The following is a 72,089-nucleotide window of genomic DNA, read 5'->3' as shown; positions in this document are numbered from 1 at the left end:
GAATTAAAAAAGAATTTAACTAAATAATTTCATGAAGAGCTAAAAGTTTGACCTAGTCTCGTAGCATTTCTAATAGCCGTGTTGCTTTAATGACATTACTCTTCAAAACAGTGTGCTGATGTTTAAGAACAGGATTTTCAGCTGCTGCTTGAACTTCTTTCACTTTTAGTAGCTTGTTTGTTGGTTTTTATTAACTCAAAAAAAATCCATCCACTAGTAACAAACTCGTGCGAAACAGGAACAGTGGATTTTAACAAAACCCAAGTTAACAATTTGAATGACAGTTGGGGTCCTGTCTTTGTCTTGGTCAAAATCAATGAGTATTTTTTATATCCAAACAGCCTCTTGGAAAAGCCTTATGACCCAAATGGTCATACATTAGTTGTGCAGTACATTTGTACTACTAATTCTAAATCTGATATTTGTCAATGGCATATGTTTTTAATGATATATGGATTTTGAATATGTTCAATTACTTTTGGAACACTAATTGGATTTGAACCGTCCTGAATTACTCGCATCACTTTCCTTATTTTAAAAAAAGAAACTTCACTCACATCCTCAAAAAGTGATGACATATTTTCCACTAACTCCTCTTCATCCTTTTTGCTCTTCCCATCTTAAATGTTTTGTGAGATCAAAAAATCAAAGCGGGAAGAACAAAAAAGATCGTGCGGGGGGTGGTAAAAGTATAAAGTCAAGTAAATTGCATAAAATGTTGTGCGTTGTGCCGGTAAAAGTGTTGCGACTAATTTGGGACGGAGGGAATATCATTATTAGTCTTCTAGAATCCAATCCCACACCATTTAAGGTGACAATGTGACATAAATCACCTCTACACCCTTGGAAATTTCTGCCTTGTTATTTTTTATTAGTGACTAAACTCTAATATTCAAATCAAGCTATTTTAACGAGTTTATATTTCTTGTATATCATATGTGGTTGCTACATCCACCAGAAAGTAGTCTTTGGTGTACTCTTAATAAGTATTAGCACGTTGCTTGGATTGAGAAAGTTGGAGGGAAAGGAAGAGAAGAGAAAATAAAAGAAGGGATCTACCCTCCCTTGTTTGAGTACCATTTGGTAGGAGTGAAGGGAAGAGAAATGGAAAAATTTGGAGGGAAAATGTAATCTTACCTTCTCCCTCCCTTTCTCTCCTCCCCATTTCTTCTTCTTTCCTCCCTTCCCTTTCCCTTCCACTATTCGATCCAAACAAGCCGTAAGCGTCTGGTCTTATTTTTTTTTTCCTTGTGCTTGCCAACAGTCTTGTTTGGTGAATAGGATTTAACACCGCCTGCATCTTTATTGGGTTATTGGCATTTAAGTGAGTCTTGACCTGGCTCTTGGCGAATGATGCAATGAATATTCTCTTCCTAGTCTACCCGTACCATGACGAATAGAATTCGATGAACAACCTCCTTACTTGCTGTGACTTCTTAAGTATCATCCTTGATCTGCTGATCCAGTTTGGACAGATATATTTGTGATTTTATCATAACAAGTTTCTCAGCCTTCTTAACAGCTGCATAGCTTATATTTCGGAATTCTCTTAATTCTAGTGCTGCAACTTGTTAATATATATATATATATATATATATATATATATATATATATATATATATATATATATATATATATATATATATATATATATATATATATATATATATATATGTCGATGAGATTTGTCCCAAGGATTTTGTACTCTTTCCAAGGCTGTACAAATAAGCTACCTGGCATCAACTGTGGTAATATGAACTACAATTTCGCACGTTAGAACTGACACTAACAAACATCTCACAATTAACTTTCTAATGTTTGGTATCTCGCTGATAATGAAACCCAAGGATAGAAAAATCAAAGCCCCTTCTTTGTAGACACGTTTAAGTGTTGTCTGGTTTTTCTTCAGTAAAATTTACCATTCACACTGAAGTGTTCTTTTCTGCTGGTTAGAATTTCCCATTCATACTAATTATTAAAATATTACAATATGGATAAATTTTACTAATGTGTGGAAATTTTATACCTTCTATTTTATCTTTGATCATGCTGACATACTCCATTCCTATGTGTAACAGGCAATTGATCACATTATAAATTCTGCTGCAAAATCAAACTATATGTCAGCTGGTCAGATATCTGTACCCATTGTTTTCAGAGGTCCAAATGGTGCTGCTGCTGGAGTTGGTGCTCAACATTCCCAGGTTTGATTTCATTGCCTCTGTTCAGAAAGTTTATGTGATTTTTATTGCGACCTGTATGTTACTTGGTTATCTTTCTCTTAAAAATGCCTTAACATCAGGCAAAATGGCAGTGTAGTCTGTTGATACCTGAATTTTCAAGATCTAACATGTTTCTCTGCATTCTGGAGAAGGGTGTGGAGTTGATCTTTGAATATTTTATCATGGCATTGGAGCTTTATTAGTCCTTGAAAGAATCTTTGAAGTACTTCCTTTGGGGGAAGCTGCAAAATTAATTGCAACATTACTTAATTTGGACATTGATTCCCTCTTTACTCTTGTTACCACGTGCTTTTTTTTTTTTTTTTTTTAATTTTTTTTTTATTTTCTTTTTATTTCTCCCTCTCTCCTCAATTATAATACCCTGCAACCCTTCCACATTACAATTAAAAGAGAATGGAGGAAGTATTTATGGTGATGGCTGATAAAGTTTCTCTGGCTCTTTTCTTGATTGACATTATGTGTTTATTAATCCCACATGTCTTCTGGTTGAAATTTTGGTCAGCTTGTTATGACATACATGATTTGGTCCTAGGTCCTCAGGACTAATTGAGTATCATTTATTCCAAAAAGCATGAGAAGTAGAATAGTGGTTGGTATTAGCTATTCCAGCAAACAAATAACCCATCTGATACAATTGTATCATGCAAAAACCAAGGAGTTCCATGAGAACCCTCTTACATCTTCCATATGGGTAGATCTGTGTGAGAACAGCAATTCTGGATTATCTTGTGCTATTACATTCATTTTATAAAATAGCAAGGAAGAATTATGGGTTTTTAACATAATACAATCAGCTCTGGTGCTGAAACCTTTGTCCAAGCCCTTTATCATTTCTGCTCTTAGACTTGAAGATCACCATGGTCAGGTGTTGCCTTTTGCTTGAGTAACAAATTTTCTTTCTACCCAAGTGGGCTGGATACACATAAAGACTTGTAACCTGTAAACCTGGGCTTGGCTTCTTCCACCATTGGTAGAAGTTGCAAGGCATATAGTTTAGCATAGCATGTTCTCCCATAAGCTGGGCAGCATGTTAGTATATAAAAATCTGGTGTTTCATTCTCTTATTTTCACCACTGCACAGACAATGAGTAGGATTGATTGTACCATTCTCTTATACTAGATACTTTGTGCTCAATCATGATATCAACTCTTTCGTTGGGTACTTTTACCCTGTTAATATTTCCAAGATATCTGTTCCATTTTATATTTTAACTGTGTAGTCTTTCCATTGTCTGGGGTCAACTTTCAAAATAACTTAAAATTTGAAGAAAATGTTATAAAGAGTACTTCCTTCGATCTTATTTGTTCTTTCTGTTTCACGATTAGGAAGGTTAAAAAAATTCTGCTCATTTGGAATCATCTATATATACAGATAAAATATTCTCATTAATTTTCTCTATTTATTTGGTGAATGTGCCTGAATTTATTATTATTATTATTTTTTTTACCATTCTTCACTAATTTCCCCATCCATGATCCCAATTTGTAACCATCTTTCTCTATTCCTAACCACCATATCAATTTCTTTTCCCTTTTTTTTTGGTGTTTTTTTTTTTTTTTGAAAAGTGGGACTATTTAATACTCCCTCTGATCCTTTTGTTTTTCTCATTTTGGATCAGGGAGTAAACTATGAAAGTGAATCTTTTTAATGAGAAAATAAATTAAAGTTATAGAGATTCTAGTTTTTTTATCACAAAAAATTGAAAAAAAGGGGGGAGGAAATTCAATTAGTGGAAAATTGTTAGAAATTATGTATGGAAAAGAGAAAAAAGGTAATAACTTTTGACACATTCACCAAAATTAAGGAAAATCAAAGAGAATTTCTTTCATATGTGAAAAGATTCTAAATGGGTATCTATTTGAACCTTCCTGAATGGGAAGAACAAAATGGATCATAGGGACTAGGGAGTATAAAAAGTAAAATTTCTTGTATGTTAATTGTTTCTCTTACATTAAGATTCATTTCTTAATTAACTCCCCGATTCCAAATGAGAAAAACAAATAGGATTGGAGGGAGTACTTTGTATAATTTTATTAAATTTTCTTGAATGTTAGACTAAAAGCAATTTAAATATCGTAAGTCCCCATGTAACTAGTTTATAAAAATCTTTGGTCTAATATAGCCAGACCTTAATAAGTGAAACTGTTGCAATATTTAGAATGGGGCAAATACTGTATTATATTGTAACTTAAGTACGAGTATTTTTTTATCAACCTTAGAGTCTTTTTTAGTTAGTTATGGAAATTTCGACAACCTTTTTATTTTATTTATTTATTTTTTTTTTTTATTTTTTTAATTTTTAATTTATTTTATTTTATTTTATATGGTAATTTTGAATTTTTTCCCACTACATATACCTTTATTTTCTATTTTTGTACTTAAATTGTGTAATTCTCTGTATTTCAATCCCCTGATTTCTTGAAAATTAGTTGAATCTTGCTGGTGATCAGCTCAATCAATCTATTGGAATCTTTCATTTATAAATTCAAAGTCATGGTTTAAGCGTACTTTTATTATGCCTCTGCAGTGTTATGCAGCGTGGTACGGTTCATGCCCTGGTTTGAAGGTACTATGTCCGTATTCATCAGAGGATGCCCGAGGGTTGCTCAAAGCTGCCATTAGGGATCCAGACCCCGTTGTTTTTCTAGAAAATGAGATACTGTAAGTGATGATACATATTTATTGTTTTTTTATCTTTTCAATTGTGGATTTGTTCACCGTCTAACTTTCAAAATTTTGATATGTTTCTCTGTAGATATGGAGAGTCCTTCCCTGTTTCAGAAGAAGTTCTCGACCCTAATTTCATCCTTCCAATCGGGAAAGCAAAGGTTCTATGATTTTCTTGATGATATATCTCAATTATTGAACATAGATTGATGAATTTGCTTGACCAATTCTTTATTTTTAATACAGGTAGAACGACAAGGAAAGGACGTCACAATCACAGCTTTCTCTAAGATGGTGGGCTATGCTCTGAAGGTACAATATTTCTTTTTAACGTCTTCCCTCAAATGTAGTATATCATTTTGTTCTTTTCACATTTTTCTGTAAACTATAGAGTGTATAACTTGACTTTCCTATACTTCAGGCAGCTGACATTTTGGCAGAAGAAGGAATAAGTGCCGAGGTAGCTTTTTTTGTTTTTGTTTTTCATTGATATTGCTGCATACTCTTCTTACTTTAGAATTGCTGCTTACATTTCGAGGACTCGAGGAGATTAACTGGCATCTTCTATTGTTCAGGTGATAAATCTCCGTTCAATTCGTCCTCTTGACAGACCCACAATCAATGAATCTGTCAGGAAAACAAATAGGCTGGTAACCGTCGAAGAAGGTTTCCCGCAGCATGGAGTTGGTGCAGAAATCTGGTACTCATCACCTTGAATATACTTGCCTTTTATCCCCCTTTTTCTTTAGTGTTCCCTGAAAAAGGTTCATTTATAATTGCTTGTATAACAATATATTTTTAGTTGATCTTCATGCCATTGCTTCACTCATTATAAGGTGTGCTGCAATAACAGTGTCATGTGTCAATTGAGAGCTTAGACAATTTGGCATTGAGTTCTCAACTGTACTTTTTCACTTAAATCAACTATGTTGTTTATCTAATTTTTTTCTCTTTGTTTGTACAGTGCATCAGTAGTTGAAGATAGCTTTGCGTACCTAGATGCACCAATCGAAAGGATTAGTGGTGCTGACGTTCCTATGCCTTATGCCCCAAATCTCGAAAGGATGGCCGTCCCACAGGTCCAAATTATATTTTCTTTATTGATCATAGTAATTTTGTTCTTTTTACATTCATGAAGTAGCACCTGTCAATCCTGTTATATTTATTTTATTTTGAGGGGTATTTCAATATATAAATTTAGCTCTTCATAAATAACACAAACTTGCCTGCAAGAATGAAGCAGTCAGTGCAACCGAGGTTTAAACGAAAAATTAAAGCTTGATTAAAGACAATGAAATTGATACTAGCCTGTAAATTACGACATTAAGTTGATTTTCAGCATAGTATTAGGATATGTGGTCAGTAATATCTAACTAGGCTTGAGGGATATGTTGCTTGTATAAGGTAACTAATCTTTTTGGGCAAACCGGGTTGTATCTTGTACCTTAACTTCCCATGGTCGTGGAAAAAAAATATTAGTTAATTTTTCGTATGTCATTTGCTATGTCATTTGTTTATAATTGTCTAATTTCTGCCTTTCTGTATTACAGATTGAGGATATTGTTCGAGCTGTCAAGCGAGCATGCCACAGATCAAAATGAACTGCTGAATACTGATTCTCAAATCAATCTATCAATTTTATCTAATTTCACACATTGATATTGATGTAATTTGTTATTTTTGCCACTGGTGTGGCTGCTTTGGTCAAAATTCGAGGGATAACTTTGTGTCCGAAATAAAATTTTGTAACATTAATCTGCCCAAAAACTTCCTGTGGTACCAACAAGAGCAATAGCTAATACAAAAGGTTGCAAAGTAATCAAATCAATGCAGCCTCATTTTTCTTAGTTAAAATAAGTTACTCGTATTGATTATACCTTAATAGAAAAAGTGACTTATGTAACTTATACTGAAGTATCTAATTATTCTTTTGAATACTCTACCAACTCACGCGGCCTAATTTCTTTATGCTCACTAATATGGTAATACTACCACGGTACCACCTTTGGTCAAAACTCACTTGCTACTTACACACTCCCCTAAGCCACCTCTATGAGTCGAGTAGAACTAATAACCATCACCTCAAAAGAATGTCACACTTCTCTCTATCCTTGTGCGTTTTTCCTAATGTGATTAGGACTATTAAAATTATTTTTTATTGATTTTATTAGAGGATCTTGGATCAAATCTTATTTTTCACAATATATCTATATTTTCCTTTTCATTTTTTCAAATTTTTGGGTGTTCAACTATATTTTCTAAAAATTATTATTATTATTATTATTATTTTTTTTTTTTTTTTTTTTTTTTTTTTGCTATTCAATCGATCTTGGAAAAATATCATCATAATCGGATAATTTTATTTTTTAAAAGATATTTTTCTTTTAAAAAAAAAGAAAGAAAAGCTGTTTTTCATTTTCTTTCTCCTTACTCTATAACTTTGACTATGTATATGCAACCTCTACTACTCTGAAATTAAATACTTCGTAATAGAGGACTGAAGAAGAGGTGAGCAGGGCAAAGCCAGGCCATTTGTCCTCTAAAATTAAAAATAAACCTACTAACTCAACATAAATTATTTATATCTAAGTTAATATTATGTTTCAATATAACCCGCTAATAATATTTCTACCCCAATCACTTTAGACTACTACGGGTAGAGTGTAGAGTCACATTTACTTGAAAAAAATGTGTTTGATATGACCCAGTTTAACAATAGTTCAATTAAAATGGCTTAGTTGTAGGAAAATATAATTCAAATCATTCTTATTAATGTACTGCTTCAATACTTTAACAATTAAGGAATTAAAATTCATTTAATATTATTTGTACCTGCCATCAACAAATAAAATGTTAGAATTATGAATACCATTTTATTTAATAAAATAAAGGACAAATTTAAGAAAATTTATGTCATAAATTGAAAATAAATTGAGTCTTTTAGTTAAAATCACTAAGTTCTAGCTTTCGCGAGTTCGACTCTCGTTCTATCCATGCTCAGCAGTCCTTGTCCGACCACTCTTATTTGTTTTCATTTGGGCTTTCCTCATGCTTCTAATAAGCGAAAGAAATGCCTCTTGTGATTGAGAAAAGGCACGAGCCAGCCTATGTCAATGCTCTAGATGACATTCCATCGGTATCAGGAGACGTAAGGACACGGAGACAAGTACACATAGCATGTTCAGCGGCAAGAGCGGTCCGGCATATCTATGATTCTTTTCTCTCAGATGAAGCGGAGGTACCAGGGAAGTACTCCAGCCTCGAGAAAGCGCCTTTCCGGATGACTGGAAGCCTCTGAGGTCAGCTGAACAGGCTGACAATCGGCGGAAGATGTTGGGCGAGATGCCCCTTGGAGTGTTGGATTGAAGGAGAGAAAATCCTAACACACTCGAGGAAGCCTCAATCCGCCGTCAGCTGCAGTGGGTTAGGTTTTCGATTGGAGCATCAGGCAGCGCAACCCGGTTCTACTTGACTAAGCCCCGTGCTCGTTTAAGGGGGGGAGTTTTACCAACCGCTCGGGTCGAGGCTGCCATTCGGCCCTAAGACGCCCGGTGAAGAAATGAAGAAAAATGTAAAAGATTCTGCTCGTGAGCGAAATGGTAAAAACCTGCCTGACACTAGTCCCCGAAAATGCTCGTTCATTGAAATTGAAGTTGGGGGTAAAAACGGCAAGCAAGTGAATGTGATCTTGCCCTCTATCAGCCAGTGTGTGTGAGCAAAGCTCACACTTTATAGCTTTACATAACTCAGGTGGAGCGCTTTGCGCGTCCGACCTAGTTGAAGAGGTACTGAAAATGGAGGGGAAACATGAGTTGGCTTTTCTTTTCAAACTCTATAGCATGAGCATTGTTCCCTGCCCGAGTCTGTGAAGCAGTGCACTCATCAGCTAGGAGGGGTGTGACCTCGAACATCGGGTTTCCTCTCTTTATTCAATAGAACGGTTGCGAAGATAACATCAACCATCAGGGACTGAATCAAGCCTTGAATCAATACATTGATGCATCCATAGGCCTGACCGGATATCGTGAACCGCTTACTCTGATCCTACTGCGTAGATGTCGTCTAATAGGCTACGACAAGAAAACGTGTATGCGCTAACGCTATATGGCTGCTGGGGGTTCACGCGCATACGACCCTTATTGATAGGCGCGGTCTTCTTCGATCGTTCCACTTCGGAAGTCAAGGAAGCTGGACACGCGAATCACTAAAAAGAGTAGCGTGTCCAGCGGCTAAAACAAAGCTGAAAACACTTCGTTGAGCTTCCCAAAGAAGTCCCGCTACGACGGCCCGACAAGTCATCTACTTAAAAGGACCCTCCCTCTCATTAGAATAAAATTAAGTCAGGCTGTGAACTGTGGAGTGGACAGACCAGGATTTAGGGAAGGGTATAGAGGGGCCTCTCAAGCTAAGATGCCTTCAATTCATACCCCCGGGTTGACTTTCCGCTCTGGTCTCCTCTCCTGTTCATCAACTCGAACTTCATTCTTCTGCCTTTACCTTCAAGTCCTCCGATCCTCTTCCTTACGGCCTATCGTTGGTTAAAGCATTTCCTTCACGCGCTCACAAGTCGTAGCTTCGCTCCTCCGCTGTTTCTGTGCTCCCCCCGTGGGTTGGGGGTCGCGGGGTTCTTTGGACACTAAAATGCGGCTGCCAAAGCACACTCGGAGTTCTAGTTAGAGAATGGGATATGATTCACTACTTGCCTACTGCTCCATGGGAGTCCTAAAAAAAGGCATTACAAGTTTTTTGTTAAAAAAAACTTTGAATTAATTGATGATATGTTTAATGAAAAAAAAACATTAAATATATTAATGAGAGCAAACATATTAATGAAGGTAAAAAAGAAGATATACATTTTGTACATATTTTTTAGGGTATATTTGGTAGCACACTATTCTTAAGACTTATCTTCTACTAACAGTCTCTTGGTAATAAATTGTCTCTTCGTAAATATAATTTTTTTTTTTAAATAATAATAATAACATATGAAGATAATTTTTATATTAAAAAAAGGCATTGTTAATACATTTTTTTTTTCTTTTTAAATAATAATAATAACATATAAAGTATAATTTTTATATTAAAAAAAAAGGAATTACAAGTTTTTTGTTGATAAAAAACTTTGAATTAATTGATGATATGTTTAATGAAAAAAAAAACATTAAATATATTAATGAGAGCAAACATATTAATGAGAGTAAAAAAGTAAATACACATTTTTCTACATATTTTTGAGGGTATATTTGGTAGCACACTATTCCTAAAAGTTATCTTCTACTTTTTATAAGGTAGGGATAATCACCACTAGTGAAATATTACGACCGTGATAAAAGTGAATTTGTGTTTTAATAGGGTAAGATAGTTTTAAAGTTTATGCTTTTATACTTTTTAGGGTTGCCCGGTTAAGGGAATAATTTTTACTCTTAACCATGTCAAATTTATGTTGTATGATTTCACATAGTTATTTATTATTTGTTTTTTTTTTTACTTTGATCACGTCAATTTTATGACTTTTACATTACTTAATACTTTGTTTTTTAAGTAAGGGTCATTGTTTGTAATGCTCGTGCGTATAAGATTTTGTCGTATGGTTAGATGTTCTTTTGTAAATTTGTATGTATTTTCTAATAAGGACATAAGTTATTATCTTTTCTTCAAAAAAAAAAAAAAAGCTTTGAAAGTATTTTGTCTGACCCTACAAGTATTAATTGTAACCTTATGGCTTTGAGTAACTTTCAGAGCTGACATCTTAGGGAGATATTTATTTTATAAGTGTTATTTTTATATCTTGGTGAGTATAATGAATTAAGAGATTCATGAATAATCACTTAATAGGTTTAGGTACTCTGTTATATGTATACCACATGAGTATTTTTTGAGTTTTGACATGACTTAGTTATATACATTTTTCTTTATGTAATACTATGACATTTTAGAACCTTTTTTTTTATATCATTATTAGAGTCTGATTTAGTTACGGTACGATTTTTTTTTTATTTTATCAGTTTAAGTGTTGTAAAACTGGTTAATAAGTTTGTTACATAAAAAACAAAAGAATTTAATACCAGGATTTTCATTATTACTAAAATCTTGATATTTACAATTTAAATCCTTAAATTATATTTTATTTACTTTTTTTTATTTACAAATTAAACCCTTTATTTTCCTATAAATACCCCCCTAATTTTCTCATTTTAGGATACCAAAAAAATCCTGCTAATTCTCTCTCTAAAATTTCTCTCTAAAAAATTCTCCTCTACTATTTTGTTTTAGTTAAAATCTCTCTAATTTAGCTTTATTTTTAAGTTATTAGCTTATAAAGAGCATCATCTAGTTAAGTTTTTATTTTTACCTTTATTAAGTATTGTTATTATCTCTAATTCCTATAAAAAAAACATAAAAAAAAAAATTAAAAAAAAATTAAGTTCAAATATTATTGTTATTTCTTATCTTTGTTTAGACCAAAAAAAAATTAGTTTAATTGCTTAAGTGTTCCTAGTCTATATTAAAACCAAAAAATCTTTATTTCTCAAGATCTAGTTTTATTAATTCAAGTTTATTTTCTTTAATCAAAAATCCAAAAATAAAAAAGGTTCATTAGCTTTATTTTCACTAGCTTATCTTAATATCTCAAAAATTCCAAAAAATATCACTTCACCTCTCTTATTTCATTTTAATTAAGGAAGACTCGTCTTTTAATCCTTGGTAAGCATAAGGAGTCATCTAAAAAATAGCCACATGTAGCTCAAGGTATTATTTTCTACTTTTCTCAATTTCCTTAATTATTATTATGTTAACTAATATGTTTGTTCCCATGTGATATTACCAACAGGAGTAATGACGATAATAGGTGCTAAATTAGCCTTAACTATTTCATTACTCCATATTAGAAAGCCAAGCCTACTGGTGAGGTGATAGGTTATAAAAAAAAAGGGGTTAATTACATTTTGCATTTTTTTTTCTAATGCATTAAAAATATAAAGTGTTAATGCATTCATATGTTTGTCTAAGATATATATTAAGAATAATTTTCTTTTTAAGTGAGTCTAAAGACCTAAGGAAGTAAGAGTTTATGTAAAGGATGTTCAAGGATAAAATGTAATTTACCACGTCCTAAACATGGTCTATGAAACAGCCCTTACGCCCAGAAAGTGTTTCATTTATTTATCTCAAGTGATAGAATTTTTCAAGAGCTTTCCAACCATATCTCACAATAATTTTTTCGATTTTTCTATGAGTTTTAATGATTATTTTTCGTTTAAGATATCTAAAATGAGAAAAAGGCACATTTTTCTTAATTACCTTCTTTTAAAAAATTGAATTAATTTGTTTTTAAGAAACTAATGGTATGAAACCTATGTATTATGCAATTTTAAGTGATGGAAATTTAATTATTAGGATGTCTTAATTTTATCTAAAGATGACTCTCGAAATAAAAAGTTTTAAGGAACTTTAATTTCATCTAAAGATGACTTTAGAAATAAGAGTTTTAATAAATTTTAATTTTTGTTCTGAAATGATCATTTTTAAAACTTAACCTTATATTAAGACGGCTTTAGAAATAAATGATATTTTAAGAAACTTTAACTTAAGACGATTTTGGAAAAAAAAAATTATATAATTTTATGAACTTTTTTTTATCTCAAACCCTTTTTATAACACAAGAATGAATCATAACTTTGCATACTTGTTTTTAATAATTAATAATAGTTAATATAAGGTTATGGCCTCATTTCCAAACATGAGGTAAGATTAATTTTTTAGTTGTATTAAGGTTGTAACAATTATCCATCTATCTCCATAAAAATAAGCTCATATCCCATTATAATTACCCGATGGATTAATTGACAATCAGATATGATTAAATAGTTTATTGTTTCCTTTTATTTGGAAGTAAGGTCTTAACAGGTGTCGTGTTTTATTTGGCCAATTCCATTAAGCCTAAACACATAACCCTTAAAACCTTACAAAAACTACCCTTGAGTGATTTTAAACTTAAAGTGAAATACATAGTGAACCCTTAGCTTACAGTTTCACTCCAAAAGATACCTTAAATCGCTAAAAGTCGTCAATTGGGACGCATTCGTTGAATTGTCTTATTCAAAAGACATTTTTGGTAATCACTAATTGGGGTGATTTTCCTCAACCAAGGTGGTTCATTTTACTTTTATGAGTGAATCCGTCAAAGATCACTAAAATCCCACTTACAAAAATGATGTTTATGTCAACTACCCAAATAAAAAACCCAATGAAATTGGTTATTTAAAACACGGCACCAATCCAAACTACGAAGGTTTTGATCCGTGAGCGGATTCAAATCCCGCTATGATCGGTACGTAGTACAACTTTATTGCTCAAACCTACCTTATATTAATTATTATATTATTTTATGTGACTAACATGCCTTAAAATTCGACTTTAAACAACGCATTAGTAAGAGCCCGTTCTTTAGAATGGAAGAAAAGACGAGTTCTAGACATTTGATTCTCTTAACCTAAATCCCAAACCCAAGCCTGTGTCTTAAATTTTCTTTTTTTATGGAGTTAGCAGTTAGTTTTTTTTTTAGTGTTATATCTTAAAATTAGCTAGTTTACAATCCGTCCTTATTTGAGTAAAAATAAGGTGGCGACTTTAAGTTTTTAATTAAAAGTCTTATCAGACACTTACGTGGAACCTCTATAGACTAATTTGTTCACTGAAAACCAGCTACCACAGCAGCAGAATTCACAAAGAAATGCTTAGCATGCCAAAGACACACACTATTGACTCACCAGCCATCAGAGGAGCTACACCCAACACTAACACCTTGGCCGTTTATTAAGTGGGGAACAGATACAGTTAAGTTGCCCCCCTCATCAAGGCAAAGAGTTTACCTTCTGGAAATGACAGATTATTTCTCCAACTGGATAGAAGCCGAAGCATACAAAGACATCAAGGATAAGCACATCACTTCATTCATCAAAAGGAACATACTAAGCAGATTTGGTGTACCATCAGAAATCATCACAGACAACGGTCCCAATTCATCAATAACAAAACCGCAAAATTCTGCAAAGAAGGGAACATATCACTCATCACATCAACACTAAGATACCTTGAAGCAAACAGACAAACGAAGTCAAGCAACAAGGTTCGCATCAATAACATGAAGAAAAAACTAGAAGGGGTAACAGGGAAATGGGTAGACGAACTACCCAACTGTAGACACCTGATTGTGTCTCCCTAAAAACCAAACCCAATGATGAATATTTTTCACATCATTGATTATCGAACGAGGTGAAATGTGAAAGAGTCTCGTGATCCATCTGTTTTTAATAAAAAATAGTCCTTTCTGTTTTCAAAAATATTTCTTTTCGTACCTTGTTTATGATAATCGTCCAGTCCAGTTTTGTTCGATCCATGATATGAGTCTGATAATTGTGTAGTTGGATGGGGCTTAAAAAGAGCTTTCCAACGATATATTATAAGCCCAATTGTGAGTTATAACTGATCAGAAAACATTTTCAAATCGGATATCCGATCCGGAAATTTCGGATATCGGATATCCGAATATCCGAAAAAAAGTCGGATATCGGATATCGAAACTGATATCCGATCCGAAATCCAAAAAAAACAACCCAAACCAGCAAAACCTTAATACCCCAAAAGCCAAAATACCCTTAGAAGCCTAAATACCCAAAGCAACAAAACCCTAAATCAAACCCTTAATCCTACGCCCCTCCTTCTCTCCTCTCAAATCCCATTCATCCTCACCACCCCTCTCTCTCTCTCTTCTGAGTCTTGTCACATCTTTGCTTCTCTTTCATCTTCTTTCTCCTCTCCTTTCTCTCGATCTTCTCTTTCATGCTCTTCTCCTCCTTCGATCTCTTCAACCCACCGCACCACTATACCTTCTCTCCATCTATTTCTGCAACCCACCGAACCACCAGTTGGCTTCTCTCCTTAGATCCTTACAGCTGCTATGAAACACGCTCCTCCAACACACCGCCACACTCTCTTTCCGGCAGCGGCGACTTCCCTCCCTCTCACGGTTGCTCCACCAATTGAATCTCTTAAGCGGCAGCTTTATCTGATTTTTTTTTCTTTTTTTTTTTTTATCAAATTTACTTATTGTTTAAATGATATGTTTTGTATATATATAAGTGTTAAAATTTTTTGGGTTTTTAGATGTTAGATTCTGATTTTATACCAAATTAATCTTAGGTTTTTGTCATTTGGGTCTTTTTTCTCTTACTTAATTAGCATTTTGTGTAATATGTGTTAATTTTGATTGTTATATATTCTATTATTATGGGTTGTTATATTTTGATATTTGTGAGTTTATAAGATTCAAAATATATAAATAATTGTAGTTTATATGATAATGAGTTTGATTATTAAAAAATTATATCTTATTAAAAATCGAGTATTTGATATCCGAATTACCCGATCCAAAATGATTCGGATATCCGATTTTTTTGGATATCCGAATCATTTCAAATCGGATACAGATATTAAAATTCAAAAATTTTGGATATAGATATCCGATCCGAAATCCAATTTCGGATTGGATATCTTATCCATGCTCACCCCTATACTTTAAGTTCTAACGGGATTAGGATTTTTAATTATATTTTATTTGATTTTGAAAAGATAAAGAATTTTATTTGGAATAAAACAAGTGTTTTAGAATTAAATTTGATTTAATAAAAGATAAGTACGGACTCCTCTTAACCCAATTTAATTGGAAAAAGGAAATCCGCACGCTTCTTATCGTACAGACGTTGTCGTGCCACGATGAAGGTTGTCGCGCCGTGATGAAGTCTGTCACGTCGCAACAGCTTTGTCGCGTCTCTACAGAACCAGTTTTACTCCGATTGAAATTCTGACTCTTTTCTATCGTTTACGGTCGATTTTTCTCTATAAATAGGGTCAATATTCCCCGTTTTGAAACCACCAACAATCACCATCTCTCTTTTCTCTCTCTAAGCTAAAGCTTTTTCTTTCTCTCTCTTGATTTCTAGCCTAACCTTTTTAAAATACACCATACGTCCATCACAAGACTTAGACACACCTAGCAAAGCTCGAAGTTGCCTTCTCCCTAGACGTGAAAGGTTGATAATTTCTGAGGGTTTGGTCCCAAATCCCTATTTCAATTATTTAAATTAATTGCTTGATTTAATATTTTTATTGAAGTTACTAACGTGTGTATTCTTTTGATAGAAAGATGTATGAGGCAACAAAGTGAGTAATTCTATTGCTCTATTTCTTTAGGAATCACGCTTAGATTATTTTAATTCCTAGTATCATGTTAGGATGTCTCTATGATTCCTAGTATCATGTTTAGGGTATTAACCAATATTTCTAATATCATGTATGTTTCTAGTATCATATTAGGGCTAAAGCTTTGATTTTTATTGTTTAGTGACATGCTAGGGTTTGTTATTAATCATGTTAGTATCATGCCTAGGATCTTGCTAATAATATTATGCTTTGATGAGATTATTATTTTGATGATGATGATTTGTTGTATCAATATTATTATGTTGCTTGATATATTATTGTTATTGCTTTATCACACCCTCTCTTGCAGGTTTAAAGGGAATTTGTACTTGAAATCACGTTTAATAAGATAATTAATAATTTTATTTAGGCTAATGTGATTTTAATTCAAGTGATCGCCAATAATAGATTTATTTGTACATTAATGATCAACCAACATAGATTAAACAGGTTTAGGGCTAACCTAATTATTGAATGTATGTTAGTTAAAAAGCGCACATGAATATGAGAAGAACAAAGTAGAGGCCTATTTAGGGAAGGTTCAATATCTTTTAGGTTGGATTTGTACCTTCATCCCCGAATATCCAGTCACGGTTCCGGACCACTATGGAGTTAGCGATCTCTTGGATCGTGAAGGGGTGTAACCTTCACCTCGTGAATGGTTTACAAGTTCCTAAAACTTGTTAGCGACTCTTTTGCTCTAGCTTCCTTCTCTTTGGACGCCATCATGCTTAAGTATATGATCAAAGTGGGGCTCAAGTGTGGGATGCTTGAAATATTCCCTATAGTTTTTTTACGACTCCACTGGTGAGGATTTCTATTTTAATTCCTAAAATTTATATTGGCAATAATTTAGAATGAGTAGATGAGACTCGAAACGTTCTAATTATTCATGTGCGTAATTTTGATTGACATTAATTGCATAAGCATAAAAAGGTTCGTATTGGAAAGACCATTCGTAATGCATAAAAAAACATAGGCTTTTTACACGTTGGAAATTTGGGAAATATCTTTCAAAACTAGAATAAAAAAAATACTGCGAAAAATGGGAAAATTCTGAGAACACAGAAAGCTGCTGAGGCATGAAGGAACTGTTGCTGAGAAAACAGTGCCCATAGCAGTGCGATGGCCTTGTCGTGGTGCGATAACCTTATCGCGTTGCGATAGGGTCATCTCCTCGCGATGGTCCCTGTTTTCTCACGACAAGTTCTTTCAATACCGAGCCAGAAATCTGCCTTCTTGCTTTGACCGTACCTAGCACTGTTTGGCCGATTCTACTTCCTGATTGAGTTTTTCCTTCTTTTTTAATCCCATATGTGTTCTACATATGACCATAACCCTCTGGGAATTCACGCTCCATCTACCCAATCGAACGCTCATTGCAACGAAGGGTACATTCGAGTTTGTGAATTTACCAAACCATGGAAGCAAGTTTAACTTGCGGGGTCCCATCCATATGCGCCAACCCTTCCAAAGGTAAGGCTTCCGCGCGATGCATTCGGACTCATAACCATGGACCCTCTTTTGACTACAATAATCCTTTAACTTTATAGAACTAGAGCCATGGTTAGGTTGCAAACTCATTGCATCATATTATGACTACTTGACTACTTGTGCATCTCTTGCTTGTGCATAGCCTATATGTGATTGAACTAACCGTTTGTTTTGACTTGTGTTTGTAAATAAGTCTTAATAAAATGACTAATGACTAAAGGACTTTGCTTAATTAATTAATTAATGAATTTGAACTAATATATATGTCTCAAACCGAGTCATAGTTCCTTTGAGTCAACCCACATTTTTATTCCCGTATACTGCACAAGTGTCAATTTGTTTTGGTCATAGTCGGAGTTCTAGAAAGAATTACAAGTCGTACAACCTATGGATCTGTAGTCCCAAGTTTTATCTTTCATTAGGCATTGGTTTAGTCCCAATCAGAGTCACAGATCAAAAGTTATAACTGAAATACTACAGCCTGTCCAGTTTAGTGTATATACATGAGGTCTTAACTTAGTCTTTGTTCAAGTCTAACCACATGTCTAGTCCCATGGTCATGACATGAGTCTTAGCATGTCACTTACACTCACAAGTCTTCACGCACTTTGTATATGTGTCACCATGACCATGTCTTAGATTCATGCATGAGTCGTCCTTTCCATCATTTGAGTTGGGGGTCCACTCTATTCCTAAACTCTCCCATATCTCTCCATCTACATCATCTTCCCACTCTCCACATGCTTTCCTCATACATATCATTCCCCACATACTCCATGATCTTTCCTCATACATGCATGTTGAATCGAGTTTGAGTCAAATAATTAACAATAAGTATACATAACCTTCCTTTCCACAGCACTTAGTCAAGAAGAGAAGAGCGTTTAATCAAGGACAACACCTTCATTCAAGTACAACTCTTTGATAAACCGATCCGTCAAAGAAGGAAAGCTAAGAAAATGACTACCCAATAGGAAGTTGATAAGTTGAGGCAAAACATGAATAACCTGACTGAGATGATAAAGAATCTTGCTCTTCAAGTCAACGATCCTAGCAAGCAATAACAGCTTGAGCGCATGGAAAAAAGCCTTAAGAAAGTTTCCAACGACTATAAGTTTCAGGGAATTAGCTCACAAGGGGTCTTAGTGGACAAAGAACTTCTTCCGCAGAAGTTCAATGCCAATGACATCCCTAAGTTCAAACCAACTGATAACCCTTACTTCCATTTAAGAGCCTTCGAGACTATAATGAATATTAAGGCAGTCGATAAAAAGGCCTTTCCCTCGCTATTCTCACTATCTCTTGAAACCGTTTGTCAAAAATGGTTTTTCTCCCTAGACAAAGAGAATCTTGAGAAAATTTCTTCTTGGGAAACTATTACAAACGCTTTCATTGATAGGTACAAGTGCAACATCCAAGTCGAAACCGACATAGACAACTTGAGATGTTGAAACAAAAAGAAAACGAAGGATTTACTTCCTTCTTCAACAAGTGGAGGGAAACTTCCGCTAAAATGGTAGAGGTTCCTACCGAAAAGGATTCCGTTGGAATGTTCATCAAGAACCTCCAAGACAAGTACCAAAACCACTTGAAATATCAATGCAATTTAAATACTTTCAAAAATGTCTATGACATAGGTATTGATATCGAAGAAGATCTTGCAAAACAGAAAGCTACTAACCATGTTAACAACAGTGGCTGGAAAGGAAAGAAGAACGACAATCCTTTTTCTTCCGAAAACACCTACTCTAGCAACAATGTTAGTACCTTTGACCTTAATGAAGTCATAGCCATGGATAATCAAGGACCTAAAAAGCAACTGGGGAAAGAGTTCACCCCTAATGGGATGAGCTACGATACTGCCTTCGATTGACTCCTTGCCAAGGGACTCATTACTCCCATCGGACCTATTCAAGATCCCGCACATGAAAAGAGGTTTCCCAGTTGGAACCCAAACGCACACTGCAAGTACCATCAAGGTAGGGGATATACTACCGAGAGTTGTTGGAAGCTAAAAGAGGTCATCCAATACTTGATTGATAATAACAAGCTTCCCATACCTCCAGCTGGTAAGAAGACCGAGTGATGATAAAGCACAAAGCACGAGGCAGGCTTCAATGACAAGATTTCATGATTTCTTTTCTTATTTTTGATTCTCCTTCCCCATTAAGTCTAGCATAGGCAACCTTCATTTTCTTTAGATTTACTTCATAGAGTTTGAATTTTACTCTTTCCATTTAATAAAATGAGCATTTATTTCTTTACATATAATCATTGCATTACATATAAAATAAAATAAATTAAAAAAAAACGCGCCGAGCTAAGCATAAGGTAAACCAATGATTTGTGGCACCTCTTGTAGCCACATCATATCACCTTCACCCTTTCAAATATATAATTCCTTTTTTGATAAACCACTTTGAGCCTCGTCTAACGATAGACCTTTCTTTTTTCAACCCACATCTACCTAACCCTGGGAAGGGATGGTGTGCAACTTATGCAAGTTCTAAATACAAAAGCTTGAGTGATTTTACCTAGATCTCAAAAATTCCAAAAAAAAGCAAAAAATTAATAAAATTGTGCAAAAGGGAAAGTGTTCCAATGTCTTTTATATGAACATATATTTGATAAGAACACGTCTCAGATTGCGTCTCTTATCGAGTGCTGGGTACCGTGCCTGAGAAACATGAATGCCAAGTGAGTGATAGACCGCATGATCAGGATTGCCCACGCTTATAAAAAGGATTTGAATTTGAAAAAATGAAAGAAAAAGGAAAAAGAGAGCAAAAAGTAATAAACAAAAGAGTTCAAAAGCGAGAAACCTCAAGCATAAAAATACCAAAAATTAAAAGCAAGGTTGCATACCTTGGGAGCTTATATAGGGTCTTGAGCCTTTATCCCCTTCTTCTTCAACCTTTAGCCTAACAACGTTACAACCCTTCAAAGACCTCTTTAAGGTATACACACACTTGTGCGAGGTCCGGCTAGAGCTACGTTCGACCTAATTCCTAACGGATACGTAGGCAACCTCACATTGGGATGCGACCGTAATAATAATGCATTCAAATTCATATTTACATTCATAAATGAACATATTAAGGGATCTCTAATACTCATCCCTATCCATTAAGAGCTAGACTTGGGGGCTTGATCCCTATATCAATAGCCTACCCAGCCTAAGAGTCACCATTATTTGATTCTTCTCAAAATATGTTCTATACCCTTAGCCTTTGCAGCTTAGACGTAGTGTCACTTTCACACACATCAAAGATACATGAGCAAATAATACTTCCCTTTAGGAACCCTTTGTCATGAAATCTTAACACAACGTTGAAGCATGCCTTGTCATATAAAAAACACTCATCACTCATCATTGCATCACAAAGTATGAAGTACTTAGCCTCCACGCCTAAGTTACCTAAATACTTTCATCATCGAGTTATCAATCAAGATAGTCTAGGATGCTACAATTCTTGCACCATGAGATACAACATCGACGCATACATTTGACTACGCTCATCCAACATGCACCACAAACACTCAAACACTTTACTTCTTCCTTTTCGCGTCTTTCTTTTTCGAGAGAAAGTCGGTACCCTCCACAAAAATGACAGAAAATTTTTGTTTTTCTGCATTTTCTAGTCACACGGCACAATCGCAATACAATGCACACACGAGTCATGTGCACATTGAGTCATGTCGTGTCATCACATCGATTCGACTTGAGTACGTTGAGTTACACAACTAGTCATAAGTCTTACACAATGAGTCGACTAAACACTGAAACTTGAGTCAACCTTAAGCAAATCAACTGTTAAGGTCCTTTGGTAAAATTCGATCTCTTTTGCAGGTGATGTGTCCAATTTATATAGTATTTTACCCCCATCCCTTGGTCACAATTAGTAGTGTTTTTGGCTCTTTAGAGCCACTTTTATTACTAATTGGTGTTTTCTAGTGTTTTTGTAGTTTTTCTTGAGTTTTATAGGAAATTGCGTCTTTGGAGCGTTTTCCGGGTTTTTCATGGAGCAACTACGGACATTAGGAGGACACGGCCATCTTTGAAGCCCAGGACCGGTTAGAGCCGGTGATTAAGGGCTCGGTGTGTGATACCGGGGCATTTGGACCAAGTATTCAAGACCCGAAGAGGAAATCCGGATTGGGCCGAAGAATCAAGCGCAATCGAAGTCCAAGCCTCGAGGAAGAGACCGGGCCCGATCGGGCAAGCTTACGCCCGATCGGGTGGGCGCGTAGTCAGAGTTGCGAAGAAAAAGGCGGGCCCGATTGGGCGGTGCCTCGCCCGATCAGGCGCGTGTTAGCATTAGTAGATTTTTAATCGTCGTTTAAGTTTGTTTAGTTTAGGATTCTTGCTTAATATAAATACTTTTCCGTTAAGCAAGTTTAGTATCTTTTTTTTTAGACTCTTTCTGACCTTCTCTTTTAGACTTTCTCTCTTTACTTAGATTATTTTCTCTCTCTAAAATTCTCTCAACTTTGTTCTTGCTCAACTTTGTAGTTCCATTGATTTTGGTAACGATTTCTTCTTCTTTAATCTCAGCTATTTATTTTATTTCTTCCATCATGACTTGTTTAATTGCTTTGTTTAGTTTATGTTCGATTATGTCTGAGTAGTTTTCTTTCTAGGGTTTATGGGGATCCATAAATAATATGAAGGGGTAATTTATTGTTGTTGAATGTCAATGCTTGATTAATTTCCTATTGATTGATTTAATGCTCTGTGACTAGATTAGGCCTGATCTTTTATGCATGAGTTTGACAATGTTGATTCGAGATTCGAGAGATGAGAATTGATGTTTAGGTCTAGTTTCAATAGGCAGGTTAATTTATAAATGGTTAAGTCGAGATTCGAGAGATGAGATTTAATACCGGTAGATTAATTCTGTGATTGTAATACATAGCGAAAGCCCTTTATGATCTGATTAATTGATGCATTGATGATTGATTATTATGTTTTACCCTGGAATATTATTTATTGGTGAACCTATGCCCTAGGTCTTTTATTCCTTGATTTTTCCTCCTACTTTTATTCCTTTTCACTTTTACTCCTAGTAGTTTAGTTCTCCTTTATAATAACAAATTGGTTACTTGATAATCTAGATTATATATATTTATTAGGAATAAATTGACTTGTTTCCCTGTGGTTCGACATAGTTAGTGGATTTAGGTATTATTTTTGATTAGGTGATTACGACTTTAGCCTATCAGCAGGGCTTAAGAACATCTTCTTGACAGGGTAAAGTCGTATACCCTAATCAAAAGTAATACCTAAGTCCTCTAACTAAAGTAGATAGGGAAGTAGGGTCGAATCCACAGGGAAACTGGTCTTTCTACTCCTAATTAATTAATATAATCTAAATTATCAAGGTAACCAATATTGTTATTGTAAAAAGGAATTAAACTACGGAGATCAAGTTCAGGGAGAAAAACAATAATAAGAAGGCCTAGGGTCACAGGTTCACCAATAATTAATATTCTGGGATAAAACATGACAATCAATAATCAACATTGCACAAATAACATGATTAACAGGCTCTCGCAATTTATTAACCAACATAGATCTAACAGGCTCTCGCAATTTACTAGATCTAAGTTCCTATTGAAAATAACCTTTAATATTAAATTAACATCTGCTCGATTCATCAATTTAATATTGCTAAACATTCACAATCAAATTACATCTGCTCGATTCATAATCCAATTGCAAAGAATTAAAACAATTCAATAAGAAGTTATCATACAATATCAATAATCAATAATAACAAATTATCTCTTCATATTAATTATGGATCCCCATAAACCCTGGAATTAAACTACTCGGACATAATTAAATCTAAAGTAAACGAAGCAATAAAAGTAGTCATGATAGAGTAAAGAAATAAAATAAATAACTGAGATTAAAAGAGAAGAAATCGTTACCAAAGTTAAAAGGAACAAGAGTTGTAGAGAGAGAAAATAATACTAAGAGTTTAAGAGAAGAGAGAAAGAGAAAAGTTAGAGAGAGAAAAGAGAGAGTAAGTAAAAGGGAAAGAGTCAGTCGTAAAATTACAATCCTAAACGTACTTAAACGAAAATAATTAACGATCCTAATTAGAAACTAAGTGCCTCAACATCTCAGCTCCTCAGAAACACGTGCCCGATCGGGCTAAGGGCCGCTCGATCGGGCGCGCCTTTATGCTCGTGCTCCTTGCTGCGCACCTCGCCCGATCGTGCTAGGCCTCGCACGATCGGGCGCGCCTTGCACACGAGGCTTGGTGCCTTGCCTTGCCTTGCCCGATCGGGCCCTTGTGGCTCCTCGAGGCTTTGGACTTCCGATTGGGCTCGACTCCTCGGCCCAATCCCGGATCTCCTCTTCGGGTCTTGAATACTCGGTCCAAACCTCGGTATTCCAAATGTCGAGCCCTTAATCACCGGCTCGATGGCTCTAGTCGGCCTTGGGCTTCAGCGACGGTCATGCTCCTCTAATGCTCGTAGTTGCTTCATAAAATCCCGGGAAAATGCTCCAAAGGTGAAATTCCCTACAAAACTCAACCAAAATTGCGAAAACACTAGAAAACGCATATTAGTAACAAAAGTGGCTCTAAAGAGCCAAAAACACTACTAATTATGACCAAGGGACAGGGGTAAAATACTATATAAAATGGACATATCAAACTCCCCCAAGCCAAACCTTTGCTTGTCCCTAAGCAAAGAGCTCCTCAATGAACAATAAAACATGCCTCACCCTAATATAAAAATCAAGCACAAACGATTCAAGGCAAATCAAGTGAACATGCTTCAAAATCAACCAATCTTATTCATCTAATCACCTTTCCTCCCCAACAATTGTCAAGTAGAGCAAACCACAAGAACATATAGAATTCAAGACCAGTGCTCACACACTCAACTCTCATATATGTGGCGAGTAAAAGATGTACTCGATCGCTCTCCGTCCCAACCCCTTTATGTGAACAATGCCCTCCCAAACTCACTCACTCGTGTGTTTAAAAAGACATACACTCAACCTATTACTCGACTTGGAATATGTCAAGTCATAACTTGCATTGATAAACAACACTTTCACATTTACACAACTCTATGCACAAGGTCGGAAGGTCTTTAAAAAATTGTAATGTAAGGCTAGGGTGAAGGGTAGGATAAATTTAGGAGTATGTGAGAGAAAAGCTATGCATTAAGGGAGCCAAATCCTATTAAACCCATGATCAAAAATAAATGATGATCATACATCTCCAACATAACCAACTCCAACAACAATCCACCAAATATACTCCAAACAATATAAACAATCCCAACACTCACAATTTCACTCATAAAAATATGATAATAAAGAACTAGAGTGAATAAACAAACTTTGAACACAAAACTCAAATATTTACATTGAAACTCAACTTTTTTTTTCTTTCTTTTCTTTTGATTAACCTTCACTTAGAACATTTGAACATCAAACACTTTTTTTTTCTCTTTTCTCTTTTTTTTTCTTCTTTTTTTTCTTAGAAGTTCACTTTCTTTTTTTTTTTAATTTTCTCTTAAAGAACTTCTTTTTTTTCTTTTTTTTTTCTTCACACTTTTTTTTTTCAAGAAATATACAACTTTAAACTCATCAAAACAAAAATATGATCAAGAACAAAATACTTCTCAAAACCCACCCAAATTATGCAAATAATAAGCACACCACAAACTCCCTCACCTCACTCACTAATAGCTCCCCCAAGCCAAGCTTGGGACTAGTAACCAATGGGGCAAAAATATGCTTGTAATGTGGCTAAAAACAATAAAAAGTCAAGGCAACAACATGGGTAGCAAGAAGGGAACAAATGTATCTAAATAAATCTGAAGGCTACCTAAAAGAACAAATGCCTTCGTCCTCCACATGTGCATAATATTGAGTCATGAAACACTACTCATAGTTGCAAACCAATACTCAAATTCATTGACATACCAGGAACTAATCACATATTCCTAACCAAATCAACTAGTCAAGCACTATATTCACAAGTTGTTGGACAAAATTGACGCATGTTTAGGAATCCAAGCAGTTAAACTTCAAATCATGACCAACAAATCCACAATATTCATTATCAATAACCAAGAATCAAAACAATTTTTCTCAAGTAAGGGGCACAGGGAAGCATGATTTACAATTCATTGGAACCTATTTTTTTGATTTTTTTAATTTTTTTTGATTTTTTTGTGTTTTTCAAATAAGGAAAGCAATAAAACTAAACTAGAAAGCAAATAAAATCTACACTAGAAAGCAAGTAAATAGAGAGAAAGGAAAGAGAGTTACCAAGCGAAAGATTACCCCCCCAAGCCAAATCAAGCAATGCCCTCATTGACTTGGGAGTGTAACCTGCTCATCATCCTCATCCATCCTCGAATAGCCGCCACCACCATGGCTAGGACCAGCCCCTCCATGGCTCGAACCACCACCTCCATAACCCGAACAACCTGCAAAATAGTTAGGGTCCACATTCCCCCCAAGCCCACCAAAAGGAGCATCGGTCCCGTATCCATGGACCGATGAATAGTCCACATAGGTACCGTAGGAACTTGGGTCCGTGTATCCCCCTTGGGGATATTGGAACCAATCAGGGACAAGAGATTCAGGGGGAATAGCCCCCCGACGGGCATAATCATCATACATGGGGTATAAACCCCGCCCTAAGTTCCTCTCCACAACCCCAACCCTAGCATCTAGGGCTCCTACCCTAGTGTCCAAATTCCTAACCATACCCTCCATCCTCCCTTGCCCACTCTCTATCCGATCCAATTGGCTTCTAAAAGCCGAAAAGTCATATGGGGCGTTAGGGTCGATGTTGTAGTTGGTTGAGGAAGTGGGAATGTTATGTGTGTAGTGTTGGGGTGATGGTTGGTGGAAATGTTGTGGTGGTGAGGGAGGTGCTTGGTGGTGTGCTTGAATTGGGCCTCCCCTTGGTCTCCTAATTCAAAGGTATAAGAGGGAAGACCCTTCTCAAATTTGGTCAAGGCCGGGTTAGGCAAGGTGAAAGCATTGTCTCTTCTACTTGACTCCCTATGAATCACCCACCAAGTCTCACCCCCTATCACATTAATCCAATTAAGGCCTCCTAAGTAGGGTGCGTCCATTAGGGTTGGTCCGGCTACCTTACCATCACCGCTAAGGGTCTAACTAAGGTATTTGACCGCTATGTGGGTTACTAACCCACCTAAGTAAATTGGGACCCCAGACCTACCCGATTCGGCCGCATTGGCCACCCTTTGGAAGTGTTGGGCCATCCTATGAACTATGTTAAGCTTGTCACTCCTAGGAATCATGTATGACCCTAATAGTTCTAGTTCATCCCTCCTCACATTCGCCGGTTCATGCCTCCCAAATATGGTAAGGCCAACAAACCATTGCCAAAGCTTTGGCACGGGATGTTGAATCCAAGTGCCCTTGGCATGTTGGAGGTTCAAGTTAGGATTCCCCATTAGGGCGTGGTAGACAAAAGTAATGTTGTCTTGGGGTGGTTCAATTGGTCTATCGGCTTTCAAATCAAACAATTTTCCAAAATCTTTCAAAGACAATCTAATATCATTATTAAACAATCGAAATTGAACATGAGAAATTAAAGCATTTGATTTTATGACATTAAAACTAGAAATGAATTCTAAGGTTAAATAATCATAAGTATCATAATGTAATTTGAACAAAACACCCATGCCAATTCCTTTGAATAATTTTTCAACATGTTTATCAATTCCTAGTCTAGAAAGCGTAGGATGATGAATAAAACGGGTAGGAATTACCTGCCGTGAGATGAGGTTGAGCATCCTTTTCCTTTGCTCCTGGGTGGTGATGATCACCCTCTCCCACCCCGGAATTTGCAACTCCGGGTCAATGCTAGGTGCTTGTGGCCTCGATCCTTCACCCCTTTGCATTCTAGACCTTTTTGATGCCATTTTCTTTGTAGAATAGTAGGAATTGAAGCTTCTCTCTCTTAGGGTTTGAGTGAAAATTGAGAGAAAGTGATAAAAATTTAGTGTAGATTGTAGAGGAAGATGAGAGGAGTTGGAAAATGTAAGAATTTTTGAGTTTGGATGGAAGAATTGGAGGAGATTTAGGATTGAAGTGTGAGTTGAAAGTTTGAAAATGGAGGTTTTAGAGAGAGGAAGTAAGATGAAGAAGATGAAATAAGGAGAAAGTGAGGAAAGAAAGAAAAGAAAAGAAGTTAAAGGGGGTCGTGGCTGATGGCGCGCCCGATCGGGCAAGCTTCGCCCGATCGGGCAAGCTTCGCCCGATCGGGCAAGCTTCGCCCGATCGGGCGAAACCATAAATTTCCAGATATCCATATGCGTGCCCGATCGGGCAAGCTTCGTCCGATCGGGCGCGAACACGAAGCTCAATTTCGCCAAATTGCTCGCCCGATCGGGCGAGCTTCGCCCGACATATCTTTTCCTTCACTCGATTTTCCACAAAAATGCGCCCGATCGGGCGAAAATAGCTCCGAAATCAGCCTTGCTTGCGTGCCCGATCGGGCGAATTTTTCTCCGATTTTTGCTTCACTTGCGCGCCCGATCGGGCGAGCCTCGCCCGATCGGGCCCGTACCAAGCCCTGGAATTTCATGTTTTCTCCGATTTCTTTTCTTCTTCAAATTTTTCTAAGTCTTTTTACCTGTCAAATTCATACCTGTACAACAACACTTATAAATGGTAAAATATCACTCTTCTCACCTCTCTAGAAAAAATAAAAATAAGAAAAAGGGGAAACTAGTCTAGGAAGCAAGAAATACGGGTTGCCTCCCGCAAAGCGCTGGTTTATCTAGGTCCCGCACGACCCTCTTACCATGTTCTAGTTAAGAAGCTAAGCCCCTTGGCCTCTTGCCTGGTCGGGTGGTTCCTCACCCGATTGAGCGATCTTTAATCCGCGGCTTAACTTTCTAACACGCCCGGTAAGGGGCCAATTCACCCTATCGGGTGGGTTCTCATTGGCTTGGACTGACGGTACTTTGCTATTGTTCGGTTGAGACCCCTTTTTGACCGTTGGTTGTCTCAATTTGTCACTTGGTTGAGCTATCACAACGTGGTCTGGCAGGACTCTCAACATAAGCTCGGTTTCCGCCACTTGAGCACCTGTCTCCACCTTCTCATCTTCAAAACCAAGGCCTTCACAATATAAGGCTCTCTCTATTGCGTCCACCTCCTCTTTCCATCAGTTAGTTGTACCTGTAGAAGATGCAACACGCGATACCGCCTCCAAGGGATCTTTAACAAGAGCTTGGGGCTCATTAGAGCAATTTTCAACCACATCAATTTTAAAACACTTCTCCTCTAACATGGGGCTTTTAGGGGTATTATTCAAATTAAAAACAATTTTGTCATCCCCAACTGATAGTGTCAATTTACCACATTTTACATCTATAATTGCTCCAGCAGTATTAAGGAAAGGTCTACCCAAGATAATTGGGGTACGCAGATCCTCAGCCATATCAAGAACAACGAAATCAACAGGTATATAAAATTTACCTACTCTAACCGGGACGTCTTCTAGAATGCCGATGGGGTATTTAGAAGAACGATCAGCCATTTGAAGAGTAATATTAGTAGACTTTATTTTACCCATTTTTAGTTTTAAACATACAGATAATGGCATGACACTAACACTAGCACCTAAATCACACAATGCATTATCAATCATTAGATTGCCAATATGACAAGGGATAGAAAAACTACCAAGGTCTTTTAGTTTGGGTGGAGATTTATTTTGTAGTACGGCACTACATTCAGCAGTAAAAGTGACAGTCTCTACCTCACTAATGGACCTTTTCCTCGTCAATATTTCCTTCATGAATTTTGCATATGCAGGTATCTGTGTAATTAATTCTGTAAAGGGAATTGTTACCTGCAAATCCTTCACCATCTCTAGGAACTTACCAAACTGCTTATCCACTTTAGTCTTCAAGTGTCGATTTGGGAATGGTAGCTTGATAATTGGTTGTTGAACGTCATTACTCTTGTCTTGAGATACAACCTTCCTTGGTGTTTTACCCTGCAAAGTAACATCAGAAATATTAGTACTACCCTTTAGCCCTGCAGGGCTAGGATTAGTATCCTTTGGGATAAAGGAATCAGGATTAGCAATTTTCGTTAAAACAAGTTCATCCTCTTTAGGCATAGGAGGCCCATCATAGTGTGAACCACTTCGAAGGGTAATTGCGAACGCCTGCTCTGAGGGTTGTACTGGTTGCGATGGTAGGGTTCCTTGTGGGCGAACCTGAAGAGCAACGGCTAACTGAGCAATTTGAGTATCTATGACCTTATTGTGGGCTATAATCGAGTCAATTTGTGAGTCTCTACTCTCCATATGCTTCTGCATACTAGTTAACATCGCTCTAATTTCTGATAAAGCTGGGTCAGAAGGTGGCGAAGGAGTTTGTGGTTGGTTTTTCTGGCCAGTATTGGGATGGTAATATTTCTGCTGTGGTGGTGGTGCTAGTTGTTGTGGTTGTTGTGGAGGTGGAGGTGTGGGATTTTGCACATTAGTACTCTTGTAGGAAAGATAAGGGTGGTTCCGATACCCAGGATTATAGGTGTTGGAGTATGGGTTATTTTGCTTGATGGACTGAAAAGCATTAACCTGCTCCATGGAACTCCTACACTCATGTTCCCAATGACCTACAATTCCACAATTTTCACAGAAAGCATCATTAGTATTATTATCAATTGCAGAAACATTAGCTATTTTAGAATTAGCAGTAGTAAGATTATCCAATTTCTGACAAATAGAGGTTAGTTGAGATGCATAAAGGATACAGAGTCGACGTGGTGTTTTCCTTTGTTTGCAAAACCTCTAGGATTCCCATATTGGGAATTATGGATCGCCATGTCTTCGATAACCTGACCTGCATCATCAACATTGAGGTTCATGAACCTCCCATTAGCTGTAGAATCTAAAATTGCTCTAGAAGAATTTCCGATCCCATTGTAGAAAGCTTGTATCAACTGCCACTGTGCTAAGTTATGATGGGGGCACTCTCTCTGCAGGTCCTTAAATCTCTCCCAAGCCTCATATAGTGCTTCATCTGGCTCTTGGGCGAAATTCTGTATTGCGCTTCTCAATAGAGCTGTCTTCTCTGCAGGGTAATACTTGTTACAAAAATTCAAAACAAGAGTCTCCCAATTAGTAATGCCAAGTGTAGTTCTATTTAAACCATTAAACCACAGTTTAGCTTTTCCACATAAAGAGAAAGGGAAGAGAATCTCCCTTATTTGGTCTTGCATGACCCCAGCTTGCCTTATAGTGTTACAATATTGACAGTAGTCGGCAATGTGTAGATTTGGGTCTTCACCCTTAGCTCCACTAAATTGCTTCCTTTCTATCATCGTAATGAACTGGGGCTTGATCTCGAATTGAACTCCCTCGAGATCTGGCGTAGGAGAAAGGTGGGGAAAACGCGCCAAAGATGGCTGAGAATAGTCGCTGAGCTTTTTAGGTCAAATTTCTCCCATCTCTGACTCTGATTCTGAAGAGGTGTCTGGATCGCTAGAATCAGATGAAGGGTCTCTAGGGACTTCACCACCAGAACTCGCCAGTATTTGCTTGTATAAATTCTTTTGCCTATGGAAAGAGCGCTCGATCTCAAGATCGAATGGAATGTAGCCTGATCTGGAACACCTGGGCATAAACAAAGAACTAGACAACAAATATGAGAACTGTCCCAAAGAACTTATGTTCTCCGGGACGAAGGAAAATAATATAGACTACAAAAACAATCAGAAATAAAAATATAACCGTTTCCCCGGCAACGGCGCCAAAATTTGACAGGGTAAAGTCGTATCCCCTAATCAAAAGTAATACCTAAGTATTCTAACTAAAGTAGATAGGGAAGTAGGGTCGAATCCACAGGGAAACTGGTCTTTCTACTCCTAATTAATTAATATAATCTAAATTATCAAGGTAACCAATATTGTTATTGTAAAAAGGAATTAAACTACGGAGATCAAGTTCAGGGAGAAAAACAATAATAAGAAGGCCTAGGGTCACAGGTTCACCAATAATTAATATTCTGGGATAAAACATGACAATCAATAATCAACGACATTTTTTCCAAGATTGGATTGTCATCTCAAACTGACAATGTTTCCAAGAGTGGATTGTCGAGCATCTTCTTCAACGACAATTTTTCCAAGATTGGATTGTCACCTTTGGCACCGTTTCCAAGCGTGGATTGTCGTGCTCCTTCTCTATCTGGCAAGTTTTTCCAAGTTTGGATTGTCATACATTCATCAAATCTTCGACAATTTTTCCAAGATTGGATTGTCATCTCAAACTAGTAATGTTTCCAAGCGTGGATTGCCGTGCTCCTTCTCCGTTTAGCAAATTTTTCCAAAGCTCGGATTGTCATCAAATCCTTGGCAATTTCCGAGATTGGATTGTCATACACCAAGTTCCCTATGGAAAAATTTCCCAAAGGATTGTCGTAGGTCTCTATTCATCTTAATATTTCGGCAAAGGTTCCCCAACGTAGATTGTCATTCATTCCAATAGTGGCAAGTTTTCCCAAGACGGATTGTCAATCGGCTCTTTAGGAAAATATTCCAAGACGCGATTGTCGATTGTGGCAATGTTCTCCTAAAAGGATTGTCTCATAGCATTGGCGAAATTCCAAGGTGGATTGCTTTCAAAAGTTATGTTCCAAGGTGTGCATTGTTGATTGTAGCAAAGTTCTTATGACAAGATTGTTATGAACCATTGGAAACTTTTCCCAAATTAGATTTTGGCAAATTTTCCAAGATGCGAATTGTCATTTCATCGTGACAAGATGAGTTGTTACACAAACATTGACAACTTTCCCTAAACCGAATTGTCACTCATCATTCAAGAGTTGTGTTGGCAACTGTTCCTAAAGAAAAAGAGGATTGTCACCACCCAAAGCACGCATTCAAACGAAGCATCAGCAAGCTATGGATCATAAGGCATAGAGTTCTTCGACAACTTTCACTATGGTGTGAAAGTTGTCAATCAAACGGTCAATTCAAGGCACATACAAGATTCTGGAGATAGCTACAAGCAGCGGTCTTCGACGATGTCCTGAAGCAAAGAGGAGATTGTCTACAACAGCGAAGCAATGCCGTGGAGACGCACGAACACAACAACAAATAAAGCAGCGAGGCACTGCCGTGGCGAGGTACTGCTATAACACCTGAAGATGGCGAAGCACGGTCACCTTTGACGATGTTCCCGAGGCACTGTGGAGAATTGTCACAAAAAATGAAGATTGCGAGGCATTGTTAACTTCAAGATGGCGTACACAAGGCACTGTGGAGGTCGTCACAACAAAATGCAACAATAAAATCAGTCACTCTAGAGACGTGTACTCGACGATGCAAGATACTCGTTTCTTAACTCTTGTATCTGTTTAACTAACACTAGTTTGCAGGTATCGGCATTGCAAGAATGATTTAGGATCGCAGAACGTTCTGAATCATTCTCCGTCCCTATCGCTACTTTGACTTTTGTTTTTGAAACTTACGTTTCTCCAAACTTAGTCAAAGTGGGGGCTTCTGTAGACACCTGATTGTGTCTACCCAAAAACCAAACCTAGTGATGAATATTTTTCACATCATTGATTATCGAACGAGGTGAAATGTGAAAGAGTCTCGTGATCCCTCTGTTTTTAAGAAAAAAAATAGTCCTTTCTATTTTCAAAAATATTTCTTTTTGTACCTTGTTTATGAAAAAGTCCAGTCCATTTTAGTTTAGTCCATGATATGGGTCCGATGATTGCGTAGTTGGATGGGGCTTAAAAAGAGCTTTCCAACGATATATTATAAGCCCAATTCCGATGAATAAAGAGGAAGTTATGGCCAAAATACTGAATTGGACCCAAACTGGATTTTATATACGGCCCAATATCATGTGGAGGGTCCATTAAGTATTATTCCTAAAGTCATTAGGATTTACTTTAATTTTCTAGAATAATCTAGAAGGTTATTTTAAGTTCTACTGGGATTAGGATTATTAATTATCTTTTTATTTGATTTTGAAAAGATAAAGGATTTTATTTAGAATAAAACAAGTGCTTTAAGGATTAAATTTGATTTAATAAAAGATAAGTACGGACTCCTCTTAACCCAATTTAATTGGAAAAAGGAAATCCGTAAACGTCTTATCGTACAGCCGTTGTGGCACCGCGATGAAGTCTGTCGCGTCACGACAGAACCAGCTTTACTCCGATTGAAATTCTGACTCTTTTTTATCGTTTACGGTCGATTTTTCTCTATAAATAGGGTCGATATTCCCCGTTTTGAAACCACTAACAATCACCATCTCTCTTTTCTCTCTCTAAGCTAAAGCCTTTTCTTTCTCTCTCTTGATTTCCAGCCTAGCGTTTTCAAAATACACCATACGTCCATCACGAGACTTAGACACACCTAGCCAAGCTCGAAATTGCCTTCTTCCTAGACGTGAAAGGTTGATAATTTCTGAGGGTTTGGTCCCAAATCCCTATTTCAATTATTTAAATTAATTGTTTGATTTAATATTTTCATTGAAGTTACTAACGTGTTAATATCATGTATGTTTCTAGTATCATGTTAAGGTTAAAACTTTGATTTTTATTGTTTAGTGACATGTTAGGATTTGTTATTAATCATGTTAGTATCATGCCTAGGATCTTGCTAATAATATTATGCTTTGATGAGATTATTATTTTGATGATGATGATTTGTTGTATCAATATTATTATGTTGCTTGATATATTATTGTTATTGCTTTATCACACCCTCTCTTGCAGGTTTAAAGGGAATTTGTACTTGAAATCACGCTTAATAAGATAATTAATAATTTTATTTAGGCTAATGTGATTTTAATTCAAGTGATCGCCAATAATAGATTATTTGTGCATTAATAATCAACCAATATAGATTAAACAGGTTTAGGGCTAACCTAATGATTGAATGTATGTTAGTCAGAAAGCGCACATGAATATGAGAAGAACAAAGTAGAGGCCTATTTAGGGCAAGTTCAACTCTTTTAGGTTGGATTTGTACCTTCATCCCCGAATATCCAGTCATGGTTCCAGACCACTATGGAGTTAGCGATCTCTTGGATTGTAAAGGGGCGTAACCTTCACCTCGTGAACGGTTTACAAGTTCCTAAAACTTGTTAGTGACTCTTTTGCTCTAGGTTTCTTCCCTTTAGATGCCATCATGCTTAAGTGTATGATCAAAACGAGGCTCAAGTGTGGGATGCTTGAAATATTCTCTACACCAACATACTATGGGTAGATAGAACAACACTAAAAGGTCCAACAGGCTACAATCCATTCTCATTAGTGTATGGTTGCGAAGCAATAATCCCTACAGAAGTAGAAGTCCTAACTACAAGGTATGGACTAATGACAAAAGACAGAAACCAATCCGAGTTGGCATACAACTTGGAAACCATTGAAGAGATCAGAGAGAACGCAAAGATGAGGATGGAAGCCTACCAATAAGAAGTTGCAAAGATCTTCAACAAAAGCGTAAGGGCCAAAGTTTTCAAGATAGGAGACTGGGAAGGGCCATACGAGATTATAAAAGTTATAGGTAACGAAGCATATAGACTAAGGAATGCATAAGGGAAAGAAGTCCAACGAAGCTGGAACGCAACACACTTGAAGCTTTACCATTTCAAAGGTATGTAAATACTTCTTCCAACCAGGATTCAAAAATATGAAGTCTCTCCCTTCACATTTCCATACACACTCCTTGAAAAGAAAAGCCCACTTAGGAAGCATTCCAGACACAACAAGAGAAAGGTACATTTTTCTATCCTAATACTTAGTCCATTAAGCTTATTATGTGAGCTACGAGTACTGACTTAAGCATCGGAGTGCCGTTGGGGAAACCTACAACCACCCCTAACCCTTTCCTATTTTGCAAGGACACCACTACAGTACAGAATGCAACAAGACGTAGAGAAACCCCCCTTGCAGAACAGAACGAGCGAATCGCAAATTTCAACAGGGAAAACACGTAAGCAATATTGCATCCCAACTGTAATATAGCTATAATACAAATGGGATACATTGAAGCACAATACAAATAACAAGCACGACATATAAAATATAAAATTACTTAGTTGCGCAAAGCAACAAAACACACAAAGCATCCAGCTGCGACAAGGCAGCAAAAAAAGCAAAAGAAACAAACATCCTACTGCACTTAGGCAGCAACACTACAAATACTGAGAAATTTAAAACAAACTGCTCAAAAAACACTAGGGACACAGCATTACAAAGCTAATTTTCTCCCGTCTTATCATCAGGGATTTCCTCTTCCTCTAGAGCATCCTTCACATCCTCATTCATTGGACAATTCACCTCTTCATCATCATAGCTCAACGACAATGAACCTGGAGCAGTAACTCCGTAAGGTAAAGATGTCGCAGAGGCATCCTTCTCAGCAGCATAATCCCATGCCTCATGTTTGCCTTGCTGATATTCCTCTATTATCTCCAATCGAGCCTTGCCAAAGTAGAAGCTTTCCATATTAAGAGATTCATTCGCAGCAAACTTCAAGGTACCCTTCATCTCGTCAAGTTCAGCACGAAAATCCTTGTGCTTAGCTCGTTCACTCTTCAGAGCTTCAAGGCTGCCTTAAACTTATCAGAGAGAGAGTCATGCTCCTTCTTCATGACATCAAAAGTTCTGGTGAACTCGGACACCTTACCCAACACACCCAAGCAAGATTGAAGGCTCTTAATAGACAAGAACCACATTAGCAAAGATCAAATAATTTTCTCGGTTCTGTTTAAAGAAATTTTTTTGGGAGTATACCATACTAGTGCACAGTAGCCTCTTGAGAAAGGTCAGCAAAAGATTGCGAGGAATGACGTTTCTTAAAGGAAGGAAATAACAAGTTATCTGCATAAGGAGCCAGAGCCTCATAGGAGAAACTCACAACATCAAAGTCAGCAGGGATTTCAAATTTTCTCTTGGCACCAAAAGCACGAGGCGGAGGAGGTAAAGGAGCCCTTTTTAGCACAGGACCCTTCTTAGAAATTTCTTCTCTAGCCTTGGAGGCCATTTGCTTAATATGCTCCAAGATAGAAGAGGAACTAAGCAGATCATGGGACCTCAACGACCAAGCAGTATCTACAGAAACAAAAGCACAACGAACAAACCACAACAAGTTCAACAAGGCAATCCAAAGACACGATCTTAAAGAGTACAGAACATAACGAGACAACCAACACACAATACAAGCAAAGCTACAACACTACACCAAACACACAAAGACCAAGTTGTGGCAGAATAACATACCTCAGACATGGTAGGGGCAGTTTCTTTGTCAGATTCCGAATCCTCCAAGTTCTTGATTTGAACAAGTACTTCAAACTGTGTCTACTTAATGAAGGATATCTCGTCAACACTTAACTCTTACAAACGATCAACCAAGGAATGAGACTCGGCACACTGCTTCAACTTACTCATTACAAATACAACGTAAATAAGCCTAAATCAACAAAAAAGGAAAACCAACACAAAAATCAGAAATTAAAATACCTTCAGCCTTAACAATGTCAATCAAGAAATCGGTATCTCCACCTAGAGAGTCAATCCTCACAAAGAAAAACCTATGATATCACTTCTTATCATAAGCCTTCTTCAATTTTGTCACCAAAGGATCAACACCATCCTTCAAAGAAGAGTAACCCGACCCTTACCACTAGTCCTCATAGTATAGGGATAGTAAAGATCCTTCACATCTAGCAAAATACCTAACTTCGCACTCAGCATGTCAAGAATTCGAAAAACCCTCCAAGTTTGGTGCAGCAATTGACAAGGCGAAACAACCTTAGAAAGAAATATATAAACAAGAGAAGAGAAAGGGAAAGTATGCCCAATCACAAAGGGATATTCAAATAAGCACACCCAACCCGGGGCAGTCCAGTCCGCCCTCTCTTAGGAGAATGGAATTTTCACCACCACCCCATCAGGAAAACTTGCAGCAGTGGCGATTTTCCTCACATCATCCTTTGTCAAATGAGAAGGATAAACATCCTTAACAGGGAATACATTCTGCGCAATGAAAATCGGCTTCTTCACACCCTCCTCAACCCCGACAAACATCGCTTTCACCATGTCACTCATCGCAAAATACAAAAGAAACAGAACATACGAGGCAGAGAAGAAAGAGAATAACCTAAGAGAGAAATTGGAATTGAGACAAAGAGTAAAGTGATGTGATTGAAGCCTACACACCCAATAAATACATCAAGGAGACAAACCGCCAGTAACAACTCCCAAAGTACTTGCTTGAAAACCGTCACCCCACTCCCTTATTTTTGTTAACCGTTGAAAAAACTTCCAATTTTAAAAAAATTCCAACAGCACTTTTGGTAATTTCCATCTTCAAATACTTGAACATAGAAATAGGGGCAATTGTTGAGCCCGTATCCCGAAGAGGCCCAAAGAATGTAGGGCACAGCTAAATATCTAAGAACAGGTCAGAATAAATCAAGAATCGTCCAAAATGCCTTGATTGATGTTAATATGGCAAGAAGATCAAGAAATCAATTAGTTGGGAAATATGCCAAAGATATACGAGCTGAGAAAGGAAAGAAGAATAAAACTAAAAGATCTTGTCCTTTTGAATAATCTTCTGATATCCGTGTAAACCCTAGCATTTCCAAGGTATAAATAGTTGAACTAAGCATTGTAATACTCTCATACGCACAATCATACATTAATACAAAATATATGAGCTAGTCCTTACGAATTCTGTGTCTATTCTGATCAAGGAGTCTGTCCTTACTTAGTATTGTATCTCTAAACTCTCTTTTTATATTTGATTGTATCATTTATTTGCTTTATAATTGTTCTTGGTTATCACCATTGATATTGTTGATTTGATTATTATTACCCCATAAACCTTAAGCAAATTCCTAGACCTATCTTGCTAAGATTTGCCTAAACAGAGAGCTCTACCAATAGTTGATAAAAACATATTAGGATATTTAGGAAATATCATATTCAGGAAATAATTTATCTTCTCTGTTTCCATGTTTATCTAGGACTAGGATTCTAGAGATCTTTTGCATTATATATTTCGTCTGTTTCCATCAATGAAGGTCAAGATAATTTCTGCCTAATTCTACTTAATTCTACATGGTATCAGACCAAAGTTTTTACCCAATAGCATTCAATGGCAGGTGATGATGTTCCACCACCACCCCCACCACCGACCGAAATAAAACCAAATTCCCCTTATTATCTTGGTTCCCAAGATCGACCGGAAGACTTCATCACACCAACTCGTTTAAACTCTGATAATTATGATAGCTGGGCTGCTGATATTCAAACCGCTTTCGAAGCTCGCCGCAAATTTGATTTCTTGGATGGAACAATTCTTGCTCCATCACCACCGTGCACCAAGTCTGATTGCACGGCCATTAACGCTATGCTAATATCATGGATATCAAATACAATTACTCCTAAAATACGGTCCTCTTTGTCAAAATTTAGGGAAGCAAATCCGTTTTGGGATCTCTTGAAACAGAGGTTCGCTCAAACTAATGGACCTCGCATTCAACAATTATGATCTTCGATAGCCAAGTGTGAACAATCTAAGGATATGCCGGTTTCTGTTTATTATGGTCAATTACACTCCTTGTGGCAAGAGTTGGATCATCATGAGCCATTAATTTCCTGCTCTATTTCTGATTGTCCTTGTGGTCATTTACACGAGGAGCGAAGAGCGCAAGCAAAGTTACATGATTTTTTAATGGGATTGTATCCCAATTTTTATTCATCCCTACGCACTCAGATTTTATCACAAGATCCGCTTCCGAGCCTTGACAGAGCCTATCAGTTGGTAACTCAAGAGGAGCGTGTTCGACTGTCAAAGAAGGAAGCAGCCACTCATCCAATCGAGGCCGTTGGTTTTGCTGTGCGTACTGGAGCTGCTGCGGCAGGTGTGTCGCGAGGCAGAGGTAGGGGTTATGACAAACCTCTTTGTACTAAGTGCCACAAGACGGGGCACGAAGCCTCCACCTGTTGGGCAGATAAGGTGTGCGGCCACTGCAAGAAGAAAGGGCACCCTGAGACCCACTGTTTTGAGATTGTGGGCAGGCCAGGGAGTAGACGCCAAGAGCAAGGTCGTGGTCAGCCTCGTGCCAATGTAGCCGCTTGTGACAGTCAGTCTTCGACATCTAATTCTTCTACACTTTTGGCTTTGGGACAATTATTTACTCCTGAACAGTGGAAAGCTATTGCGGGGGTTGTTAGTAATGCTCAAATTTCGGAAAACAGATTGACCGGTAAGTTTGATGTTTCATCTTGGATTATTTATACCGGCGCGACTCATCATGTCACCGGAGAGAGTTCTTGGCTAGTTGACACGAAAAATATTGATTGCCCTGTTGGGTTGCCGAATGGTGCAAAAGTAATAGCCACTTTGGTGGGATCTGTCTGTTTATCGGAAAAAATTACTCTCACTGGAGTTCTTTATGTTCCGAATTTGAATTGCAGCTTACTTTCAGTTTCTCAACTTAATGATGATTTACAGACTATTGTCCAATTTGATTCTTATGTTGAGCTATACAAGACCAAGCGAAGGAGCTGATTGGAAGGGAAACTAGAAGAGATGGACTATACTATTTTAGCAAACCGAAAGTGTCAACGTTGAAGCTACATCGAAGTTAGAGTTATGGCATCGTCGACTTGGGCATCCTTCTGAAAAAGTAGTTAAGTTAATTCCTAATGTTTTTGGTAGCAAAGATCATTTAGATACAGGTTGTGAAGTATGTATGCATGCTAAACATCCTAGAGACAAATTTCCTTTAAGTGATAATAAAGCATCTCGAATATTTGAGAAAATTCATTGTGATTTATGGGGTCCATATCAACATGTTTCGTCATGTGGAGCTCGTTATTTTTTGACAATTGTGGATGATTATTCACGAGCAGTTTGGGTTTATTTGTTGGTTGATAAATTAGAGGTCTTTCAAATGTTTATGGTCTTTGTTGCTATGGTTGATCGACAATTTTCTCAAACTATTAAAGTAGTACAAAGTGATAATGGGACAGAGTTTAACTGTTTACTTGACTACTTTAGAGCCACTGGAATTTTGTTTCAGACATCTTGTGTAGGAACTCCACAACAAAATGGGCGAGTAGAGAGGAAACATAAACATATATTGAATGTTAGTCGTGCTTTGAGATTTCAAGCAAAACTACCTATTTATTTTTGGGGAGAATGTGTTCTCACTGCCGCTCATTTAATTAACCGTACCCCAACTCCTCTTTTGGGAAATAAAACTCCTTTTGAAATCCTTTTTCACAAACCCCCATCATTTGACTCTATTCGAACCTTTGGATGTTTATGTTTTGCTCATAATCAGAAAAACAAGGGATATAAGTTTGCTAGTCAGAGTCGCAAATGTATTTTCATGGGATATCTGTTTGGTAAAAAGGGATGGAGAGTGTTTGATTTGACTACAAAGGAATTTTTTATCTCACGAGATGTGAAATTCATTGAAGAAGTATTTCCGTTTGGGAATCCGGAGGCCGTGAATATTTCCAATAATGAGTATGAGGATTATAATATCCATGAAGAATTTTCAGCAATTATTTATGAGGAAGCTGTTGTTGTTGATAATCCAAACCACAAAGCCCAATCCAATACTCAAGACCCAGCGGCAGGCCAAGCTTCACCAACGCTCGCTGGGCCTATGGCAGGTCAGCCCACCGTGGCTTCTGGTGAGCCTGCTGGTAATCCAGCGCCAGATGGGCCACCTATTTCTTTCCCCATCTCCACGTCATTTGAGCAGGTTGTGGATGGGGCTTCTTCGAGTGGGCTCACTGCTGCAGAATCTGATGACAATGAAGGTAATATAAATGATCAAGCATTGGGCCGTGGCTTGAGACAAAAATTTCCGAACGTCTTGCATCGAGATTTTGTGACACATACGGTATTTGCTAATAGTCCACTCGCTTTTACTTCCGATCACTCCTCAGGTACTCCTTATCCTTTAGCACATTACATTAATTGTGACAATTTTTCTGTCACGTATCGCAACTTTCTTGCAGCTATTATCAAGGGTAATGATCCTAAATCTTTCAGATTAGCAATGAAATATGATGGATGGCGTAAACCTATGAAAGATGAAATTCGTGCTCTAGAGGACAATGGTACATGGACTCTAGAATGCCTTCCTCCTGGAAAACGTGCTCTTGGTAGTCAATGGGTCTATAAAACCAAATATTTATCTAATGGTGATATTGAGCATCTTAAATCAAGATTAGTGGTGTTCGGTAATCATCAACAAGCTGGAATTGACTATGATGAGACATTTGCTCCGATTTCTAAGATGACTACCGTTCGTGCCTTTCTCGCAATAGCGGCTTGCAAAAATTGGGAAATACATCAAATCGATGTGCAAAATGCCTTTTTGCATGGTGATCTAGCAGAGGAAGTTTACATGAAGTTGCCCCTCGGGTTTGAAAGTTCGGATCCGTCTTTGGTGTGTAGGTTACGCAAGTCATTGTATGGCTTGAAACAAGCACCTCGGTGTTGGTATGCAAAGTTGACAACGGCTCTAAAACGGTATGGATTTATCCAATCCTATTCAGATTATTCTTTATTTACATATACTAATGGCAAAACTCAAATCAATGTCTTAGTTTATGTGGATGATCTTATTATTTCTGGGAATGATTCCGCTGCACTTAAGGCTTTCAAAGCATATCTTAGTGATTGTTTTAAAATGAAAGATCTTGGTTCCCTTAAATACTTTTTAGGCATTGAGGTGGCTCGTAGTTCGTCCGGATTATTTTTGTGTCAAAGAAAGTATACTCTGGATATTATCTCTGAAACAGGTTTATTGGGTGCAAAGCCTAGTGGGTTTCCCATGGAACAAAATCACAGACTCGCTCATGCTAGTGGCGAGTTTCTTCAGAATCCAGAAGCTTATCGTCGTCTTGTGGGACGGCTAATATATCTCGGGGTCACTAGACCGGATCTAGCCTACTCAGTTCACATTTTGTCACAATTCATGCAAGCACCACGCATAGAACATTGGGAGGCGGCCTTGAGAGTAGTTAGGTATCTCAAAGGATCTCCAGGCCAAGGCATATTATTGCGTTCGGATAGTAAGCTCACTTTAGAGGGATGGTGTGACTCAGATTGGGCGGCGTGTCCTTTAACTCGACGCTCGTTGACAGGTTGGCTTGTGTTTCTAGGAAAATCACCGATTTCTTGGAAGACTAAAAAGCAATCTACAGTTTCAACTTCTTCTGCAGAGGCGGAGTACAGGTGTATGAATGGCGCTACTTGCGAATTAAAGTGGCTCAAGGGGTTATTGTTGAGTTTGGGTGTGCAACATCCTAAAGCTATTAAATTGTTCTGTGATAGTGAGTCAGCATTGCATATTGCGAGGAACCCTGTGTTTCATGAGCGTACGAAACACATAGAGGTTGATTGTCATTTTGTTCGCGATGCGATAACTGAAGGTTTAATTTCTCCGTCACATGTGTCCACTAAAGATCAATTGGCGGATATATTCACAAAGGCAATTGGAAAGGCACAGTTTGATAAACTTCTTTCCAAGTTGGGCAATTTTGATCCTACTGCTCCAACTTGAGGGGGGATATTAGGATATTTAGGAAATAATTTATCTTCTCTGTTTCCATGTTTATTTAGGACTAGGATTCTAGAGATCTTTTGCATTATATATTTCGTCTGTTTCCATCAATGAAGGTCAAGATAATTTCTGCCTAATTCTACCTAATTCTACAAAACAAAAGGTTCAGACTTCAGATAGTGAGATACAAGAGTTCTCCCAAACATTTTTGTACAATTTTATTATAAAATTTATAATATCATAAGATTGTTATATGATATTCTGGTTTGTTAAACTTCAGGGTGTGCCCAAATTCTATTACCACATGGGGTGTTTCACAGGGGAATGATCTATTTCTTGATCGATGTTATAATAGAGAACTTTGTACAGAATGTTGTGAAGAGGAGCAAAACGAAATATACTTGACTTGTTTTGTTTGACTGTGTCAGTGAAAGTTCACTTTTGGAAAGATTTTTTTTTTCATTTGGACAACTATTTGGCACTCATTGATATATTTCTAAAACTGGAATAAATATATGGGTTAGGAAGAATTTAGGTAATAGTAATTCTACTATTTGGACAAAAAGGTTTCACACATTCAATACAATAATTCCTGGTTCATTGCATTGTTATGATCTATTGAATTATTATGATCTTAAGCTCAATGTGTTGAAAAAGCTATTTCATTTCGCAAAGTACTCTTTACTGTTTATAGATATATTTGTTGAAAGTTTGGCCTTATCATAGGTGCATGGAGCTACACTTTGATAAGCAATAACCAGCTTAGTGGAGTTTAGTTAAGTATATAGAGAAATTTTGTTTTAATTATTATTGTTTATGTATGTAGGTCTATTCACTAAAACTGACTTTGTTTACGTATTGAGAAAGAAAAAAAAAAAAGAGAAAAAAAAAAAAACTATTATCGTTCCTAGTTTAAATGATACTCCGTAATTTTGATTGTTATTGCAAATCATCTATCTTTATGTTTTGTTATGGGTTAGTTATTGTCATTCAAGATTTATTATTTTATTGTATATTGTTGTTTTTGCTAGCTATTTATCAACGTTCTTCAACCTATCTATATACTCTAATTGAGTTAGGACCGATGAAACTGAACGAGGCATTAAACGCCTTGGGGCTTAAGTCTGGTGGTACTATGCACCAAAGGGCGGAGAGGCTTCTCCTTGCGAAGAATACCCCCCTCGAAAGGATGGATCGAAAGCACTTAAAGAAGGAAAAAGGTGATGATGAACTTGATTGTTGTAAAGAAATTGCGTTCATTGAAGCGAAAGTTAACAAGTTGTGTGAAATTCTAAAAGAGACTCTTGAGCGGACTAGGGAACGCATAAAGAACAGGCAGAGAATGAGTTTTGATGAACTCGTTCGTGATCGTGAAGCTGATAATGAGATAGTTGCACTCGACATAGCAAGTGATGAAGAAGAGGACGACAATAGGAACAATAATCCACTCAAGTTGCCACTAGGTTCGGACGGGAAGCCTATACCGCATTGGCTCTACAAGCTTCACGGTCTTCACCAAGAATTCAAGTGCGAAATATGTGGGAACTACACCTACAAGGGCCGAAGGGCCTTTGAAAAGCACTTCCATGAAGCGCGTCACAAACATGTATGCATTGCTTGGGTATCCCTAACACCAAGAGCTTTCATGAGATTACTCGAATCGATGATGCCAAGGAGCTGTGGCGGCAGATTCAACAAAGGCAAGAGTCTTTCTTATGGCAGCCTGATGTTGAGGACTATGAAGATGCCGAGGGTAACGTTTACAACAAGAAGACCTACAAAGATCTTGTTAGGCAGGGTATATTACAGCTAATGTGATTTAACATCAATCATATATCCTTAGTACTATTAATAAACTTATGGTAGATTTGATTGAATTTGAATCCAATTTCGTCTTCTGCTTGTGTTTATTAATCAACTTTTAAGTTGTACAAAACTTTATAAAATTGTAGTAATATGCAATCAGAATTATTTACTGCTATTGTTGAGAAATCAAAAACTTATTAATTTCAACTTCTGTTTGCCATAGTAAGTTAATGCTAGAAATTGACATATTTAATTGTTGAAAACAAGATTCTACACTTCTTCATAATGGTTTAATTTCTTATTTCTCTATCAAATAACAGTCACACAGATAACCGTACCCCAATTGTTAGTAAAGTAGATTATCTTGTGTATATTTTTAACTAGCTACTTTCCTTATATCTAGGCTATTTATGATATTGTATATTGTATATATTGTCACGTTACTATGAGAAAGCAACGATTCTAACTCTTTTAATACCTCTTCAAACTTCACTCAAAAATGTTACTCTATATAATGCATCTCTTTATCGATCTTAATTGAAAAGGCAGTGCCATTAAGTAGTGATCTATGCATCAACTTACCATCCATTACCATAGCATGTTCGTAGCCAAGTTGAAGAACATTGATAAATAGCGTACAATACTGCAAAGATAGATAATTTGCAATAAGAGCAAGGTCGAGCAACTTCACAGTTCCTATATAGGCATATAGCACAAAAAATAGGAGCAACAATAGTTTAAATTTAACTCAATAAAGACATACGGACTACATATTATCATCCAGTGCAAAAGAAATTAAACTAAAATGAAAGTAGCACCGTTAAACTACACTAACCAATAAAATAGCTAGATAAACAATATAAATCTATGTTTGGACATGTTAACCAAAAAAAAAGTTACCGATTCACACGATTCTCCTTCTTTGTGGATCGGTTAAATTAAAATCATTTCTCGATTCATCCGATTTTTTTTGTGGAAGGGATGTCAAAGCCTGCCCTTTCGATCCTTTGCTCATCACCAAGCTCTCCACATACGTATCAAAATATGCACAATTACCTTTTAAAGAATTACTCAAGTCTTGTATTTGATGATTCACGAAATTATAAGATCTCATGCTGAAGAAGTTATCCATCAACATTATGTTTTTGTTATAAGAATCATTGTAGGAGAAATCTTAGAGCAACCCTTACTTCCATCCACGGAAAACCAAAGCCTCTATGCCTCCTTTGTACCATCCTTTTCCAGTATCCATATACGAGTGGGAGTTCTTCGCAAAGATAAACTGCAAACTGCTATTGAGTCACCGAGGAGGAAAACATTGCTCCTACCTTTAATTAGAGTATCCGGAATTTCGAAAATGGTAAGTTCCTCAGTATCGAAGTCAAATCGAAAAAGAGATTCAGATGAATAATTAACTCCAACCCAGTAGAAAGCCCCTTGATAGAAAAAAAAACCCCTTCTTTGCATATTTAAAAAACATGAGCTTGCGACAATAATCCCGGAATTAGTTTTTGTCTTCCAACTATGGTTGTTGAGTGAATATACAGCAATGTTTACTTCTAATAGTGCCTTTGAATTACGTTTCGTTTTAAAAGCGACCACTTTATAATCATTACAAGAAGGAGCATATCCAAGAGCATTTCTTGCGGAGACCAAAGGACAAAGACTTCCTAATAGACTGGTTCCACAGTCTCAAGGTAGTTCGAGGGGACGGGTAGAACGGCGGCCTCACCAACATCAACCCATTACAACAACCATAGATTGAGTACAATATAGAAGTTTCATATAATTGAGCACTTTTAATTAAGGAACCTATACCACTAGTACAATATATTGTATAAGTTCTTGATCGTTTGCTATGGGATGTTTCTACAGCGGTCGTTTGAAATATGACTACCTTATTATTTTAATGATAAACAATCTGAGCGATCTATTTTTTCACACTATAAATTGGACACAATTAGTATTCTAATTTCTACAATGCAAATATAATTTTTGAAAATTTTTAATCTAACATAAAATAAAGATTTTTCGAGAAACTATAAAATAAGAATAAAAATTACATAAAACTAAAAATTTGATAAATTAAAAAAATGATGATAATAATATTTTATAGCAAAAAAAAGAGTAGTATAATTAATTACTTGGATAAAATTACGGTAATTTTTAAACTATATAATCATTAAAATATTATGATAGTCATATTTCAAACGACCAATATAGAATTTTTAACTATAAGCCTCCTGCACAAATATACGATTTTTATTAGTATTGTAAACTTTAAGATGCATATTGATGAAATCTGACGAATCGATCATAGATCTCCAAGTTTACAAACACATCTAAATCTAAGAAGTGTTTTCGCCGGCAGCATCGCCAATATTGCTATTATTAGATCCCATGGCAAGTAATTGTGCTCTGATAAATCCATCAATCACCGTTGCTCACAATGAAAATTTGAAAAAAAAAAAAAAAAAATTGTAGCAATAAAGCTAATCCTTGTCAATCTTATAGGGTTAAAAAAGATATAAATACTCAATATTTGCAAATAAGCAATTGTACTCAATCTCTTATAAAAAATAAAATTGACTATTTTTTTTTTTTTATCAAGCTTCCACACAATTTACAAGGCTTGCCAAAAAATATAATCGACTTTTATTAGGCTTCCCATAATATATGGTTACCTAAAACTCAAAAATTTTAGGAAACCTTTATATTTCATACTAGTTTTGTACCCCGTGCGATGCCCGCACTGTTTATTAAATTTGAAGATAATTTTTTAATCTATGTGACAAATTTTAAAATGTATCATTAATACAAAATTAGTTAGGAATGCATATAATGACTAATAATAATATGGGTGAAATTGTTAAATTAAATATATTTAAAAAATAGCAAAGTAAGCATGAAATATTAGAAAATTATAAAAAGTAGCAAAAATAAACTAAATAAAAAAATTGTTTTAAGCCTATTGGGTCGACCCAAACCCAAAACCTTGGATTAAGTTTGAACATTTTTTTGACCCATAACCTGAAATGACTCTATTTGAAATGACTCCTGACCCGACCCGATTCACAAGTCGTAATAATATACGATTCACAAGTCGTATATATATATATAAATAAATATATATATATATATATAGGAGTTTTTTCCCGAGTTTTTAGAGAGTCACATAGGATCTAATTTTCTTAGTGTGTCATATAGGATTATAAATTTAAATAGTAGCCAATTAAATAAGAGATTATTAAAATCTTTTATAATTAAATAATTCAAATGTCACGTAAGCAAAATTGGCGAATGAGATTTTAAAATTTAAATTATAATTAAATGATTCAAATGCCACGTAAGCAAAATTGGCAAATGTCATTTTAAATTTAAATTAATTAAATATAAAATATTATCTTTTGATATTAGGAATATTATCTAAATATATAACCAATTTTAACTCATTAATTAAAAAAAATTTGTTTTAAAAAATGCAAACAAATTGTGCATTACACGGGCTTCATCTAGTTATATTAGATTGTAAAGTATATTATATTTTAATTGATTAGAATATATTATAAATGGATGTGATACGTTTTGAACTACTTCTTTCGCTCCAAAAAATATTATAATACAAAAAAATAAATTTATATGATACTTATTGAGAGTTATAATCTAATTATTTTTTGAATAAAATTATAATTCAATTTGTACATATGATATATTGGTACTTTATCGAAAATAAAAATCTAAACTAACAATTTTATCCTAGAATTCTATCCAATTTCTATTGAAAATAGACTTCTAAACTAACTTTTTTATCCTACGAATTAAAGTTTATATAAATCTATCCAACGTGGCATGACACTTGGCGAAAAACTAGAATGACAAGTGTCGTTGTCTCATGATCTGGCTAAAAGTTTAGCTTTATATATTAGTTACTAGTTTTGTGTACCGTGCGATACCCGGGTAGTTTATTGAATTTAAAGATTAATTTATAATCTATATGTCAAAATTTAAAATATATTGTTGATACAAAATTAGTTAGAAATTGATGTACTTTTTTGACGATTTGCTATCTAATAGGCATGTAATGGCTAATAATAATGTTGTTGAAAATGTTCGATTTAATACATTAAAAAAATATTTTAAAAAATAGCAAAAAATAAACTAAATAAAATAAATGTTCAAAGCACGTTAGATTGACCCGAACCCAAAATTTTGGGCAAGGGTTGAACATTTCTTGGCTCGTAACATTAAGTGACCCAATCCGAGATGACTCATGACCCAACCATAATTGACGGGTCTTCATTCTATTAGATTGCGAAGTATATAATTTTAACCGATTAGTATATATTATAAATGATTGTTTTACGCTTTGAACTACTTCCTTCGCTCAATAAAATATTATGATATTAAAAATAAATTTATATGGTAATTTTTGAGAATTATAATCTAATAATTTTTTTTTGAATAAAATTATAATTCAATTTGTACACCTGAAATATTGGTATTTTATCGATAATAAAACTCTAAACTAATAATTTTATCCTAAAATTCTATCCAAATAGAATTCTAAACTAACTTTTTTCATCTTATAAAGTTTATTTAAATCTATCCAGCGTGGCGCGACACTTGAAAAAAAGTCGAAACGCTAAGTGTCGCAATCTCGTGGCCTGGCTAAAAGTTTAGCTTTATATATTAGTTATATGCTATGATATATCATACTGCTTTTAAAACCCCTAAATAGGAAAGAACAATCACTTTAATAGGGTGACTATTGCTTTTTAAACTACTAAATAAATCTAGAATACAAAGACACACAAACCCTCTTGCACGACTAGATGTGCATGGGTGACAGTAAATCTTTGCTACAACACGGCTGTGCTAAGGTAAATTTAGTGGTCTACAATTCTAGCTTATTATAATTTATGTTATAGGCTATGCATTGAAAACTCTTAAACACAACTTTCTTCCCCAATAAGTGGTCTGGTCGCACATTTGACAGCTTTAAAGGGGAAATTACTTGACCAAAGACCTCCCAACTCTCCAAGCAATCAGACCCTTGCTAAAGCATTAAAGGGGAAATTACTCAAGACATAGGACAGTCAAATCCGAGAGCTGACCATCCAAGAATCCTTTTACAAAAGCTTTAGAATCATCCATGAAACTGACTCTTTATGACATTTTTTCCACATCAACCAAGTCTAATGCTCCCACATCAGTTCCCTTTCTTTGGGGTTAATGACCTCAAAATAACCCTAATTATCAATTACATAAATATCCTACATGCAACCAAACTAGTTAAAGATCCGCCAGTCTCTTACTACTATATACTTGAACATACACTAGATCAAGTCATTGTCTTGTCAGGGAAAACCGAAATACCTAACACAAGCATTCATCTACCTTGGATTGAAACTTTGATCAGATTGTACTACTATAGTAGTCTTTGTTAATGCCAAAGTTTGCAACTTAATATCATACTTGATAGTACCCTTCAGTTACTCTCTGACAACCAATTCCCTATATCTTGATTAAGTGCTGACTGCAGCAGGTTTCTATCTGCAAACCGAACGACCATGCTGCTAGGCTGCTCCTTAAATTAACTAAAAAAGATATAAAATGCACAATAAAATAGATGCAGGGGTAGCAAATGACTCCATGGACGACAAAATAATGTAATCCAAAGTCCAAAGGAGTTTTAATTTTGTTGGACTATCAATGTAAATGATCTAAAAGAAAGAATTACAAAAAAAAAGAAAAAAAAAAACAAAAATAATGGAAATCATGCAATCCATTGAGAGAAATATCAATCCGATTTAGCTTAGGTTTCTAACCCACAATGGCATAATCTTATGCAGAATATTTTGTATTTGGTAATGACTTATTGGATGCAAATCTAACAAGAGCTCATATGTCATTATCCTCTTAATTATAAACCATAAAAGCCATTAAAAACATATAAGTTGAACAAAAGCTAAGGGGAATAGTCCCTGAATAACAGAACCTGATAGTCTGATACATATAAAAGTATAAAACATATTGGACCAATATAATTTGAAGTGTACTAATTAATTACATTAATACAAGTACATTAACGACATATATATTGCACTTACTAATTAACAGTCTAGCATAGGAGTTTTATGCATACATTCAAGACTTCACATGTGAGTAAACACGCACCAGTATATTACCCCATGGTAGAGCGGCAGTAGCAACAGAAAAATTTAACCTGAGCATTTAGCAACTTCAGGTAGCGGGCGCTACTAGTATGAATCTCTGTAAAGAGCAAATAATCCAGTCAGTATCAAATTTTATTGTATCCCTCCAAACTATAAGGCTATGACAATTTGTTAAAAAAAAAAAATAAAAAAAAAGTCTATGACAATTAAATTGGATAAAGTGCGGATATTAAATGACAAATGTAACAAAGAAAATCTGATAGCAAACTATAAGGTCCATAACTATTACAAAGCTTCATACTTATACCAGTAACATTAGCACTTGAACAAACAACTATACAAGGCTAATAATCATGAAGATTTGCAAATTTTTTTTTATATAGGTAATTAAGAAAAAGAAAACATTCGGAAACCCTTCTCACGAGGGAAATACAGATTTGCAATCATATCTAGTATAAGAGTAGCATTCATTATACCTAAAAATTTTACTAGAGAAAACCAACGAAGCAAGTCGAACAAAGAAGAATATATATAGTGTATTTGTGCCTTACAAATCACATTCCCCTTAATTGTATCTCGTAAATAAATAGGGAAGAAATCACAAATTCAAAGAAATTTTCATTCAATGGATAAGTCATAAAAGTGTAAAACCCTACAGATTAGAAAATGAAAAAGCATTAAATTCAGATTTAGAGGATGCGCAAAAACAAGACAAGGAACATAACTTGAGTCAGAATTAATTGTATGGGACAGAAATGTAATGTAATCCGAAGGAAAAACAACATTAAGTATCCTTGAGCAATGTATGTCATGAATAGCTAAACATAAAAGCAAGTGTAATTACAGCATGTTAAGCTGGCAAAATTTTATAAAATGAGAAATGCAAGAGGTCGTACCTAGTTAAGTGCATCTGTAATTCTTATAAGTTTAACCATAGGTCTATTATTCATTTAATTTCCTGGGAAGTATGTCAAAGTCTACCCTTCAGATACTTTATGTGACACCAATCTATCCACACAAGTACGAAATGATATCTATTAAAGATTTCTGTTTCCCCTAATGACTCCACTCTATTGAAAAAAAAAAGTGTAAAGAAGAAACTAGAAATCACCTAAAATCTCCACCTAGACATAGCCCATTGATCCTATCCATCCTCCTTTGATCAACCTGTATGAAGCTTCCTTAAGAAGACGCAGTGAAAACTACTAATGAATCACAAAGGAAGAAGTTTTACACCTGAATCTAATATCTTTTGGGCGGTTTCACAAAGCTTAGCTTAATTCTTTGACATCAAAGTCAATGGAGAAAAGATATGTGCCTCGGTTCTAATTACATTAGGTATCATCACAGCATTGTAAGAATACGTACCCCACCTCCATTTTTTAGATGCTAATCAAGAAGATTTATCCTATCAGAATTCAATGGTCCACAGATCACTTTTGAGTAGATAAATTACATTTACACAACCGAAACCCCAAAGGAAACAATTGTATAATTATCTGAATACCAGTGAACGAAAAAGGCAATGAGGAAGTAGCAAGGACTTTCCCATGCAGGGGATCTACACTCGTCTCATCCTCTCAGAGTCTCGGGTGGGCTTCTATATAGGCATCAGTCCAAAACAATGACAACAAAAAAAGTATGAAAAAATGGATTATAGACTATTCAGAATATGAGCAGCTTTCATATGCCTAGCAGATGTGCGTTGCACTTGTTTTCGTTAAGTTTATAATGCACAGAAATGTAACTAAGAAATCAATTACAGTCTAGAGAACTTCATGTTTTACACACAAACACTAAGCTTGAATCTTACACTGGCAACCCTGCTAGACCTCTCTCCAAAACTTCATGGATTTACATTTCTCCCAAAAAGTATTCATCAAATGCTTCCTCTTCCAGTTCCTTGTGACTACTAGACTATTTTGGAAATGTTTATGATCTGCTTATTGTAGTAAAGTGTTGCTATTTTCACGTTACTCATTTTGGTATGGAGATAATCATATTTAGAACTTGAAAGCCTTCAACAGAGAGTCCAAGCTTAAGAGCTAAGACTAAATCCGCAAATAATTAAGATCTTATATAGAACCTGTTTATCTAAGACGTCAGGGGTTTTCATTCACTCATATTACTTTAAAGCACTATTTGTTAAATGGGTGATCAAGACTCCACAGTGAAGACTGATGCTTCACTTATAGGTGAATATCCAACACTGCCTCAAGAATGTGCTAAAGCAAACTTCTTACTCGTATGTTGAGCAATTAGGTTTTGATGATTATAAACTAATGATGATTATCTATCTAACATGTATGTTAAGTTGTGCATAGAAAGAGCAAGTTATGTTTGGAACAGGATACAAGGAACCTGAGCAATGACAAGTATATATATAAGGAACTTGAGCAATATAGGATAAGCAATAGAGGAACAAGAACAATGATAAGTGTTACGGTTGATAAGCATGATGATGGCTAAGGAACCATGAAGGTAACTATGTAAATAGGTGTTTACATATGTTAGCTTCACGAGGTAAGTATCCTATACATATATATGTCATGTATGTGTAGAAGTCTTTTAATTTAGTTTAGTTTTCTTTATTGTTTTTATAAATGAAAAAACTAACCTTCTGAGTTACTTTGTCATCCTCAGAAGTTTGCTCAGTTTGTCATCATTAAAAAGGGGCAACTTGTTGACCCTTATGAGGTTTTGATGATGATGTTAAGAATTGAGCAAACTTCCATTTAATAAGGATTTTCTAGTGTTGTGATGTTTGCAGGTTCAGTAAGCGTTAAGGGCTGAAGTAGGAACTGAAACAGAGGAACTTTTGAAGATCCATGAGGATACAAGTAAAGTTAGAAGAAGAGTTCCAGAAATGGAACTTCCAAAAGTTTCTTAGCAGGAACTTCAAAATGGGTTGTAACGACCTGGTTCCGGTGTAATGCTCCGGTGTAATGCTGGGGCAAACCCTAAGATCCAGAATATATCAAGACTACAGGATTCCAGAACAAGAATTTCAGAGAAGCAACATGAAGACAGAGAAATAGAAGTATATTGCTCTAGGATTCATGTAAGTATGTTGGACATAAAAGTCGGTCTGGAACAAGTCTTTATAGAACCAAGGTGAACTCCAAACAGTCAATGAAATTAGAGTAACTGACTTGTCAGGAACTCGGAGACTGTCTGAGTTCAGGAACCTAATAGGAACTTAAGTGTGCACGTTGTTAAAAGTCGGTTTTAATGATATATATATTTACCTTATACGTGCATATCTTTTAGGGATTTGGTTTTACTGAATAAAGATATTTATCTTCTAATAAATCCCTTTTGGAAAAAGATAAATTTTGTTTAAAAAGTATTTTTAGACCAAAAGATAAGATTGGAATAAAATCTGATTTTATGTTAAGTTTATCTTATTATTATTGACAGTTTTTATTCTTAACAAAAAGATATATTTTCGGAAAACTTGTTTTTAGAAAATATCTTTTTAACTTATCTTTTCAGAAAATCTATCTTTTTCAAGATGAAATGAATAATTCGAGTGTACTATAAATATGCTCATATGTATTCATTCAAAGTTGAGGCTGACGAAGTGTAGTGGTCGTGCTTAATGGTTTTATCCTTCACCACGAAGCTAAGTCAGTTCTCCTGGTCAAAGTTCCTATCAGGTTTTGGTTACAGTACGTCCAGTGAGTTCCAGACAGATCTCGAGTGTCCAACATATTAGTTTTATCTCTTTATTCATAGATATGTATTTAGGGATATTCAATGAGATCTTGTAATGGGAAAAAGGGTTTTGAGTGTTTTGTATTTTGGGGTGAGATTGTGAATTCTCTTAAATTCACGCAAGTGATGAGTTTGAAATCTCGTAAAATTCGAGTGGTAGCTGTGAGTGCACAGTGAGTGAAAGGAACCTGAGAGGTGTCTTGGGTCACCTAGGAGGTGACCTGGGTTAAGGGAGAAAAAGGGTCCTGAGAGGTGTCTTAGGTCTGGTAGGAGGTGTCCTATCATATAGTCAAGTGTCTGTGGTTGAACTTGCGAAGCAAATGTCTGTGTAATAGGTTGTACTAGGAGAGTTGCCTATTATAGTGGAATTTGTTTATAAGTCCCAATAGGGCCGAGGTTTTACTTCCAGTTGGGCACTGGATGGTTTCCTCGTAAAACTTGTTGTGTGCTTTAAGTTCCTTTACGTTTTGTTTTTAATTTCCGCATAAGTTCTGCGATTGGAACCTACTTCCATTCACCCCCCCTCTTGTAGTAGTTCATCTAAAATAACAATTGGTATTAGAGCCGGTGCTCTTGATAAACCGGGTAACCCCGAGGAGCAAGTTCCAGGCTATGATGGATATCTACAAGGAATGCAGCGAATGAAACTCAACCCTAGAACGTTCCCAATACCATGTGAAGACTAAAGTCTGCTTGTGAAGCAGAAATGATTCAAAGATGAACATCTTTGAGGTAAGTGTCTCGTCTTTGAAGTCTTGATTATATGCATGATATTATGTGTACAAGTTCCTTGCAGTATTTCTAGTTAAACTTTGGATTTTGTTTTGAAAGTTTGTAAATCAATTTTGTGTAATCTCAAATCTGATTTATAGTGTGAAAAGTATTTGTCAGATTTACGAATTGATTTATTTTTAAAGAATCGATTTACTAAAAATAGTTCAAGGAACGTATTGTGTAGAATTATGCATATTGGTCTCTTGGAACCTGGATTACCCCTGTATGGAAACTTAATTCTTTGGGCAAGGTAATGAACATATATTTTGAATATCTGCCAAAGAATGACCTTATCATGTGTATGTATTATTCTGAATATTTATTATGAAGACACATGATGTTTATTGTTAGTAAAGATAGTTGGTTTAACCGTAGTTATTTTAATTATGGATTATTGACGTATATTACTAACATGAAGGTACCCAATATATATTGGGTAACCAAAGCCAAAAGATGACTGATTTTGCAGGCTATGTGAGTGGAGACAACTTATTAATAACGATGATCTTTGGTTGTTTGTATATAAGGAATTATGTGCAAGTTCCTCTCACTAGAAAGCCTTTATAAGAGGTTTGTAGTAGGTGAAGCGACAATATGGATAAGTGTGTAAGTCGCCTATACATCTCTCTGTAAATATTGGTCACGTGCTTTTGGTATGTATTAATCCTTCACAAATTTCTATTGAAATTCAATTCCCTATTCTTATGAAGGTTATTTGTGAATGGATGTAAAGAGAAGTTGTTTTGATAGTTATAATGTATATCATGACAAACTAACTTCTCTTCTAGCTTTGTGCAAGTTATTATTGATTGTTTTGTAGGTTTGTCCATATAGATAAATCGGGGCATAAAAGTTTGTTCCTTTAGGAACTCAATGCTGAAAGGAGTTGGAACTTGGTGAACTTGAAATGATAAAACGGATTAGGGATACAGGAATAACTAAGCTTCTATATCAAGGTGCTATAGGAGTTAGAGTATACATTTCTATTCAGCTTCTTGTTGAAGTTCCAGTCAAGTTCCTATTGTTAAAATTCCCTGAAACATAGCATTAATTCCTGTAGCAGACTCTCATGAAGGATGATGGGTTTAGATGATTATCTTTGACTGCGTGTTGAATATTCATAATTTCGTGCATGGAGCAACATCTAAAAGGGAGTATTTCTTACAGGAACTTTATGCTGAAATACTTTTATGCTTTAGGTTTTATCTACCTTTTTTGACTAACCTACTGACATTTTAAAGGCACAAAGGAATCTCTTGGATTGTGAACTTTCAGGTTATATCTTTTGTATGATAATATGAGGGACTTTGACAAGGTGTTGAAGAATTTGAGATTAAATCAACACGTTCCTCTACCCAAGATACAATGGTCTGAAGGACCAGAAGGACATGTTCCAACTTTATATCAAAAGGAACATGGAAGAGTTGAAGGTTTACAGTAGGAGGGAACTCGTAGTATCTTGACAGCGAGGTTCCAAGGAGATGATGATTGCCAAATCAAGGCATCTCCTGCTATAAACCTACAATGGAAGAACCTTGACTCATAATACTAACACGGAAGGTAAAATTGCTGCATAACAGGCAGTTAGTAAGTCAAGTTCCTATCCCATTGGGAATATTTTTATGTCAAGTTTTTAATGCACATTCTGGTTTTCAATTGCTTGTAACTCTAGTTGTATCATGGCTTCAAGATGACATCATCAATAAAGAGTGAAAATGTCACATATGAAGGGAATAAAAAAGGGAACACATCATTTGTGGATCTCAAGGTGATTCCTAACAACAACCTGACATTTCTAGGTTTTATTGAAGATGAGATACTTCTATGCTTCAAACTGTGAACATGTAAATCTTTTCATGTTTGATAAACCTAGTAGGAACTCGATAATAGGTATACGTATATGTAAGTTCCAAACAAGTTAAGATCGAGAAGCATGAGAATCAAACAAATGTTACATTCTCTTTCAACATCAGGTAGATGGTAAGCAACACTAATCCATTGGATCTTAGTGATATGGATATGTTTACCATGTGATATGTAGAGACTAATTGAAAGAGATGTCTTGTTTATAAGTAATGAAAGCAAATGTGCACTTGGTTACTTTTCTTAATAGAAGAGACGATGAATTGTTTGTTGAAAGTCTTTTCTATCACAGGGTAAGTGGCTAAGTGTTCATCATCTATGAGGTTATAGATCTAACAACGGAACCTAGTTCCAGTCATGTTTAGTGTTTGTTGCAGGAACACAGGATTGATAACAAGTTTCCAATTTTGAATCATGAAAGACAAGAAGAGAACAAAGTTATATACTAATGGTCTTTGCAGGTTCTTTGGAATAGTTTTCAATGCCTCTTGCTACATCATCAACACTGAAGCAATAGATCTTTGATTAACAAGACACCCTATGTTCCACTTAGGGATGTTTGATGATTGAAGTGCCAAGGCGATTTATCCATAAACGCCGAGAACAGCAAAACATAAAGAGTTTACCCTATCTCGTTTAATGTGCAATAAGTGAACATATTTTGAGACTAACATGTTTGTTCCCATCAGGTGATAAAAGGTGAACTCACAAGTTCTTGAAGAACTAACTGAGTTCCAAGTAAAGAAATATGTTACTAAGAATAACAGCAAGGGATAGCTACATATGTGAGGAACTTCGAGATGTTAAGTTCCAACTCATACAGCAAAGTTCAATGAACTCAATACAAGAAAGCAAGTTCCAACGAAGTTCCAGAGCTGAGATAATATTTGTTCCGACCAACAATATCTCAACAAACTATGGAACTAAAGTGTCTTTCATGCATATGTAACCAAGGGGAAAACCTCAACAACCAAGGATCAGAAGAGCTCGAGATATCAATCGAAAAAGATGGACTTCATAACTCATAGTTGTATAAAAGATAAGTTTGTTTTTAAGGTTGATGTAAACATATAATTGGTTGTTATCAGGTTAGATGTGCAGCAGGAACTTAACAAGCTTAAAAGGAAGAGGATGCATGTCACATCCTTAACCTATTCTAGAACACCTAAAAGGGTCGGAGATTAAAAAGGGTGTTCTGAAAAAAGCTTGTTGAGTAAGGCACGTGAATGGAATAAGGCCAGGTTGGTTCTTAAAGAAACAACCAATACAAAGGTATGTATTGTCTTTAAGGAACTTGTTGCGTGTGTAGCTAGAATTGAAGCAAATTGAATAATATTTGTTCTTGCTGTTTATATGGGATTAGAGTTGTACCACATGGACGTCTTGTATGTCTCGAGATGAATTTTCGTAGACGTCTATGTGGAACATACTCTAGGATAAATCGCTATCCAAGTTCCTTCTTGAAAATTAAGCTTTAAAAGTATCAATTTTTGTTTTCAAGATGGACTGAGTTATTAGTAGTACTTGTGTACATTGATATATCTCTGGTACTACTAACGAGCCATTGTGTATTGGTTTTTGCTAGTTTATGATAAGAAAATATATTTGTAAGCATTAACCACTGACAATGGAACTTGAGTTAGAAGTGGAAGTTCATATTAGATTCGAGATCATCAAGGAATAGAACAACCACTTCAAGAACTCCAAGGTAAGCCATCATATTCAACCAATGCTTTAAAGTTATATTTTTACTGGTAAAAGACTACATAAGATATAAGTTCCTTTTCACATGTCGGCATTAGATGAATTGAATTGATATATCTTTGGTATGAATGCAATATGTGAATTTGTGAATTGATTCTCTTATGATTTGTCTCGACTTATCATATTCTTGTTTATTGCTTAATGGAACAAGACTTGATAAAACTTAATAGGAGTATAAAGTATTTTTCCCTTAAGTTATGTGAAGTTGGGGTTCCTATGCATGTTAAGCATAAAGTAAAGAATGTGCGCTTATTGTTTATGTGTCACACTTAGTTCTTGTGTTGTAAAAGACATACTCACTTGCCTAAGAGTGTTAGAGGTCTCATAATTGAACTATGGGTGCTATCAAACACGAAGTTCCTAAGTTGTCAAAGGAACAATGGAAGAAACTTTGATGGAACAAGACAGGTAAGTTCCCAGACCGTTTGTAACTCACTTGTTTAAATTTCAGGGGGAACTAACCTATCTTTTAACCAACTTTCAAGCATCCACGCCATATATCTTCGATCGCAACATCATTCTACAACTCTAAGTTGTGTGTCCATGTTGCATATACTCTAATTATCTCATATTCAGAAAATCGAAGATTCTTATTCACCCAATTCAATTTCCTCTTTCCGTTCACACACTTTTACTTCTTATTCTTGATTCCCATGTGCTCTAAGTTTGTTGATCATCTTTTTATGATTTGATGAAACATGAAAAATGGTGATTATATGTTGAGGGGGAAGTTGAAGATAAAGAAAGAAGTACTTAAAAAGGAAGAAGAATGGTAAGGGACTCAGGGGGAATAAGGTAGGAACCAAGAAATCAAAATGGTTCAGATCTGGTTTTGGAACTCAAGTGTATGAGTAAGTAATATATTCATTGATTTAAAATGTGTTATTCTAGGAAATCATACAAAACTTGTGTAATGACACCCTTTTTGAAAAAAAAAAAAACAAAACAAAAAAAATAAAAAATAAAAAACAAATGAAAAAAAAAGGGAAAAAGAAAAAGAAAAAGGGTGATCAAATATTTAATTTCCTAGATATCTATATATGAAGAATATTGACTGCTTTGATGTGGAGTACTCGTATACTTGGTGAGCTAGTGAAGGAACAACGACAAACGTTGAAGGAACTTGACTATGATGAAACTGAAATCTATTGAAGTTCCAGTATGTAGAATGTTCCTCAAAGAAGTTGGTAGTTGAAGTAAGGGAACTTGGTTATCATTTAGCAAAGATGAATATGTGTTGTGTTTAGCAGGAGGTTCAAGAGCATGAAATGAAGAACAAATGTGGTGAACCTTATCATCTCAAAAGGTCTAAACGAAGAGCACAAATTCCATTTCATGTTCCCTCTACTTATTTTGTTCCATATGCTTCTTTATATATCCTTTGAGCTTGCGCTTTCATTTGTCTATTCATGCAGTCCATTCCTAACTTTTTAGCTCTGATCTTTACTTGATTCTTAACTTCTTATTTGTAGTTCAATTAAGGGTTTTGAAGTTGGGCCTTTAGATTGTGAGTTGGAAAATAGTGTGGAAATGGTATCCTTGTTTGAAAAGTGAGTACCTTGAGACTTTTAGGAACAACAAGTGTTTAACCATTATATATTTACTTATTATATGGTGGTAGGTGTGACATATAACTTTACGTGTGTATAATTTACGAAAAAACAAACGTGTGGAACTTTACCCTTTTTGATAATGACAAAAGGGGGAAGAATATGTATAATGCTTATGGTATGCAGTAATTAAGTCTAAAGTTCTTACACCATGATCGTTGAAAGTATTTATATATTGATAAATGATGTGTATGTATTGCTAAGTTCCTAACTATTAAGTTCTTGTGTATGTTCCTAACTTGTTCAAATGTTATTTCCTTGAAAAACTAAGGGAGAATAAATGTACAACGATTATCCTTTAATATGTGATAAGCATCATTAGTTTGTCATCATCAAAAAGGGGGAAATTGTTGAGCAATTAGGTTTTGACGATTATCTATCTAACGTGTATGTTAAGTTGTGCATAGAAAGAGCAAGTTATGTTTGGAACAGGAGCAATGACAAGTATATATATAAGGAACTTGAGCAATATAGGATAAGCAATAGAGGAACAAGAACAATGATAAGTGTTACGGTTGATAAGCATGATGATGGCTAAGGAACCATGAAGGTAACTATGTAAATAGGTGTTTACATATGTTAGCTTCACGAGGTAAGTATCCTATACATATATATGTCATGTATGTGTAGAAGTCTTTTAATTTAGTTTAGTTTTCTTTATTGTTTTTATAAATGGAAAAAACTAACCTTCTGAGTTACTTTGTTATCCTTAGAAGTTTGCTCAGTTTGTCATCATTAAAAAGGGGCAACTTGTTGACCCTTATGAGGTTTTGATGATGATGTTAAGAATTGAGCAAACTTCCATTTAATAAGGATTTTCTAGTGTTGTGATGTTTGCAGGTTCAGTAAGCGTTGAGGGCTGAAGTAGGAACTGAAACAGAGGAACTTTAGAAGATCCATGAGGATACAAGTAAAGTTAGAAGAAGAGTTCCAGAAATGGAACTTCCAAAAGTTTCTTAGCAGGAACTTCAAAACGGGTTGTAACGACCTGGTTCTGGTGTAATGCTGGGGCAAACCCTAAGATCCAGAATATATCAAGACTACAGGATTCCAGAACAAGAGTTTCACAGAAGCAACATGAAGACAGAGAAATAGAAGTATATTGCTCTAGGATTCATGTAAGTATGTTGGACATAAAAGTCGGACTGGAACAAGTCTTTATAGAACCAAGGTGAACTCCAAACAGTCAATGAAATTAGAGTAACTGACTTGTCAGGAACTCGGAGACTGTCTGAGTTCAGGAACCTAATAGGAACTTAAGTGTGCATGTTGTTAAAAGTCGGTTTTAATGATATATATATTTACCTTATATGTGCATATCTTTTAGGGATTTGGTTTTACTGAATAAAGATATTTATCTTCTAATAAATCCCTTTTGGAAAAAGATAAATTTTGTTTAAAAAGTATTTTTAAACCAAAAGATAAGATTGGAATAAAATCTGATTTTATGTTAAGTTTATCTTATTATTATTGACAGTTTTTATTCTTAACAAAAAGATATATTTTCAGAAAACTTGTTTTTAGAAAATATCTTTTTAACTTATCTTTTCAGAAAATCTATCTTTTTCAAGATGAAATGAATAATTCGAGTGTACTATAAATATGCTCATATGTATTCATTCAAAGTTGAGGCTGACGAAGTGTAGTGGTCGTGCTTAATGGTTTTATCCTTCACCACGAAGCTAAGTCAGTTCTCCTGGTCAAAGTTCCTATCAGGTTTTGGTTACAGTACGTCCAGTGAGTTCCAGATAGATCTCGAGTGTCCAACATATTAGTTTTATCTCTTTATTCATAGATATGTATTTAGGGATATTCAATGAGATCTTGTAATGGGAAAAAGGGTTTTGAGTGTTTTGTATTTTGGGGTGAGATTGTGAATTCTCTTAAATTCACGCAAGTGATGAGTTTGAAATCTCGTAAAATTCGAGTGGTAGCTGTGAGTGCACAGTGAGTGAAAGGAACCTGAGAGGTGTCTTGGGTCACCTAGGAGGTGACCTGGGTTAAGGGAGAAAAAGGGTCCTGAGAGGTGTCTTAGGTCTGGTAGGAGGTGTCCTATCATATAGTCAAGTGTCCGTGGTTGAACTTGCGAAACAAATGTCTGTGTAATAGGTTGTACTAGAAGAGTTGCCTATTATAGTGGAATTTGTTTATAAGTCCCAATAGGGCCGAGGTTTTACTTCCAGTTGGGCACTGGATGGTTTCCTCGTAAAACTTGCTGTTTGCTTTAAGTTCCTTTACGTTTTGTTTTTAATTTCCACATAAGTTCCGCGATTGGAACCTACTACCATTCACCCCCCCTCTGGTAGTAGTTCATCTAAAATAACATCGTATCATACTTAACATCTCACTAGCATTCTTACTGACTCAGACTTTGGTATTGATTTTCCAGCACAAACCTCCCACGTTCAAATTCTACTAATTCGGATCATATTTACATTGAGAATGCTAACACCAAGTCACCAACCTTATTTTCAAGACATGGATAGACACAAATGATGACAAAACTAATTACCATTTTACCCTATGTCACATGATTACCCCTGTTAACACTAAAAATAAACCAAAAAAAAAAAAGTAATTTTAGGTCACTTAGGTAGCTCAATGCCGAAAAAGGTCGTCAAAAAGGGATATCCGGCAAACGTAGCAACTTACAATATTTTGGGTTTAATAAGGTAGTTATCTACAACATGTTTTTATTAGGTAATTTTCACAAAATCTCAACTTTATAAGGTAGTTTCTTAAAAAAATAATCCTATTCCAAATAATTTCTTATTTAAGTGATTCCGATTTTCTTTTTTTTAATTAACAAAATTACCTTAACTACTTACTTTGTGAGGATGAGTAGATTTTGGAAGGGCATATAGGATAGACCACATTATTAAGGGGAGTAATTATTCATTGTTCAACTTTGGTGATGGATTAGAAATTGTTTCGTGTTTAAAGGTAAAGGGAATGCAACTTCATTTACTGATGGTTAGGTAAATGTGATAAAAGGTTATATGATCCTATATAAGGACAAGTTCAAGAAATATCTATATAGAACAACAAAAACAAGTCTTCCTGAACAATAATATATCATAATGTGTATTTCACATATTTTAGAAGATGTAAGTGGGAAAAATAAATCACATAATTAAGAGCAAGTATTACCTGTGACCTTCCAGAATCAGCCATTATCAACACTTCATCAATTTCATAGGAATGATGTGATAGTCTCATCAAAACCATTGTGCAAAACCAAGCTTTCGACATAAGTCTGGAAAGAAATCCGGCTACTCATGATATTTTTTTTTTCCAAAGTTCGCATTTGGTTGCTTGCAAGGTCATAAGACATTGTAGCAAGAGTGCTGTTCAACAAAAACATATTGCTATTTTTACCATATACAACATTTGATCATTCAAACAACTTGGAAGCACCTAAATTCGGCTCTCCTGAAAACCAAAGCCTCCATGGATTCTCTCCGCCATCCTTTTTCAAAACCATATGCAGATACTTTCAGAGGACATCGATAAAACTGCTAAAAACTCGCCATGGGCAAAAATAAGCCTATCAGTCCTTTCTTACACAGAATCGGGCAATTGCATAACAATAAATTATTCGACATCAAAGTCATACAAGTAGAGCTTCCTATTAGCTCCAGGTTTTCTGTATAAATCATTATCAATCCAATACACTACCCCTCTATAACAAACTAACCCTCCACAACGCCTAAACCCCGATATAGCCCAACCTGACTCACTCACCGGATTGGGTTTAACCCTCCAAAGGTGATCAGTGAGTGCGTAAAGAGGATGCCCCAGTTAGTTTCTCATAGTGAGATGGTATTTTCGTAAATAAACCAACAACTTTGTTCAATTGTGAAGCCCAATCAATCAATCAATCAATCAAAGCCTTAATCCCGTGAAAAAAAATTGTTGATTTATTCACGAAAATGAGCCCGTGAAAAACAAATTTCGTTTCTAAATATGGAAAACAAGGAATTTCCCTTGAGTAAACAGCTGTATAGGCCTTATCATCACTAAACCTACGAATATTAGTCTTAAATCTTAATGGCAAGCACCTTATGATCATTACTAGAAGGGGAAAATTCTAAAGCATAAGTTACACAACAACGACGAATTCTACTCCAACGAGTCGCAAATGGACAACGGGGAAGAAACAATGATTTTCTTATAGAAGGGTTCAACAATCGAATGGCATTTGTACTGTATGTCAACAAAATCAACCCATTACAGTTTCCAGAAATTGAATATGGTTCAGGCAATTCAACAAGATGTGCAACCTTATTCAATGAGTCACTACTACGAATTGTGAAAAAACATCCAATGCCCACAAATCTTTGAACTGCTATCAGATGATGAGTAAATTTTTGGGAATTTTAGTTGTAACGATTAAGATGCAAAGGAATGAAATTGGAAGAATCAATGAAAGAACACCAAGTTCTACAAACAGACCTGAATTTTAAAAGGGGTTTTGAAGGTAGCCATGTCAAGATCTCCAACAATAATTCCGGCGGCAAATGGATGTCCTCCGGCAATCTGTCGACCCGTGAGAATTCCCTCTCCATAATTCTCATATCGGCAATTGAACTCATAATTAAGCAAAAGATATGATGATCTAAGTTGCAGAGTTGGTACTCTTTGGTACGAAAGAGCCAAATTTTTTTATAATACCTCCGTTACATATTGATTGCAAGTTGTAAGGTATTATTTGACAGACCTAAAATATTCTAAAGTTACAACTAATATGTAATAAAGTTACAATAAGTACGTTTGTTTAGATCTTTAAGTTATTAATTGACTATATGAGTCTATAAGTTATTAATTGACCCAAAGTTTGTTTATTACCCAAATCAAAGGGACAACTAGCTATAGAGTACATTTGTATAAAAATTAGCACCCTTACGACATATTGGTATAAAAATTATAACCAATGACGTATTAGAATTAAAATTAGCAAAATGTAACCAATTGGTATAAAAATTTGTATTAGATAACAGATTGGTATATAAAAGTTAATATGACAATAATTAACCTTTATTCATGTCAAAGTAAACATGTATTCTATTATTTTTATATTTATTATTACAATTTTTTTTCTTAGTGTTAAATATTGTTTAATATTTTTAAAACTCTGTTAAAAGCAAGGAATAAAAAAAAAAAAAAAAAAAAAAAAAAAAAAAAGGAGTAAAAAAATAAAATCATATAAAATAGTTGAAATTCAAGACTATGCAAAAGAGCTAATCAAGGAAAATTGCAAGATCAAAATGTAAAATCTTTATTGGCTTTACATCGAGCTTTCAATTTTTGCAATATACAAAGTAAAAAAATTATACTCTGTACAAATTAATGTGTTCCTAATTTCTATAACTTTCTAGCCTTTAAACTAATTTCAACTAGTTTTAAGACGTAAAATCTTCCCTAAGAAGTCTTGAGAGTTTCTTTTTGCTCAAATTTGAGGAGACTTGGAGGAGGCGGGTTGGAGTATGTCACTGACTTGGAGTCATTACACTTTTACTCCAATGATCAATTCAGCTTCTCTGAAGACGATGTCAATGATGATGGCATGCCTTGGATATACCTTCATCAGAATCTCCGTTCTCTGAATTTTGACCACCACAAAACTATGAAAAATCTACCAAAGGGAATGCAGTATTTGACCTCCCTTCGAAGCCTCGTCTTTGATGATTGTGAGAAATTCATTGCCCTGCCTGAATGGACGGATAAGCTGCTTATCTTCCCTTCAGTCCCTATCCATTGAAAGATGCAGTGCCATCAAGTCATTTCCTGAATCAATGCGCAACCTCACCTCCCTTCAGAAACTTGTGATCGATTGCTGTCCAGACCTTGAAGAAAATTGTAATCTACTGCCTATCTGTTTTCAGTTTTGTAATCATCCCCATATTAAACTTTGTGAAGATACCACTAACTTGCCTTTCAATTATTTTAGAAATTAACATAATGCGTGATTCTATCTAATCTATCCTCTTTTTGAATCAACCACATGCCATTATTTTAGCAATCACAGCAGACTTTGTTTACAGAATTTCGTCTTATACAATAATCTGTGATCTAACTTGTTGGAGTCATGATTGCTCAGCTAGTTGTGATGATCATCTCCTGTCTTGGTTATTTTCAGCTGGCATGGACATTTTCATTTTGCATAAGTCGTGTGTGCCCCAGAGTTGATTCATTTTGAGATTATAGCTCCAGAGTTGTTCTTGAACTTCCTACCACTTCTTGCATTTATAGTTGCCTAAATCTGATATACAGCATTAAGTGAGTTATACTTCTTATTTTGGTTTGTTTACCTGAAAATTGCCACCTATTTATCCTCTCAGGTACTCGTTGATCAGTCTCAGGATGCGGTGATTCTTTATTTAGTCCCATACATATCGATAAGCTGCATTCTGTTCTTTCAGTTTGCCTCATGCTCAGGTTCTAAACTTTTGTTCTCAATGTATTAACTCGTTGCCCTTTTATTTGCAGTGACTTCTTGACTAGGTCCTGTGACACTAGTAAAGTCGTCAATGATGTAATTTTGAATGACCAGAGAGCCTTTTGTTTATTGATCAAATGTGATATAGAATATCCTAAAATCTATCAGATGCCTTTTGCCCCACCAGAACCACCTGTATTTATGCAAAGCCAATTTGATGTAAATTAAATCCTTTCAGGTAAGATTGGAAGTATTTGGAACTTTCGTTTACTTAATGTAGCTAATTCCTTATATCATATCAAGTAGTCTACTTATTTCTGTATATGCAACAGCTTTTTTTACAAAGAAGTTGAAGCAGATTCTCTGTTGTAGCGCCTCCTTCAACAGCAATGACTACAGTACAATATTCTCTATTGTAGCGCCTCCTTCAAGAGCAATGACTACAGTACGATAGCTAAGACATCATTTTATCAAGTTTTCGGATCACCAGGATAAACTCTATACCACCAGCCCCACCCCACATATCTTCAATTTGTACGTTCAATCAACTCAAATCATCTAATTCTTACTTCTTTCTGGTTGGTGTATCTTGGATACTATAAGTAGTCCTAGATGATATGCAAGTAATTTGGTTCTTTTTTGAGATCTATTGGGAAGGCCATTCCTGGATTTTTGATAGTATATACTCTGAATTTTGATAGTCTTAAATTAGTTGCTCTATTCTTATTAGAGTACTAAATTAATTATATCTTCTCTAACTTGGACAAACTCAAAAATTACGTTCTGATAAAGAAAATTGAGTAAAAATAATACTCACAAACTAAAAAATTAAGTTTTGATAAGTTTGTACAAAGAAAATTAAATACAATAGTGCACCAATGCATTTTAGAGTGAAAATTCCCACTCCCCAAACCTACCTTCAGGTTACAGGGCAAAATTTGCTTTGCAAAAATGCAAAATGACATATACAGTCATTGCCTATTGGAAAACACCGTTTTAAAGATGATGAAATTGTTAATTATCTTGCAAGTAGCTAGCCAATGATCAAAATCTATACTCAAGCCTTTAATAATTTGTTGATGGACGAAAATTATAATACTTGAAATAGAGATTTATAATTTGAAACTCATTACATAATAGCATTTAAATATAAATGTGCAATCTTAGGGATCTTTACACTTATTGTATGCTATGGTATATATATAATATCGATATTCAACCCTTCAAAGGTTGAACATGACCTTAATGGCTTTGCCACCCTTAGCACTTGTTTCGAAAGCCTTCATGACATCTTCTTGAGTGAATCCAAATCGGTGAGTAATGAGAGGTTTCACATCAATCTTCCCACTGCTTATGAACTCAATGCATTGTGGCCAAGTATTCTTGTATCGGAACACTCCCAACACATCCACCTCCCTGTCATATAGACAACATAACAAAATTGATCCATTAACTTTCTTGGAATATAACTTTAATATCACAATGTTTCGTAATTGATCAAAATTTTATAATCGATGTTTACCTTGATGCAGCTGGGGTAAGAGGAACGGTCATGTTGCAATGACCCATTCCAATCAAACACACCTTACCACCATTACGAGTAGCACCGAAAGCAGTTGAGACAGTTTTCTCAAAACCAGCACAATCCAAAGTCACATCAATATCTTTTCCCATCACTTTCTTTATCTCATCAACTTCAGCTGAAACAAACTGCAAGGAAAAACAACTTTTTAGATATTCATTTCAAAAATAAAAGTTAAGTAGTTTATAGGTAATTTGTAAAGCATTATCAAACCTCCTTAGTTGATGAAACTTTAACAATTCCGTCAGCACCAAGGCTCATTGCAACAGAGAGACGATGATCATCCACGTCTGCCACCACAATCCTAGGCGCGCCAAAAGCACGAGCTGATAGCAAGGCAACAAGGCCAATAGGTCCAGCACCAATGATCAAAACAGTAGTCTCAGCACTAACATTAGCACGGCGACAACCATACACACCAACACTCAATGGCTCACACATTGCACCTTCCTCCAATGAGACATTTTCAGGCAGCTTGAAACATAAGTCTGCAGGATGCACAATCTACATACACATAACATTAATGAATTTCATATACCATATTAGTGGACCTTATAATAATGAATAATCAATATTAACATTGTATTAATTAGATATAAACCTGATCAGCAAGAGATCCATGAATGGGAGGGGTAGCAAAGAAGCGCATATCAGGGCAGAGATTGTAAGACCCTTCTTTGCACCGGTCACAACGCCAGCAACCAATCCCGGGCTCAAGAGCTACTCGATCCCCCGGAACGAGTGAGGTAACCTCGCTACCGACTTCTTCAATGATCCCGGCACATTCATGACCAATCACCATAGGCTCTTTTACATGGTAGTCACCACAGCTCATTGTCTAATCAAATTAACCATAATACAATCAAATTAGCATAACAATTAATTATGAAAATATTATTTAATAATTTGCATAATGTACATGTAACATATGAAAATACCTTCAAGTAGTGCACATCACTACCACAAATTCCAACAGCCTTCATTCTTACTCTCACATCTTGAGGTCCTGTCACAAACAAAATAAAATATATAAAATTGTCACGTGCTCAAATACATTACTAGTTTAAATTACACTATTAACGTGACAATTAAATCTAGACGAGTATAAGTTAATTACCGAGAGCAGGGAGGTTAAAAGGAAGAATGCGAAGATCATTAACTCCATATAACCAAGCAGCCTTGTTCTCTGAAAGAGAAGCAACATCACTAGCACATGCTCCTTTCCCCATTATATCCTGAATTTCTCTCTTTTTACGTTTATCACACAATTCTAAATTATTTTTATTTTTGTGAATTTTTATTAATGGGTGGAGGTTTTATATAGGGAAAATTATAAGAGATTATTTTTTGTTAATTTGGATTATCTTTGTCATTTGATAGCTATCCTATGAGTTATCTCAAGGATTAATATCTTAATTTTTCAATGTATCATATCAAATTTGATTTTTTTTATTTATCTATTTATTTTTTCGTAGCTGTATTATCATCCTTATGCTATCCAGAAAAATAAAGTTATTATCCATATAATCCAGATTATAAAAATAATTCACTAAGATCTTAATTCAAATAGTCATCAGTGACGTCTCTTTGCTATTCGCACACTCTTTTACCTATCTTTTATGATTATGTAAAATCTCAACTGATTCATCTCATCATATAATTTTAAAATACTATTTTATACGAGTATCTTTATATTTTATACTCCATATCTTTTTCTAGAATAAAACCGCAAATCTTCGGTATTAATGATCAGGCATTCGGGTATATATAAAAAAATTTCACTCAAACATAATCTAATCGGCCTAAAATATTTGCTATAGTTATCAATCCATAACTAAATATTGTACTCTATATCAATCCCGTTTTGATAGACGGAGTATTATTAAAAACTAGTTTTTGATTATACAAGTAGTAATTTTAAAAAATAAAAAAATATAAAAAAAAAAAATTGTCGATTTGATTAGACATTAGAGGTAGGAATGGGGGACCAAAGTTGAAATTAAAAAAATGAATTTATGTTTGCTTATTAATTGAAATAATATATTGAGTAGTTAATACAAAGTTGCAAAATAAGAAGTGTTACGGTCAAATTAGAAAGCTACAATGTGTAGTTTTAATCCATTCTAGACATTGATAGTTTGATGGTAAATGTCTTAAATTTAATGGTTCAAATCCTAACTCAATCATAAATTTGCATTATTGCATTGATTTTTAATAAGTCTTCAGTTTTAATAATATTATAGATGTTTATGAATAGATCAATATCCATTTACTAGTACTTTCAAAGTTTCTGTATGCATGTATTATCCGAGATAGTAAAATGATAGAAAAAATATTCTTTTTAATCATGCAAAATGGTGGGTACTGGGTAGACATATACATGTAATACATCCAATGAAGGTCTAATTAATTACACAGCTACCCTCTTTAATTAGTAAGCGTGGCCTGTGGCCAGATGAGGCCAGAGGGCCATGAGGCTAGACCTGGCAAACAGGTCATTCGGGTCGGGTCAATTCAGATCGGGTCAAGTTCGGGTCAACAAATGTTCGGGTCGGGTTCGGGTCGACTCGGGTTTCGGGTCAAATTCAGGTCAGCACTTCGGGTCAAGTTCGGGCAGGTCAAGTTCAGGTCGGGTTAAGTTCGGGTCGGGTCAATTCAGGTCGAGTCAATATTTAGGATCAATTTTCGGGCCAATTTCGAGTCGGGTCAATTTCGGTCGAGTCAACTCGGGTCGGGTCTATTCGGGTCAAGTTTGTGTTGGGTCACCAATATAAATTCACTTAAAAAAAATAGTTGGAAAATAAAGTAAAATCGTTAAAAAAAAAAAAAAAAATCGTGAGTACCTATTACTTAGAAAATAAAGAAGCCTTAAAACAAGTAATTAAGCATTTCATCCTATTCTCTTATTATTCGGGTCAATTCGGGTCGGGTTGATTGGGGTCAATCAATTCGGGTTAAAATTGGGTAGGGCCACTTCGGATTTCGGGTCATTTCGGGTCGGGTCAAGTTCGGGTTTCGGGTCAATTTCGGGTCAGGTCATTCGAGTCGGGTCATCGGGTCATGCTCGGGTCAACTCCATTTCGGGTC

At 35.6% G+C, this 72,089-nt stretch overlaps 3 protein-coding genes, 1 long non-coding RNA gene and 1 other non-coding gene across 7 annotated transcripts in view; 3 read left to right on the top strand and 2 right to left on the bottom strand.

Moving 5' to 3' along the window:
- The window catches only part of LOC145567414 (pyruvate dehydrogenase E1 component subunit beta-1, mitochondrial-like), an 8,981-nt gene extending 2,223 nt beyond the window's left edge, over positions 1 to 6,758 (top strand). For both annotated transcript variants that reach the window (XM_081626685.1, XM_081626686.1), the window contains exons 8-15: positions 2,079 to 2,204; positions 4,772 to 4,905; positions 5,000 to 5,072; positions 5,158 to 5,223; positions 5,333 to 5,371; positions 5,487 to 5,611; positions 5,876 to 5,990; positions 6,462 to 6,758. In XM_081626685.1, the coding sequence (XP_081482811.1) occupies positions 2,079 to 2,204; positions 4,772 to 4,905; positions 5,000 to 5,072; positions 5,158 to 5,223; positions 5,333 to 5,371; positions 5,487 to 5,611; positions 5,876 to 5,990; positions 6,462 to 6,512 (729 nt within the window). In that variant the 3' untranslated portion in view covers positions 6,513 to 6,758. The remainder of the gene's footprint in view (positions 1 to 2,078; positions 2,205 to 4,771; positions 4,906 to 4,999; positions 5,073 to 5,157; positions 5,224 to 5,332; positions 5,372 to 5,486; positions 5,612 to 5,875; positions 5,991 to 6,461) is intronic.
- A 23,898-nt stretch (positions 6,759 to 30,656) lies between these two features.
- On the top strand, positions 30,657 to 30,763 carry LOC145569725 (small nucleolar RNA R71). Its single transcript, XR_014096267.1, has one exon. It is a non-coding gene; the product is annotated as a small nucleolar RNA R71 (small nucleolar RNA).
- An 8,070-nt stretch (positions 30,764 to 38,833) lies between these two features.
- Positions 38,834 to 39,229, top strand: LOC145566327 (uncharacterized). Its single transcript, XM_081625781.1, has one exon. It carries the CDS (start codon positions 38,834 to 38,836, stop codon positions 39,227 to 39,229), a length of 396 nt encoding a protein of 131 aa, XP_081481907.1.
- Positions 39,230 to 50,799: 11,570 nt separating this feature from the next.
- Positions 50,800 to 65,598, bottom strand: LOC145567424 (uncharacterized). 2 transcript variants are annotated; one of them, XR_014095626.1, is made up of 3 exons: positions 65,437 to 65,598; positions 64,132 to 64,499; positions 50,800 to 51,350 (listed from the first exon to the last, which is right to left on the bottom strand). It is a non-coding gene; the product is annotated as an uncharacterized LOC145567424 (long non-coding RNA). The 2 variants fall into 2 exon arrangements; XR_014095627.1 differs by having other exon boundaries at positions 64,132 to 64,450.
- A 2,982-nt stretch (positions 65,599 to 68,580) lies between these two features.
- LOC145567415 (sorbitol dehydrogenase-like) lies at positions 68,581 to 70,003 on the bottom strand. The gene is made up of 5 exons (XM_081626687.1): positions 69,941 to 70,003; positions 69,604 to 69,840; positions 69,216 to 69,506; positions 68,943 to 69,130; positions 68,581 to 68,836 (listed from the first exon to the last, which is right to left on the bottom strand). Exons 1-5 carry the CDS (start codon positions 69,983 to 69,985, stop codon positions 68,644 to 68,646), a joined length of 954 nt encoding a protein of 317 aa, XP_081482813.1. The 5' UTR covers positions 69,986 to 70,003; the 3' UTR covers positions 68,581 to 68,643.
- Positions 70,004 to 72,089: the final 2,086 nt, after the last annotated feature.

This window comes from Chenopodium album, chromosome 11 (genome assembly GCF_948465745.1).
Source record: "Chenopodium album chromosome 11, dcCheAlbu1.1, whole genome shotgun sequence".
Lineage (NCBI taxonomy): Eukaryota > Viridiplantae > Streptophyta > Magnoliopsida > Caryophyllales > Amaranthaceae > Chenopodium > Chenopodium album.
Note: the sequence above shows the minus strand (reverse complement) of the source record. Positions and strands in the feature narration are given on the sequence as shown.

Bases quoted from the DNA above. Each gene is read 5' to 3' on its own strand.
- LOC145566327 (XM_081625781.1), top strand. From the start codon at position 38,834: ATGGCAGGTGATGATGTTCCACCACCACCCCCACCACCGACCGAAATA.
- LOC145567415 (XM_081626687.1), bottom strand. From the start codon at position 69,985: ATGAAGGCTGTTGGAATTTGTGGTAGTGATGTGCACTACTTGAAG. The intron at 69,507-69,603 runs GTTTATATCTAA...ATGTGTATGTAG, and splicing joins ATGGATCTCTTGCTGATCAG to ATTGTGCATCCTGCAGACTT. The intron at 69,131-69,215 runs GTTTGATAATGC...TTTTCCTTGCAG, and splicing joins AAGTTTCATCAACTAAGGAG to TTTGTTTCAGCTGAAGTTGA.